Below are 72,089 nucleotides of genomic sequence, written 5' to 3' on the forward strand. Positions count from 1 at the left end.
CCGTGCCACTTGCACACGTTAGTACATGTCAGCGCACGGGGCCACTACGTGACAAACCCTATGGAGCTCCTGGTCAGTGTTGGGGTAGCAACAGGGCGACCAGAGCAGCTCAAACTGAGAGCACCTAGACCAGCTGGGAGATTCCTCCGGGCCGTTTGATCTATGAGCGCTAATGACAGATTGTCCATGGAAGCGCATAAAGCATATCTTGATCTTTTTTGAAAAGCCCATTTTAAGTAAGGTCAGCTGTAATGCAAAGAAAGATGCAACAAATCAGTGGTCTGCGCACATTTTGTGGCTCAGATTCAGATTCTTTGTCCTATTTTTCTCCTTTTCTTAATTCCTCTTTTAAATTTGTTCCTAAAAAAACACACACAAACTAGTGAATGACCCAACACTTGTTTAATTTCCCCTTGAACTGTAGAACAAAGTACATACAGTATACATTGGTTGTTTGTCCTATAATCCACTGTATAACTACATTTTCTTTTCTTGTTTTGCTTCCATAGTTACAATCATCGGAGGGATTGTTTTTCTGGCGTTCGCCCTGTCGGCCCTGTTCATCAAGCCAGACGCTGGATTGTAATTGGACAAGACTTTCAGGTTTTCTCTGTACATACATGTAAAATGTGGAGTTGCTGTAGACAGACTGTAGTTTTGACTCTGTGTGTGTCCCGACAGACGATGTGACGGGCTTAACAGAAAGCCAAAGTCCCGCCCTCTTCTCCTAGCGAGCCTCTGTTCCCTTGCAGTCCGTAACTCAACAGGTTTTCTCTTAAAGCCTCCGAACAGCCACACAGGTCTTTTTCAGTTCTTCTGGCTTGATTAGACTCCGGAGCTTTGATGGGAGCTTGTTAGGTCACAAATTCTTTCAGCCAACAAGGATGATAAAGGTGTAATTTGTTCCGCCCTAACAGGTGCAACAACACTAAGGCTACGTTCAGACTGCAGGCCGTAATGCTCAATTCCGATTTATTGCCAGATACGATTTTTTTGTTTTGTTTTGACTGATATTATCTATTTATTTTTTAAACGTGGCCTGCATCAGACTCAACTGGGCATGATCTGACTGTCTAGACTGAGCTCGCGTTTAAAAAAAGAATCCGACCTGTAACGGATTTGGACCACATATGAAAGTGGCCCAAATCAGAACTAGAAAAGATCGGGTGACTTGGGCTGTTCACACTAATGGAAAAAAAAATCAGATATGAGCAAAAAAATCGGATTTGGGTCACTTGCCGTGGCCTGCGGTCTGAACGCAGCCTAAAAGTGGACTCGGGAAGATGTCAATCACTCAGTCTAACCCCGCCCACGCAGTCCTGGAAAAGGTCCAATCAGCCACATTGACTATAAACACCTGCGTGGGGGTGTCCAGGGCTTTTTAAGAGTAGTGCACATCAAAGCCTCAGGGAGGTGCAGTTGTTGAATGGTAACTAGTCAATGTTTTCTCTCAAGTACAGAAGTTGGATTCGCATTGAACTCAAAGCCCTGGGAACTTCTCATGAAGTCTCGATGACGTAAAAACCTCAATGAGAAAACACCGTTGAGTCAGAGAGGCCGGCTAGGAGAGAGGGGCAGGACTGTAGCTCTCTATCAGGGCTGCGTACTCCTCACAAGGTGTGTGAGAGAACGAAGACGGGATCGTTACTGACCGCGGCCCTCCGGGCCATCTGTCAAAGGTTCTGTGGCTCGTAAACAGACCCTGACATGCAGTACTTCCCTCACACTCAGCTGTCACTTAGACACTGAGTCCATTTAAAAAAAAATCTTTGCCTTTTTTCTTTTTTTTCTTTCTTGTTTTTAAATGTTAATGTTTTGTGACTGGTGGCTGGTATTACTTGGTTGGGTAACACTTTACTTGAAGGTATCTACATAAGAGTGACATGACACTGTCATGACACATGAACCCTAACCTGTCATGACAAAAACCGACTGACACTTACTAAAAGAAGCGTTATGTCATAAACGTTTATGACTTGTTCATAATGTTTATGTCCCGTTCATGACAGTGTCATGTCACTCTTATGTACATACCTTCAAGTAAAGTGTAACCCTTGGTTGTTTATGCCATCTTCCTCTCTGGGTGACATTTTCTGCCACACTATATTTAAATCACATAATAAGCGGGCCTACTTTACGTAAGATTTACAATTTCCCAGTGTGAGGAAGAACACTTAAAAAAAGTTTTTTGAGATTTGATTTAAATTGAGATTTTATTTATGGCATTGATATAGTTCCTTCAGTTAATCCTCTGTTTCACATAGGAGCAGTCTTTTGAAGAGACGGAGACGTAAACCAGTAGAATACCTCTGCGTCCAGGTGGAGCCACACCTATGTTGGAGTATCTGTATAGGTACAGTGCCCCAGAGAACTAGATAAACAGCTTAAAACACTTTGCGTGCACCTCCTTTACAATCACATATTGGAGATGTTGGTTGATCCCAGTGCTTCATATTTACTGATTGTAGTTTCAGGTGCCGGTAGTGAACAAAACATGGATCAAGTCGAAGAAAGGCCAGTAATCACCTCTACAGATTGTCCCACACACGTTAACGCTTCCTCAGTGATTATAGCCATTACGTACGGACCAGTATGGACCTCGCTGCCTCCTATCGTTTCTCAAAATCAATGCTTCATCATCGGGTACAAAATAAATCGGTCACTACCATACTACTGTCATTTATCCTACTACAACTCTCCAGTACAAGTCACTACCTTTGCCATAAGCAGCTGTGTTGTAGCTACAGCGACACCTGGACACGGCAATGGAATTCAAGCCTACGTTTCACCTGTTTATTTAGTGCTATCTATTTATTTAGCGTCATTTGGTTTCCTTTTTAAGCTATAGTACTGTAGAAACAAAGGGCGCCAGAGGTCACCATAAGCAGAGGACTGGAATGGAGGAATGGAAATATATTTTTTAACGTGAACAGACTGAAGCTGTCAATATTTGACAGGCTGTGCCCAGCTGTGAAATACTTCTGTTTGTCATACAGGTCGGTTGAAATGTCTAGAAATCTGAAACACTCAATAAAAATGTTTCGTGTGTTGTCTGATTTCTGGACCAAATGATTTGTGCTTGTGGTTTACTGAGCAGACCCATCTAGGAGAACAAGTAAATCAAGGTAGCAGCAGAGTTTTCAATACAATTTTATTTTCAAATTGAAGGGGAGCAAACGATTGATATGTTTGCCTTCAAAAGGTCATGTTTTAATTTATGACTGGTTTGGCTCAAGAAATAAATGCAAGGCAGCAGGCTTTTAGCATTAATTTGTGAATTTAAATGCAGTGAGAGATTGTATATTGAGAAGAGCTCATTTCACATAATTTGAGAATGTAATGTCTGATCTAACTTTATTGACATCGAAGACCTTCAAACCAGTGTAAAAATGGTGTTTAACCTAAAACTGACCAGCAGGTGGCAGTAGTGGATGTAAAGAATGGTGAATGGACCCTACATCCTTGTGTCTCAGCATCAGAATATAAACTGCCGAACATTTCATGGGGAGATCTACAGTGTAGTATAATGTGGTATGGATACTGAAAGACACTTGTATTAGGAACTATATCAACAATTTGGTACCACTTTCTAATAAGGCCATCTTTTAAAAAGGTGTACGTTGAAACTTATAAAGGGTGATTTATTGGAAAGTGGTACAAACAACATCTGTAACAATACCCAGTCGTACTATCTGGGCTGAAACGTTTTCATTTTGCTGGTCAGGTCGCACCTCAACGGCTGATGTCAGAGCAGGCGCTTCGTTATCCTGCTCTGACATCACTGATTCAGGTGTGGCCGTTGAGTACTGCAGCAGTGAATTTCACGAGCCAAACGACACCGCACAAATATGAACTGAAAACGGAGAGAGACTACTGATAGACATTGAGAGATTCTAGTGTGTACATCAGAACTACACAACATTTAACACAATGTCCTTTCAGTCAGGGCTCCCCTCTCTTTGGATAACAAAACATTTTCCCTCGTGGTTTTTTTTGTGACTTGGCATTGACTAATAACTTTTAAAAAAGCTTGTGTCAATTTCAGCTATTCCCAGCGTGAAGGAAAACGACTTGACTGGCTGGTAAAGACTCCAAACAACCTTTTATATTAGATACAAAGTCTTTGCATAACCATCAACTCAACAGTTTTTGTGTGTATGTCACAGTTCGTTTAGATCCTTCACGTCCCTCGATGTTTGCACATTTAAAAGCAGTGCCGTTACCGTTTGATATTGTGTATCTATACAAGCTCAATGAGGTCTATTCCGGTAATAGAAAAATAATTTAGTTCTCTTATTTACTGCATGTCCTAGCACACATTGTGCAAAGTCTCTCACAGCCACACGTCTCATGCAAAAATACTTGTCAGTGACATTTAATTACATTCTTGTAGGTATATTGCACCACTTGTGTTACACTCCCGAGTGCTGTTTGCAGTAGCACAGGACAAAGAACAGTTGTATTTCAATTTAAATTTATGCTTTGCAGCACCACAACTGATTTGAAAGAAGAGAGGAGCGCTGTGTAAGTACCAGACTTTGAGGTCTACAGTCTACATATACTCTAACTAGATGCAGGCATAATAGAAGCACATAACACAGTGGAGAAAGCAGGTATTAGGGACTGTATGAACATTATTAGTAGGGTCAGAAAAGGAGGAGGGTTATGTCTTATTTCTCTGTTGCTGAAGGAAAGGCCATTTTTTACATGGCCCGGATTTCTTTATCATTTTTATCATTTTCTTGCAGGATTTACTGTATTAAAAAATTAATAATTACATCAAAATAGTAAAGTGAAAACATGCCTTGTGGCAGTGCCATGGATCGTAAAGCTGTTTTCTGCCATAAAGAGGACAACAATCGTCTCAGTAACAGGACTGGGTTTTCTAGTTGCTAGTAGGATCAATATGTCAGTTTTGAGTAACAGTGGATCTGAATTATTATCCTTAGTTGGGATTGAACATATCTGAAGAGCGCAATCTTTTTGTTACTAGCCTACAATCGCCTTCACTTTGTTCCACGTTACAAGATTTTACTTATGATAGTTAAATGTGTCCTATAGATATGATATAATGCATTTAGCACAACCCAACCTGTGCTAGCACAAGAGGGGGTATTGCGCCACTAATGGGTGAAGCTAAAATATGAGCGAGCTGACAGTTGTAATAACTATTCATTTAGTAACTTGTGGTTCAGAATAGAGAGCAGCTGAAAACTGCTAAACAACTTGTGTAATATGGGCTACGTTAACATTAACATTTGAAGCTTGAAACCAGGTTTGAGTTACGAGTAGGGTTTCTGTTTTCAGAGGAGTCCAAACCAAATATAATAACCTTGGAGGTCTTACTTTTTCAAAAAGTAAAACTTAAGATTCAGCCCCCTCCCCCATCCCAATTATTTTTGTACAGTCCCTTAGATGTCTTAAATGCAAGTTGAAAAATGAATAACAGATGGGTGAATGAAGTGGCCATACTCCCAACGCGATGCAACACTGACACTGGATATAAAATGTGACCGACTATGATGTGGTCTGACAACAGCTCCAGAGGGAACTACACACTCCACACGGACCTGTCTCATGAAATGACCAGTTAGATATGAAATAACAACTTTAACCAACAAAGGCAACATGACAACCACTTTAAAAAAGACCATACATAAGACCTTACATAAATATGAGGCAAGCCAAATGTACTCTGAAATGAGTGATTAGTACTTTAGATACACAATAGGAGCAATAATCTAATAAAATGACAATCCCACTTACTGAACATTGGAGTTAAACTGAAGCATCATAATGCCATGGCATTAATACAGGTTAAAATATATATTTTTTGACATGTTCAAGCACACAAACTATGCTTCAAACATTAGGAGATGCATGCTGTAAGACAGACAACGTGGACCAACGGTTAAAGAATGACTACAGTACATGGGGGGGCCGGGGGGGGAGGTCTGCATCTGTGGCGAGATTGTAATCCCTCTTTATGTCATCATGAGTTTGACAACAGTGCCTCACATTCAGCAGACATGATGCTGGTCCCCATTTTCAAATGGTACATAGATTAGGTAGGTGTGTTTAGAATAGATTCTGCTCGGATTGCTAAACAGCGAAGCACCTTTTTACCCTTTTTGCAGATAATGAAAAAAAATACAAGGACAATATTAGACTTAGATTTGTTAGGCAGACACATACATGACTCCTGTATGTCAGTGTTGGGTTAACAGCTTTGTTTCCGCTGCCGCCATGTGACCCAAAAAAAGAAATCACTGCAGGTTTAAAGGTCCCATGGCATGAAAATTTCACTTTATGAGGGTTTTTAACATTAATATGAGTTCCCCCTGCCTGCCTATGGTCCCCCAGTGGCTAGAAATGGTGATAGGTGTAAACTGAGCCCTGGGTATCCTGCTCTGTCTTTGAGAAAATGAAAGCTCAGATGGGCCGATCTGGAATCTTCCCTTTATGACGTCATAAGGAGAAAGGTTACCTCCCCTTTCTTTGCTTTTCCTGCCCAGAGAATTTGGCCCACCCATGAGAAAGAGAGAGACATCATGGCTTGAAAACAAGTGAAGCATGGCAGTTGGTCAAGGCCACACCCCCACTCTCCACCTTGCCCCCCCCCTCTCTCCTCCTCAATAGCATTTAAAGCTACAGACACAGAAATGGCACATCCTAAGGAAAGCTCATTGTAGGACTGGCTCTAGTGGCTGGAATTCTGCACCAAGGCTGATTTTCGGGAAAGAGACTTCAGATACAGTATTAGGAGACCACTAAGGCCTATATAAAAGAGACTTCAGATACAGTATTAGGGGACCACTAAGGCCTATATAAAAGAGACTTCAGATACAGTATTAGGGGACCACTAAGGTCTATATAAAAGAGACTTCAGATACAGTATTAGGGGACCACTAAGGCCTATATAAAAGAGACTTCAGATACAGTATTAGGAGACCACTAAGGCCTATATAAAGAGACTTCAGATACAGTATTAGGAGACCACTAAGGCCTATATAAAAGCATCCAAAAAGCAGCATGTCATGGGACCTTTAAGTGAGGGAGTGAGTGAACATGCAGAGCATTGCAATAAGTTGAACTGGCTGTAGTTGAATCAAAGCCCGGAAGCAAAGTTCTCAAGAGACAAACTTCATCCCAACGACTTAACACTGGTTAGTAGCTACAAGACTGAGGTTTCAGATATAAGGAGCCTAAATGAGGTCTCTGTGGGGGGGACTGGGGAGAGCCAAGAGCTAGTTAAGCTGGTTTGGGACTCTTGCAGCTCACACAGGAGTGACTGGAAGTCTCCCAGAAAGAACTACAGGATGTTTGGGGAGAGTACGCCTGGGCTGCAGTCCTTCCCCTGCTGACCCAGATAAGTGGCTAAAGACTGGATGGATGGTCAGACTGCCAATGAGGACATTCATTTGCCCCACGCTGACACAAATCATGCTCAAGCTTAGTCTGAGAACATTAGCCACCCGTTAACATGTCTGATTTAACTTTTTTTTTTAAATGTCTCTATATATATATATATACTGTATATGTTAAGGGATAAATATATCTATATATTGAATAAAGCCTCTTCAGGAAACATACAGACATTATGGATAGCTCTGAAATGGAGACATCTCAGCAGAAGTGCTAACATTAAGAAATAAGAATATGAAAGATTATCTTGGCAAATTATAATATTGCATACATTTAGCTTCACCTTGGCAGTCTTTAGTTCATTCACAATATTTGACTCGAGTTGAATTCAAGTCTTTAGTGTGCAGACTTTACGCACATCTTAAAAAGCTTAAAAATACTTTAAAACATGTCATTTTGACAGTTTTATGAAATTCTGTGAAAATATGGGTCAAGGATTAAACAAACTGTGACACAACAAGCAGCATCGGCATGGTCTGCTATGCAGACACACTAGCCCATCCCCTAGGAGAAAGGAAGTCTGTGAAAATATCAGCCTCTGAGCATTTTAAGAGCTTTTCTTCATAGCGTACTAGAAAAAAAAAGAAAAGTATATTCAACGCCGCAAATAACAGACTAGGCATTTCATTTCATGCATCATATAAAATATTAGTTCCTTCTTTTTCATTATATTTACATAATATATTACACATGATGTTCTGTACAGTAAAAGTTCAATCCAGACCACATTCTTAAAAATATTTTCTGACCCATAATTATTTTTACATGAAAAACAACAGATAGGAGAAAACATCCAAAACAAACAAGCCTCTGGCTGTTCTGCAGGATGTCCTCGGAGCTTGACAGAAGCTTTGCTGCATTGACTCAATTAACCAGAGATCTGCATAAAATAATCCTGTGAGGGGGGCTGGAGCACACACACACACACACACACACACACACTTAACACACAGGAGAGGGCCAGAGGTGTGAGTCCATTACAGGGATTGTGGCTCCCTGTTGTCTCGGAGAAAAGGCCTTCGTCCCAGAGCCAGAGCCACAGCGAGCTCAGTCCTGTTCTCTGCAGCACTCTGGGCTCTGGAGTTAAGTGCAAACAGCAAAAGATCCTTGTGAGGGGAGGGAAGCCACAGCCTGCCCATCCAATCACTTTTCAGTCTCTGAGGCATGGTCTCAGTGCTGCACTTATAGCAGGACTCGTCTTTAGACCGCCGTCACAAAGCCACCCACACTTGGGTCTGGCTCACTCCACTATGGATTTGGCTTTAGCCGGCTACTGTGGCTGCGTGGCAGAGCGATCAGACAAACTGTCCGCCCTGTGAGGGGCCAGTTGCTGTTGCTGCTGTTGTTGAAGTTGCTGTTTCTGCTGCTGTTGTTGATGTTGATGATGATGATGCTGTTGTTGTAACTGTTGTTGCTGTTGTAACTGTTGCTGCTGCTGTTGGGTTGTGGCAGCAAAGGTACCCTGCTGCTGCAAAGGGAACGCTGCCTGCAGGATCAACTGGGTGGACTGGTTTCCGTGAAGTAGCCGAGAAGCCTTGAGTGTGAAAAAAAATGATTAGCTAGATCTTAGGATGGAAATTAACCTGTTGAGCCATGAAGAATGCATCAAGATTCAACTTAAACACTGCACAAGGCAACTTTGGGGTTTTGAGATTTGAAATGACGGCCTTTTTGATTCACTTTCTGGAGGGTTTTGCAATGAGAACCACCTTTTCACAGCCACTGAGCGGCAGAACTCACTCACTGTGGCTGCTAAGAATGAAGGGAACTGTGGTGCTGAGAGGCAAACAAACACATATCTTGATAAAGTGAGGGCATTTGAATTGATACCAATCCATCCATTAGAGCTAGACCAATGAATCATCTGGGCCGATTCATCAGCTGGTATGAGCTCATTGCAGATATATCAGTATGACACACAGACCTACACCCAGCCACTGAACACTGGGACACTCGGACTGACACTGCCTCTCTGGCTGCTGGCTCTCACCAACTACACATTCACTTAAATACTGCACCATATACAATCTCACACACCCAGCCACTTATACTACAGTGCTTACTGTTCATACTAACCTATAAGGGTATTTATATTTATACCCGTCTATATTGCACATACTGGATCTATAGTTTATACCCCTACTTATATCATACCATAGCTTTTATTCTGTATATGTTTACTATTAGCACACCTTGTACCAATGGTACGTGTCCATATAAGCGTTTTTTGATGGCAGGGATCGCCCCGCTTCCCAGCATTGGATGCTTGGTGGGCTTGCCACCAGCAGTTATCAGTTTCTCTTCAACGACCACTGACGCCCTCCTACAACCCCGACGGCTGCACCTGATTGGACGAACGCTTCACGTGGGGCTGTCTGCTCCCGGATTTCAAAACAGACCAACATTGCAACATTGAATATAGTTAAGCGAAATGTGTTTCTGAAAACATTTTATGCGAGAAATAAGCCCTGCAGTTGCTGAATCTGTCTTCATTTTAGATAGACAAACCGTCAGTTTAAAAGATTTTCGTGACTTTTCGAGAGACAGCAGGTCGACCTGAATGCCCTTGATTTGCATAAAAAAAGTCTGGACTTCATAACTTTAAGCAAATAAGGAGCCCCGCTTCCCAAAAGTCGCCACGACACTACCAGAATGCATTGCCCGGCTGCTTATATAGACAATGAATGGGAAGCGTGGAAATGACGCTTGCCAGTATACACGTACCATTACAGTACACTTTCTGCACTATTTTTATACTTACCTGCACTGCTTACTATGTTCAACTGTATATATCTTACCTTATCCATACCAAAAGTGAATGCACAATGCGGATGCTGATTGGTGTTAGAGTCGTGATTGCCATTCAGTGGGGAGTGGCAGTGGTGTCTTCCATGTACAGTGACATCACATGCATATCCCTCCATTTGATCGAATTAAATTTGGATATGATAGTGTGTTTTTGCTATGAGCACATGGATAAATAAATTGAAACTTAAAAACAAATTTTAAAAGGTCACTTTAACAGCAGGCTACATATACTGAGCTTACACATACAGAATACACAGTTGCTCAATAAATGTCATTTGGAACCATATTAGTGTAAAGTTACCTAGTTACCTAAATGACCATTTCCACCTGAGTGTTACCTGTAGGAACTGTGTTTGCTGCTGGGCCAGTGGAGCCTGCCCTGGCTGCATGGCTATGACCTGTAATTGCTGCTGTACCTGCTGCTCCTGCGGCTGCTGCTGCTGCTGCTGCGGTGGCTGCTGGGAAATGCTGATGGTCTGGGTCTGGCCCTGCTGAGGAGCGAAGGCCGTCACAACTTGGCCCATAAACATGGTTGTGGGGACCATGACTGCACCGCATGCCATCTGTCCTGTCACTAGCTTGGTAAGCAGCTGAGGACTGGCAGGGAACCTGTCAGACAGGAAGTGGGCAAACGTCAGGTAGAGGTCACTGAATCTCTGTTGCACAAATGGATTTGCGTTGTAGAAACACAAATTAAAAAGTGGTGGGCAGCATGATAGTGCAATAAATGAACTTACAGAACACGCCGACTTATTGGGACTTTAGCTTATTCACCGTATCCCCCAGAGTTAGATAACTCCATACATACTCTTCTCATCTCCGTGCGTGTTGTAACTCTGTCTGACGCACCCACCGCTAGCCTAGCTTAGCACAGATCCCGGAGGTAACTGGCTCCATCTAGCCTACTGCTCCCAATAAATGACAGAATAACGCCAACATTTTCCTATTTACAAATAACAAGGTCACATGAGACACAGCCGTCTTATAACTGTATACATACTGGGAACTATATTCTCTAAAGGCAAAGAACTGCTACTAGGGCGGAGTGATATTACTCCAACTCTGAGCGAACTCCAGGCGATCACTACGGGGCTTCTCAGGTGCTGCGAGCAAATCACTCCGCCCAAGTAATAGAAGTAGCAGTGCTTCGCCTTAGAAGATGGCTGTGTCTCATGTGACCTTGTTATTTGTACATGCTGTGACTATCACATGCCATGGGACCTATAACTAAATCACAACATGTAAATAGGAACATGTTGGTGTTATTTTGTCACTTATTGGGAGCAGTAGGCTAGATGGAGCCAGTTACCTCCAGGATCTGTGCTAAGCTAGGCTAGCGGTGGGTGCGTCAAACAGAGTTATGACACACACGGAGATGAGAAGGGTATGTATGGACTTATCTAACTCTGGGGGATATGGGGAATAAGACAAAGTCCCAATAAGTCGGTGTGTTCCTTTAATAACAAATTAAAATTGTGTGAAGATATAAAATATAACACTGACAACTAAATGAGAATAGTTTTGATATGAGGATGCATACCTTATCTGAGCTGAACGATCCTGTGCAAATGTAGCCACAGCAGCAGCGTTTGGTCCAGTATTCTGAGCCAGGGTAGTGGCAATCTGGACCATGTTAGCAGGGCTTTGCTGAGGGATCATCATTGTGTTGTAGAGAGACGTGGGCAGTGGATTCTGTTGAGGCTGTAGAGTGAGGGACGGCCGCTGAGACTGAAATACACAGAACCAGAGTAAGTGACAATGTGGCTGTGTTGGATGTATTTAATGAACAGCACGGGGAAAAGGAGAACTACTTGGTTTGTCAGACCTGTGAGAGTGCTGTGCTCTGTTCCCGCAAGAGAGTTTGTTGCTGGGGATGGGTCTGGACAGCATGTTGTTGCTGTATGCCATTCTGTAGAGTCCCTGCAGACACCACCTGGCCCTGCATGCTGAGTGTTCCCCCTTGCTGCAAGGCGTTCCCCTGGGCCGTCTGAACAGAGCTGAGATTCAGTCCTCCGGCTCCTTTCGACAAGAACATCTGAAACATAGAGCACAGATTATAACTATGACAGCAAAACATCAACCCAAACAGTAAATAAATACAACAATAAAAAAAACACAGGCTGCATGATTGCCACACACTCCTGAGCAGCTCTTGCATCTCACCTGAAGGCTCTGTCCCTGAAGGCTCTGTCCCTGCAGGCTCTGTCCCTGCAGGCTCTGTCCCTGCACTCTGTGCAGCTCGTCCTGGATCTGCCGCAGCTCATCCTGCTGCCGTTGGATGTTGGCCTCGATCATCCTGGTCCTATGCTCCAGCTGCTCTTTCAGGTTATGCATGACTTCTAGCTGGCTGGAGAACTGCACCATTGACTGTCAAAGAACAATGACATGGGGACACAGTGGGAAGTGAAATGGCAGCTGTTGAGGTAGTTCATATGTGGCGTAGCATCAGAGGAGCCATTCATTCTCAAGAGTGATTCAGTGGCACGTGCGAGGTCTAATGCTGACTAAAATCCAACTGAAACCGTGGTCTAGGTATAACTGGGGGTAGCCTGCCTTCAATAAATGCCTCAGTGTAGGAAACTAAAACCTTGACTGGCACACATGATCTTATTAGGCAGAGGAGAAAAGCTTTATCTTCCTGCCACCTGCAAACATCCGACTTGTGTATATACAGTTGTGTTCAGAATAATAGCAGTGTGTTTAAAAAAGTGAATAATGCTCAAAATCCTTAGAATAGCTTTTAATTCCATAATATCAATGCATTGGGAACACTGCACATTCAATTCCAAATCAAAACATGACCAAAATTGATCAAGTTTGTGTTATACCTTTACAGAAAATGAAGAAAAAGGAATATTAGGCTGTTCAAAAAAATAGCAGTATTTGCATTTTTCTTTACAAACTCAAACATTTACTGTATAAACTGAAAAATGTCTCAAGGGTTTGCTTTACTTTGAATCACTGCACTAATATTTAGTTGCATAACCATTATTTCTGAGAACTGCTTCACATCTGTGTTGCATGGAGTCAACCAACTTCTGGCACCTGTGAACAGGTATTCCAGCCCAGGACCATTGAACTACATTCCACAATTCCTCTGCATTACTGGGTTTTGCCTCAGAAACAGCATTTTTGATGTCACCCCACAAGTTTTCTATGGGATGGAGGTCTGGGGATTGGGCTGGCCACTCCATAACATCAATCTTCTTCATCTGGAACCAAGACTTTGCTCTCTTACTGGTGTGTTTTGGGTCATTGTCTTGTTGAAAGACCCATTTCAAAGGCATTTCCTCTTCAGCATAAGGCAACATGACCTCTCCAAGTATTTTGATGTATTGAAACTGCTCCATGATCCCTGGTATGCGATAAATAGGCCCAACACCACAGTATGAGAAACATCCCCATACATGATTTTTGCACCACCATGCTTTACTGTCTTCACAGTGTACTATGGCTTGAATTCAGTGCATGGGGGTCGTCGGACAAACTGTCTGCGGCCCCTAGACCCAAAAAGAACAATTTTGCTGTCATCAGTCCAATGTTGCGCCATTTCTCCTTTGGCCAGTCAATGTGTCCTTTGGCAAATTTCAACCTATTCAGTACATGTCTTTTTTTCAGCAATGGGACTTTGCGGGGGCTTCTAGCTGATAGCTTAGCTTCACATAGCCTTCTTCTGATCGTAACCATACTCACAGGTAACTTTAAGTCTTCTTTGATTTTCCTGGAGCTGATCATTGGTTGAGTCTTTGCCATTTTGGCTATTCTTCGATCCATTCGAATGGTAGTTGACCATTTTTTCCCACGTCGTTCAGGCTTTGGATGCCATTTCAAGGCATTTGAAATCATTTTGGCTGAGCAGCCTATAATTTTCTGCACTTCTTTATATGTTTTCCCCTCTCCAATCAACTTTTTAAACAAAGTCCGCTGTTCCTTAGAGCAATGTCTGGAACGACCCATTTTGCTGAGTATTTCAGTGTGAAATGCACTATAACCAGCATGCACAACATTTGCTTCCTTCCTTCCTTAAATATGGGTCATAACTGACACCTGTTTCTTCACAGAATCAATCACCTCACTAATTGAACACAACACTGCTATTATTTTGAACATGCCCCTTTCAATTACAGATTCAAGTACACAGAATGAGCAGCATGCATGTCATGACTGTTGGGTCTGTTGGTTTTCTATGACTCTACAACACTTACTAGTAAATTATTTACCATGTAGAAATATCACTTCTACCAAAAAATTTGATTTATGAGGTTAGTGATGTTGGACTGCTATTATTTTGAACACAACTGTACATACATAAATATATATTTACATTTAGGTTGCATCTATGAGCTAGTTCCAGAGCACTATAAATGTACGTTCAAATTGTAAATGTTTGCTAATAGTGCTGTGATCATAATACTGTTTGGTTTGTGCTCAACAAAAGATTAAACCATAAAATAAACTGTACATATTCCGTATGCTAGTTTTTCTATTTGGGGATACATAAAATAATCTATTAGAAGCTGAATTTATCAGAAGAATTTATGAATGAATTGTTCACATTCTTTTAATGCATGTCCCTATTTATCAGAGGAGCTCAAGAGACGATTCCACTTGTAAAACTATTTTTCATTTTTTTGCGGTTTTGTTTTATGAGTCAAACCATGGCATACGATGGGAAATTACATTACAATGATATGTAAGAACACATCCAATCACACATCATGAGGATCCACTTACAGAATCAGCGAGCTCTAAGGTGCACGAAAAGTTGGCTGTCTGGCAAACATAAATTAGGCTTTAAAACAAATGAGATAAATATCTTACTTGGTCGCTGGTCTGTTGTTGTTGTTGTTGTTGTTGTTGTTGTTGTTGTTGTTGTTGTTGTTGTTGTTGTTGTTGTTGTTGTTGTTGTTGTTGTTGTTGTTGTTGTTGTTGTTGTGAAACCATGGATGGTGCCATGTTCTGTATTGTATTTTGGGAGCTCATTGACTGCTGAGAATTAATACAGAACAACATTAGTAACAACATTAAAGGAGAAATCCAGCGCAAATTGAACCTAGGGGTTAATAACACATGTGTACCGAGTCGACCGTTCTCTGGGATATGTTTTCATGCTAATCGAATGTGACCAGTTTTATCGCGAACACTAGTTGTCGGGGCACTGGTAAAGTAAAAAGAAATCGCTATTTCTATACCACTAACAAGGCTCAAAATAGCACCACACTTCCGATCTTTGGTGTTTTTTGCCCCCAACGTCTCCTCCCAGGCAGCGCGGCAATGGTTATGTTTAGGGTTACGGTTAGGGTTAGCTAACTACACCATCGAGCCATACTTCCACGGTAGCATAATGAGGGTCCCTACATGTAAACCGAAGCATTGAGAACTTTGTACAGATAGTTTATTAAAAAGATAGTTTAGAAAGACAGTACCGTTCATGTATACAGGCAGGCGCCATCTTGGGAAAACAGTCACGACCAGTCGAATGGCGAACGCCGTGCAGCGTGAGCTGAACGGTCACTTGAAATCTCCCATGGTCCGTGGTTTCCCAATGGGTCGATAGGAATTACGTTTGTGAAATGTAATTACATGGTAATGCATGAATTATATCTGTTTATTAAAATATATGGCACGGCGTTCGACTGGTCATGACTGTTTTCCCAAGATGGCGCCTGCCTGTATAGTCAACGGTACGGTCTTTCTAAACTATCTTTTTAATAAACTGTCTGTACACAGACAAAGTTCTCAATGCTTCGGTTTACATGTAGGGACTCTCATGATGCTACCGTGGAAGTGTGGTGATATTTTGAGCCTTGTTAGTGGTATAGAAATAGAGATTTCTTTTTACTTTACCAGTGCCCCGACGACTAGCTTTATAAACTAATTAGCGGTTTGCGATAAAACTGGTCACATTCGATTAGCATGAAAACATATCCCAGAGAACGGTCGACTCGGTACATGTGTTATTAACCCCTAGGTTCATTTTGCGCCAGATTTCTCCTTTAACAAACAGAAAAGGATGAAGAGCAGGTCAGAGTACAGCCAGTCTAATCTCTTTATCCCTTATTAAAGCCCTTTTCCACCTGACTCTGTTCTTGTCCCTTCACTGACCTGGCTGCTGACAGATGATCTTCGTTGTGATGTCATCTCCACAGCAGAGACAGACTGCCGACCTGGTGTACTCCTGTCTCCCTGAAGCTTCATCTGTGACGCTGAGAGGGAAATATAAACATGATAAGAACATTTTTAAAAAGAAGACCACCTAATATAAAAAATAGTGTCGGTGATAGAGATTGTTGAGGGTGCTTACAAGCTGGGTCAGACACAGCTGTGTGCGAGGATTTGCGTGAGCTGCGAGACGAGGCCGAGGGTGTCCGGCTGTGGTTGAAGCGCTCTAGAGCCTCCTTCAGGCTGGACGTGTTGAGCTGGGACTCGGAGCCTGAATCCTGGGACTGCTGTGAGGCGAGGGAGAAAGTCAGCTCTGAGCCGCCATACAAAGAGCATCGTCACAGATGACTGATGTTGAACAGGAGTCTCACCTTGTCTGCTGTGATCTCAGGTTGTAATTCTTCAATTCCAAGCTCTCTGCGCTGTTCTGCTCTTACTTCAGCATAACTGTGGAGCAAAGAGTGAATAAACTACACGTATATACTGTATGCGTATTGCATTGCGATTAAAGTCAAAGATGTGGGACAAAGATGATGCGTTTTTCTACTAAATTATCTCCATGTACCTGACAACAGTGTGCGTGCAGACAATAAACTCTGGTCTGGAGTTCCACTGGTGGTAGGTGATGTAGTAGTGGGTCTGAAGCCAAATCCACTGCTGCCCTTTGGTGAGGAATCTGTAGTAGCAGGACTTTCCTTTGCCATATTGCATTACTACAAACACACAAGAGAGAGGGCGCTCACAGATATTCACTATTTGAAAGCTCAAGAAGAAGCAGACGCTCTAGATGAACTCACTTTAATGATGTCCGAGAAAGATGTACTCACAGTGTTCGTGGCATTTGGCCAGTGTCTCCAGGTCATCTACATGGTAGTAGTCATATCCTGATGTACCCAGCACCTCAAACGGGAGGTAACCTATAATGGGTGGAGCTCTGGACAAACAAAGAAAATGTTATTGAGATGAGTCATTGGAAGACCTCTGCACACCTTCTTCTCCTGTTAAAGTACACTAATGCTAATGATCATACACCTTTACAGTAGTAGGAAAGAAAAGTGTGTTTTTCCCCAAAGGGCTCACAGCAAGGTTGCTTTCACACCTGTAGTTCAGTTCATTTGGTCCAAAAAAAACAAAGAAGTAACATGCTGCCTTCGCCATGCCACTTCATGTTCACATTGGTTTATTACAACCAAACCAAGAGGGGTAAACGTGAAGGCACATACACTGACAGGTAAGTCACTGATTGGACAGTTTTGTGTGATGACATCTAGGGCTAGGCGATATGGAGAAAATCAAATATCACGATATTTTTGACCAAATACCTCGATATCGATACCGCAACGATATTGTAGTGTTGACTATTGGTGCTTTCACAAAATATTTACACAATGCGATTTGTGATAAATAATCATCAGTAATGTGGATATAATGACTAAGTGGGTAAAGGCAAATAATAGAACAGTTACAACAGTCTGGTAAGTTCAGAAAATGACATCATTTTAGTGTAATGCAGCCTTTAAAACCAGGAAAAGACACCACTTGTGCCATATTACGATATCCAAAATCTAAGACAATATCTAGTCTCATATCAAGATATCAATATAATATTGATATATTGCCAAGCTCTAATGACATCCTGCATCATCAGGACCCACGTGGGAAAATCTAATTCTGGTGTCTGACAGCCAGTTATGCTGCACTTAACTGTGTCTTTATGAGTTTATTTATCTCCGCTAGAATCATAAAGTGCTCACAAAGAAATAACTGATTATCATCATTATAAGTCAAGATTGCAACTGGATCTCATGTATCATAAATAGAGACAAACTTTTTGAGCAATTTTTATGATACTACTATGGGGATAGTTACTGTGTCAATACATTACATACATACATACATAGACAATCACTTTGTATTGGGGAACTGCTACAATACATAGGACACAAGCTCAACACAGACGCATAACATCGCCTATAGGAATGGGAGAGGGCTTCTTTTACATTTCACAATCAGCAGATGCTTTTATTATCAGCTTTGAAATTCCTGCTTATGTCACACATGTACTCTTACACAGTCCCGCGGTAGTGGACAGAAACCCAACCTTTCAGGTGTTCTCAGAGTTTGATTGAATTTGAACCGAACAAACAGGACAGGTGTGAAAGCACCCTGAATAAATGATCCATTGGTAAAGCGTTACGATACAAAAACATATAACACAAACAGCAGAGCACATTGGATAGAAGACACCATAAAAAAAGAAGAAAAAGAAACTGTACCTGTGGTCCAAGAAGAGAAATTTCCACTCTAAACTATGTCTGGAGGTGAATTCCTCATTAGGCTCCTCTACAGTGCACATCTCCTGGGAGGGATAGGGTGGAAGTGTAGAATGTATTTAGACAGTATCTACATTTATCTAAAAAATGCATTTACTACAGTAAATACTAACTTATCTGAGCCAATGTTGAGCTGAACATGCAGGAAATATAAGGTAAGTTTAAAGAGTCCAATTTTAGTGTTCAGGCTCTCTTCAAAAGGCAGTGTTCATTGTACACCAGCACTGCTTAGCCTCACAAGTCTTAATGAAGTTTCTGCTTCTCTTTCATTCAAGTTCCGCTGTCTCAGTTTCAGTTCCATCGTCTTTTGTATTATTCCATAATGATGATCGTTTGATTTTATTCCAAACTCAATGTCACTTTATTTCCAACAGTAACAGTAAAAGTAAAATCAACAGTATTTTTTTTTTTAACTCAGCTGGAAGAAAGATACATAGATAAAGTGGTTGCCAACAGAGTACCACACAAAATGGTTGACAGGGGCCCAAATGTGTTTGCCTGGAGTGACTGGGCAAGCGTTACTGCTGAGCCCTGTCCTAATTTTCACATCCTTTTTTCAAACCTTGAGGCACAGACCGAATATGTGTCAACAGGACAAAAGGAGAAGTAAGAAGTGGAAGAACGGCTAATGATTTTTACCTTGATAAACTGTGGTTTGGCAAGCCTCACAGTTGCTATAAGACACACTCTGTCTTCAAAGGCAGAGTGAAGCGATCGCTGGATCACTCCCTCGAAACCATTTCGGGTACAGTTAGGCACTGGTGACGAATAAAACAAAGAAAAGGCTAGACTTTACGGCCAGGAAAACTCAACTTAAGGCTCAGACAATTAGTGGCGTGTAACTCACCATTATTCAGGGACTTGAAGTTTCCAATGAACTTGACATATTCGTACACGGGGGGCTCGTTGGGGTCGATTGTCCCTCGGAGCATGTGGCAACAGAACTCAAGCTGATTTTTCGCTGGGAAAAAAAATGAAAAAGTAAGAATCAAAGTAAGTATTTGGCACTTGAGATGACCAACTATACCAGTAAGATAATATAATAGCATAATAAGACAAATGGAAATGGTGCAAATAAAACATTCCACTTACTTTTCAGGTATTCAGGCGTCGGTGTCTCTCCTTCCATGATATGAGAAGACAGAGCCTTGTACACATCTGAATGCTCCCCCATAGGAAGGAAGTTCAACAAGTTCTGATCCACGAGATCAGACTGAAACACATACAATATGTTTCATACTAATGCATCTTTGAGCACTTAGTTTGTAACACTGTATCAAACAGGTGGCACTGTTGACATGTTTGCTTTGTTATATAGACTTAAAATATTCTAAAACTCCAATACTGACTCTATATTATCATTCATTCACATTGTACTCACAGGTAAGTGTTCTAGTAGGGACGTCACACTCTCAGAAGCGTAGATTATGTTCCCATCAGTCATGATTGCAAGAAAAAATCCATCTAACGCCTTACGGAGATAAAATGTACTTTTTTAATTCGCTAATAGTCTTGCATGTAAACAAAAACAAAAGGACATGCAAAGACTACTCACCTCCAACATCAGCTGAGTGAACTCTTCATTACTAAGAAAAGAAGGCTTCCAGTCTTGTCTGATCTCAGTTGACTCTGACTGAGCAGCGATTTCTGATGAAGGAGACATGAAACGTGTCAACGAAACAGGTTCAGCCGAAGAGCGTGAGCCACAACTCTCTGAATCAGACAGATTTCCGCCCGTCGTGAGCGGTCCTCACCCTTGTGTTTGTGCAGAAAGTCGATGCTCTTCTGCAAAATAGTGGACTTGTCCATCTTCCGTGTGTTGCCCGGCAACATGGTGCCCAGCTCCTTGATGAGGACATTGAACTGGTCTCTGCGTTTTTTCTCAGACTTGTTACGGGACACACTGTCGGATTAGACACAATAAGAATAAGAACCCGTTTTGTCTTCATTACATAGAGTAGTTTGGAGATTGGTTACAATGCTGCATTATTATGAGTAGGGCTGGATGATTAATCGAAAAATAATCGTAACCGAAATTCAGAGCCTATAACCGACGTAATTTTACCAAGTCGGTTATTTCGGTCTTTTAATCCTATTAATATTTCCGCGGCTGCCCACTGTGTGTTAATGTACTTTCCCCTTAAAACATATTACGGCCGCCGCGTGTGTAGTCACGTGACTCCGCCCCGTCCAGTCTGCGACCATAGGTGCTTTCCGATCAGATAGTACTTGTACTTTTTAGAGGAAAAGTACACTTCTAAGCAGTTCTAAGAATTACTCTCCCCCAAAATCTTTTTTCCCGTTTGCATTCCCACTGGCCAAGTGGCCATAGGGACTGGTAGGAGGGGTAAGGGAGTGACGCAAGCACGGCAACGGTCTTTATAGCATCGTCACTAGACTGTAGCGCCACATACAACAACAACAAATGATGCTAATAATTGTGCACTTTTCCTATATTAAATGCACGTCCATTCTCGTAGTAATTCACGTAATGTTTTGCTCAACACAGACGGGGCTTTATTATACTCTGAACAGACCCTGCCTCTGCCTGCAGCGCTGTGGACGAGTGTGAGTGTGTGTGTGTGTGTGTGTGTGTGTGTGTGTGTGTGTGTGTGTGTGTGTGTGAGTGAGACGGTCAGCGAGCCGCAGGACACGCTTGTGGAGTTTAACCACAGGTTCCCGTTAATCTTATGATGGACATTTATTATTTATTTTCTACATTTTTAGGAAACTTTTTTACATTAAAACTTAAATTACTTTTTTATAAGACGTTTTTATTTCATTGTAAAATCTACTGTTGTAGATTTCAGTTCAGTTGTTTGAAATATTTAATAAATAAGCATTAATTGCTATCTGTGTGTGTTTCCTTATTTTAGAATCACAAAGATAGGATTATGCACTCTTTCATTAGAAAAAATAACCGTGAACATATTTACAGTAAAAGAAAAGAAAAAAAATGTAAAATAATCGTTCAATAATCGTAATCGAGGTAACTTGTTCGATTAATCGTGATTATGATTTTAGCCAAAATCGTCCAGCCCTAATTATGAGGCAGGTAAGATAGCTGTGTCTCTGCATGTGGAGCTTTAATAATCACACAAATATATAATCAAGTCTCATGAAAACTAAAAATTGTAAAATCATGGAGGATGTTTTGAATGTCTTTTGATCTGAACACAAATCACATGGATCATACCGTTTAGCTTTATCCTTTTCATCTTCTTCCATTAACCCATCAAAGATACTGCTGTCATCCCTGCAGAGCAAACACACCGACAGTTGAAGAAGATCCTTTAATATTCGTTCTCTAATAATCTTTTGAACACTTTGAAAAGAGGGTCTGCTCATCTTACCTTTTTTTATTTTCCGGTAAAAGCAGGAAAGAATTAAACTGAACACAGAACTTGGACATTGTATTCATCCCAATGCTGAGACAATTATACGATTGATATCGAGTTCGAAAATCAATCTATGGCCGTAAATTGAATACATGTTTTTTTTATTGTTGGTCAGAGAAAAACTACACAATTAATAGAAATGACTAAGAAAAACAAGCTAAATGCAGGTAACTCAAAACCTTTGTCTCACCGGTCAATGCTCGAGGTCATTTTGTATCCTGTTTAGGGTTGCAGTGTTGGAGAGGGGTCTTTCAATCGTGAGGTAGACATTTGGGGATGAACCTTTGAGGAAAAAAAAAAACCCACGTGAAATAACAACTTGCAAACAGCTTCATCACCAAATTCAAGACCGATGGTAAAACTAAATCTCACCTTACTGACAGTACAGCCAGTCCTGTGAGAGGATGAAGAGGTTACTGCTGGATGAAGGCAGGGTGTGGACACACTGTGGTGATTGGGGCAGTGGAGCTCTGTGTCTTGGAGGAGAGTCACTGAAAGTTTCCCCAATCAGCGGGTAGAAAGTTGAAAAGGGGTCTTCAATGAGCCGAGTTTTTCGTCTGCTTCGCGTATGAGACTGGCACATGGCAGCAACATCTGAGTCTATAAGAGGGCAGAAAAACACACATTGTCATAATTGAAATACAAACACAATCAATATGTCCGTAAGCTCGGCATATAAAAGGTAGACTGCAGTGTATCTAAGGGAGGTTGGCTAAAGAGAAAAGATTGACAGAGAACATGTGCTTAATAATATCCCTGCCACGCATAAAAAGCAGTCTGGCCAGTCTAATATAGGAGACAGCATGGGACATTTTTTTATGCCAATGTGTGCTCTCTGACTCCAGATGGCCATCTAACCCCTGATGCACTGTGACGCACCTTTGCTTTAACAGCCGACCTAAACTTAAAGTGATGCAGCAGTCAGGCTAGGTTTTTGTAGCTGCATCCCAAAATGGCACACGTCACATCACGCCATCCAATAAATAAATTTAGCTAATGGCTGGCACAAAATAAAAACTTTAAGTGAAATTACAATTTGCCATGGAAATAGTGTGATATGATGTGGGACTAAGAGCTTAACAACAGTTGGCATCAATTGAAAAGGGAGAGGGACCCACCAGTCATTTCCTGATGTCTGCCTAGTGACCAGCACCATTATCCCAACAAGTGCAAAACAATTTGGGTGGGAAGGTTTGGTGCAACATATGACTGTTTGTACGATGTCAATCTAATTTATAGAGGTGATCATTCTTTGCATTAACATCCAGGAAATACTCTGGGATTATATTAAATGTAATACATAATATAATGCTTTTAAAGGTAAATTATTGCCTCATGTTTGATACCCTGAATGCTGATGTAAGAGATACATAAAAGCACCTATCTTGATTTCGATTTGCCACAGAAAAAAAAACATCTACAGTAATATTCCGCACATGACTGACAGCTGACGTTTCTTCCTATCACCTGACTCTACTCTTCTCCTCGCGCAGGTAGGCCTACAATAGATTGTCCAATTAAAATGAGAAGGCCCACTGGGTCTCTAGCCTAAATATTTGACCCATTTATCCCATGAACCAGTTACCGTCAGAACCTGTGTGGGAGGTTTTCTCACCATAACGGCCTATTTGTGTTGGTGAGAAAAGCCCTTCTCTCCTTGTATCATGGTAGTTTTTGCTATTTTAGGGATTTATACTGAAGTCTTGTACTGTGAGCTAATATAGATATACACACAAACATAGTTGAATTGAGGTTGGTTATTGTAAACAGCATAAAAAACACCTGCACTTATTGTTATAACTAGCATTCTCACACATTCACGTTCAGGGTAAGTCCCCAAAATACCAAACCAAGCCACCACACGCACTTCACAAAAATAAAACTGGGTTTCCTAATTTGATTATTTATTATTTATGATTATTTACTGTTCCAATTTTAGAAGCACTAAAATATGTTTTTCAAAAGATGTGTCATTGCCTAGTGCCTATATAAAGATAATAAACTAATAGATAAGATAATAGATAAAATACCTAAGTACAGACTTTGAGGTTTTGATGTGAATACAGTACATGTTTAAATTCATTAACAACTGACCCCGGATCTGTGTGTTAAGGGAGCCCCAGACAGCACTTACACTGTTGTTATGAAAAAAAATATTTGTGTTATGTTCAACTTACTGCTGCTGGGTTCATTAAAACGAGGAAAGGAAGTCAGAACTGGGAGTATTTACACCTTCATGTTAAGACATGCAAGGGAAAACGTGAAAGAGAAGGGGTAGGTTTTATCGTGGCCCATTGACTTTCAGCTATGCAGTGTTGTTTTACTGCCCACTGCATGCGACTCTTTCGACACAAATACAGAGAATGGGTGCCTTATCTAAGATTACTGCTTTGTCAAGACAAGGGGCCAACTACACTCTGCTGCAACATCATAGAGGGAGTGGATAGTTGTAATAAAAGAGCTTTATCTACACACTTAGTACCTACTAAAAAACAGAAGCAGAGAGCATTTGCATTTCTGCTCTACAGCATCTTGAAAATAGTCAAGCTAACTGGAACGCAAACCCTGAAAAAAGGCGAAAAGAAATAATGTAAAAAAATATATATAAAAGACATGAGTGATATGAGAGGAAAATAAGAGTAAGTAATGTGTGATGACACATTTGCAGCAGTTGCAGCAGTCATAGTGAGCGTTGTGTAACCGGGAGAGCAGAGGTTGTATAACTGTGATGTCATCTGTGCTTCAATGACCTGCTGGCCCAGTGACCTACTTTCCTCCTCCTCTGATCTAACTTAATCACAGCTCCATGGGCAACACTTTCCTGTTATACCAATATCACTACACTCCCTGTCAACAGAAATCCTTCAAAAGCTGACCATTTTACAAAGCAAGTACCTTCACTAAAGGTGTGAGCAGGGAATCACGCTGTCTGCATATCGCATTTCCTCCTTTAATCATAGGATATGCAAAGGCGTCCTGGTGTTCCCTGAGCCTCAGCGGGCACAGATGTCAAGGAAAGGTGCTACATTTTTAACAGTCAATTATCAGTTTTTAGTAATGTCAATCATGTAGACTAGGCAGAAGTGTTCAAATAAACACACCTCACACAAGTAGAAGCATTTTCGATCCTGAAACACATCAAATCACAGACTGAAAACACTCTTTTATCACCATTTTTTCTGTTGCTCACACAGCATTGTTGAATGTGTGTGTGCACCCATGCGCAGATGTAGGCAGCAGAGCTCTGAGGATATGAGTCACTCTGAAGTAGATCTACGGCGCCACTCGACACGCACCCCACCACACCCCGCATTGAGATGCCAGCACAGCAACGGTGCCAATGGGCAACACCATAGCAACCGGCCTCACTGTGTTGATTGAAAATAGCCTAGCTGAAATTCCTCCACAGCTGATACTCCCTCCAACATACACTGAGAATGATTCAACTATTGGTTAAGACTGTGGATTTAAAACACTGTGACAGGTCGACCTGCATTAACACACGTGTCATGTGTGTGATGTTCTCTCATGCAGTGGCCGTCATTATGCATCATTCAGAGGAAACCAATCACAAGCAATCCCTCCCATCGTTATTGTATTATGAAGCAGATTCTCTCCATCAGGAAGGGTGTTTTTACCATTACATTAGGTCGACACAGCAACTAACAAACAGAGAACACAGCAGAGCTTAACAGCTTTCTCTTATGACTCAGTAGGCTCAGAAATTCAAACAGGTCATGTTTAAAATGTGCCCGATGATGAAAATCCAAATGTAAACCAAAGACCAATAATTAATATCCCCAGGGATACAGCTTTTTTACTTTTATAATCCACCACAGAGGATAATATCACTGCACATTAGAATGCCAAAATGAGGACAGAAACTACTTGTTGATATGCAAAGGAGCAGCAGTCCTCTAATCAGAAGCAGACTAAAGCCAAAAAGGGCTTGTTTTGCCATAGTTCTTTAAAATTAAATAGCAGGATGCATCCATTTGAACTAAAATGCTACCAAATTAAACCTTTATATTATTAGGTTGAAGACAAACAAATGCATAGGATTGTCTGAATGAGATTTGTGCCATATATCTCCTGCGTTCAAAACATTTATACAACTAACAAGTATGTTTTTATATCAGCTTGTACTATTATGTTGTAGTGTGATTAGGATTGCAATGGGCATAGGGGAAATGTCCAGGTATCTTTCTATTGACAGTCGACTTTCAGTCTTATACTTGATAAAAGGGAATGTCATATGTTTTCTTCATCATCTACGTCACACCCTGACAGCCTAGAGCAGGGGGTTTGTTAGATCCCAGGTGTCACAACATAGACCTCGGCTTTTACAACATTTCTAGAAAGACTGGTACATTCAGTCAACCATTTAAAAGGTGAAACTCGCTGGTACTGGTAGACACAAAGACAGTCTACAACAAAACCGACATGGTACTCGGGTTAGGAGCAAATAAAGAGGAGGGGGTGCTCGGTCTCATTCTGCTCCAAGTGTTGGGAAGTATCTAGGATAATGTTATGCAGATTTTAACATCCGGCAAGACTCACTGCCAAGGAGGTCACACAAATCAACAAAAACGCATACAAATAAATTACTCAGTCACACATCCTGTCTGAGGCAGCTGCACCAAGGCCTGAACATCCTGGTGGCATCCACATAGCAATCAATCAAAGATGCGATTCCCTCAGTTCACAGGCATAGAGGTTCCCTTGTCAACATGGGTTTAATAAATGCCATGGTCATTTTGCCGGTAAGCAAATAAAATCCACAACACAAGCTTGTCAACACTGCCCACCATACAGCTAAAACATTGTAGCAACTAACCCCTCGACTCTGGGCAGCCAGCTGTGTACCACTCAAAGCGCACACATCCACAGGCCCAGCAGCACAAAATGGGTCTTTGTTTTGCATTTTTCCTCCACAGCCCACAGACAGGAATGTTTGAGAGGCTAGCAGCAGTGGTTGGCAGGGGCCCCTTGACTGCTGCTGGCCTCCAGTCCCAGCGGAGCAGGAGCTCAGCCAGGGGCCTCATAACGATGCCAAGTGGGTCATTGGAGTTCAGAAGGATGACTGGCAGCACACGAGAAGTAGTCAAAACTGACTCCAGCCCTTGTGGCCGGTTAGCTCAGTTGGTAGAGCAGGCGCACATATGTAGAGGAGGTTTATTCCTCGACGCAGAAGGTCAAGGGTTCGGGTCCGACCTGTGACGGTTTCCTGCATGTCTTCCCCCCTCTCTCTCCCCTTTCATATCTCAGCTTTCCTATCCATTAAAGGCAGAAATGCCCAAAAATAATATTAAGAAAACTGACTCCAGCCCTGTAAGACCAGTCTACTATGATCAAACTATATGACCATGTGATCACCAACACTTAATCTGGTAAATAAACGCTTATTATGCTAACCAGCCAACCACTCAATTAAGAGCCAACATGTTATAGTGTTATAAACAGGTTGAACCATTAGAAACCTAAATAATTGCTGCCTTTACTTGACTTTGCTCTAAGTGAGTATATGGACTTGTAGTTTCCCAGAAGACTTTGCACCACTTTACAGATTGTGCCAAGGCAAAAATCACACGTTATTGCATGCAGTTACCATCAGATAAAGAGAACACTTCCATATTCTGCGACTGCACGATTTTTAATTAAACATCTTTCATTATGCAGAAACAACTGATACAGGATCTGACAACCTCACAAGTCTCATTTAGACATGGACTGTGGTAAATACTTTTACGTTTTATTCCTGAAAGAATTTGTGAATTTATCAATTAGTAAATAGACAGAACACAAATCAACAATTTCAATAACTCTTGAATCACCAAATCAAGCAAACATGCAATATTCTAGCTTCTCTAAATCTAAGTCTATAATGAAAATAATAAGTTAGAGTCACTGTTGGCATCATGTTTAAAAATAACCTCAAATTGAAATGTCACGCTGCCTACCTGGGTAGGCAGATCAAGGCACGCAAAAGATTTCTACTTTATTACGTACAACATTTCTGTGTGAAGCATTTCAACCTATGACGAGAGATAAGAAAGTGAAGCTTTAAATGCTATGCTTTCCAATCATTTTAAGATGCAAATATGATTGTTTGTTTTGGTGTTATTTTGTTACTTTTATTGCAAACCAGTATTATTACTATTACTATTATTGTTTTTTCTATTAACAGATGGCTCAAGTTTGTGGGAGGTGGGCAAGAAGCGTATCTTTTTGATGTATCTGAATACATATGTTGAAAGACTGTTGATTGTTTAAAATCAATAAAAAAAATAAGGATACAAAAAAAAAAAGATGCAAATATGACTTATAAAAGACACCTTTGGAGATACGCTACATTTGTAGGAATGAATTACAGACTGCAATCATTTTACACCAAAGGCAAGGGAACAAAAGAGCTTAGCCGCATGTTGCAGTTAACAATCTCTCAACACGTGCATTATGTGCATCACATTCATAGCCTAGTCTTGTGTGCCACATGCTGAATATCTTGTGAGGATTGAGGCTCTAACTATAGGCTGATGGTCCTGTCATGGTTGAACTTTTTCATAACAGGGACAGATGTAGGCCATAAAGCCATTTGTTTAAAGGGGAACTCTGTGGGTGAATATAAGGACACAAGGTAGCTAATCAATAACATCATAATCGAGACTGAGTTCAACCCATAGTTTAAGACTATAATTTGGGTGATATTAAACTGTTAACAAGTTAATACTATGCATGATTAACACCCAGGTCAACATTATAAAAAGAGATGTTTGGTTTAAGTTTAGATATTGGGAAGAAAAAGATTATGTTATTATATTAGTGATATAGCCTAGATCTAACTTTTTTGTACTAAACCTATTGGGACTTAGATAAACGCAAACAAGCATACACACACACACACACACAGCTAGGAAAGACAGCAATATTAGCAATACAAACTAATCAAGAGTATCAGCAGATGCAGTCAAAGAACACTAAACCATTTCTAGTAGGATCTTCTCAAAAGAAAATAATTTGAAAGGCTCCAGTGACTGTGTCAACACCATTTCAATTCCAAATGCATTATATTCAGGAGAAACATTGACAGACTGCAGATCAAAAATAGAACATTACTGAATGGATGTATAATGTCTCTGTAATAGCTCCTGGTGAATTAGGCTTCAAAAGACATTAGCCAAGAGTGTCCATCCTAGGGCTGTGCAATTAATCTGAATTTTAATCGCGATTACGATTTTGGCTACTAATGATCACAAAAATAGAATAATCGAGAAAAACGATTGTTTGCACATCACGTTTCGCAAGTAAACTCTTATTTTGTCTTGTGTTCTGAATGAAAACAAAATTGTTCAAATGGGTTTAATGTGTTTTCACTGTTGATTTGTTTAACTTTTTCCACTGTTTTTTAAGTTCAATAATTGCAACATCTTTCCAAAAGTCAATGAGTAATGGTGTTAAATAATCGTAATTTCAATATTGACCTAAATAATCGTGATTATGATTTTGTCCATAATCGAGCAGCCCTTCTCTGACTGACACTAAAACAGTCCACTGCTGCAATCAAGACCTAAATTAAGTAGGTGAAGTCAACCATGTCTTACCTTTTGTCTTTGAGTGATGGCTAATTAAGTAAGCACTTCACCTCAATACGGATGACTCTGCAGGCAACTCTTGTCTGAATTATTGACCTGTTAAACAGAAAGAGAAAAGCTAGACTTACAAATGAGCAAAAAAAAAACCTCACATTTCTGAATCAGAACTAAAACAGCTGGGTCATCATGAGCCTCCCACACACAGCACTGCAGAAATAAGAAACAGCTTTGAACACACACACACACACACACACACACACACACACACACACACACACACACACACACACACACACACACACACACACACCTCTTGAAAGTTCATCCATTAACAACCCGAGCCCCTGGCCATCAGCTGGAAAGGGGAGATTTACTTCCAGGCAATGTAAACATAAGCATCTGCTCATTATTGTAAAAAGTGATGCTCAAAGTGTGTAAGTGTGCATGGGACTGTATGTTCGAGCACTAGAACGTAGACATTTTAAAACCCTCGTCACGATCAAGAACTTTATCATACTAGCACTTACAAATGGTGTCATAAATTGATTAAATTAATTTGCTACTTGTGTCAATATATTGGCCTTGTATTACAATAGCATTTATTTGAAGGATAGCCTTCTTAATTTATCAGTACCTCCAATATCAATATAGAGAAATTCTGTCATTGATTTCTCAAAACCAAGAACTTGATTAAGTGGAATGACTGAATACCGATCAAAGTGTTTATTAGTCAATCATGCATGAAATGCAGCATTTAAACTATTGTGGGGCAGCAGCTTCCTACTCCCCATTACGTTCATTGTCAATTAATCCGACCATGACATGTAAAAGAAGTAAGACATTCTAGTAGTAGTAGTAGTAGAAGTTGAAGTAAGACAAATTTTTTAGCAGAACTTAAAGTGTTTTTAAACAGATACATATTTAATTTCTAATTATACTATATGAAACAGAAATGCAGCAAATCTACATATGAGAGGCTGGAACTGGCAAATGTTTCTCTACAGTATTTTCTTTCTGACTTAAACTATTATTGATTAGCAAAAGTGTTGTCAATTAACTTTCTGTTAAAGACTTCAATCAATCAATAATTTCTTTCTGCGCTAAATGAATATGTCCTGATTAGGGCTGCACAATATATCGTGTGTCTGCCCGGTTCAGCTCTGAGATTTTCTCGCATTGCACAGCGCTGTGAAGGAATAATCTCTGAGATTACGTTATGTTCTGCCTCTGGTTAGAAGTAGTGAATGTAGGCTGCAGCTCACAGCAACTTAATACTATATAGTGTCTGGCTTTTGTTTGATATTTAGTGTTGGCAAATGGCTTTTTGTTGAGTTTCCTCTTAGTGAAAAAATAGACACGGAAAAGCATAGCGCCTTTTTTTTTTTTTTGCCAACCTTATTCCACACAACAGTCGCGATGTTCCTTTCAGCTATCTGCTCGTGCTCCAGGAAAGTGAAGAAAAGTAAGTTTGGTACATCCAGCAATCATGTAGCTAACGTTGGAAGCAGGAAAAGAGTCAAAGGCGGTAAAGTTACCTTCCCACCAAACACGGACAATGATGTGAGTGTCTGGTAGCCTGCCTATGAGTGACATCACGCTCTGTCTGCCACTTGTTGTCTGTAGCTGGTTGTGCTTTGCATGTGTGGGATTGTGAAACGTCCTTAAATTTGGGAATTGTCGTTTGTTTATTCAAAGTCAAAGACAGTCCAAAGTAGTGCTACTTTGCACATTTTTGTGGGTCTGAGGTGTATGTCACATTTTAGCTGCCATAGCTCAGCTGCTTTCTTCAACCCTCTCTGTGTGAGAGGGAGTGGCCAGTAGCTAGAACGGCAAAAGCCAATGTGTGCTTCTTTTACCGATATATATTTACTGATATCTTTTGCATTTCTAATCCAAACAACGTCAAACTTGGCACTGCACTTACTCGTGCCCGTAGCAAGACACCTGTCAAGTTTGAAATGCATCGGACTAACGGTTCGAGAGATATGCGCATAACACACAGACAGACAGACAGACAGGGACAGACAGACAGACAGACGTTCCTGCAATTTATAGATAACATGCCCAAAAAAGATTAACACAATAAAGGAAAGGGAAAAAGCCAAACAGCATAATATGAGCACTTTAAAATGCCATTCCTTTTTTTAGTGATGCCTGTTACGTTCAATTGGGTGTTCAATAAAAGTTGGAGATGATTTCCTTTGATTTGTTTTAAACTCAACAAGCAGTTTGTTGTATTTTAGGAGAACAATGAAAGTAGCAGAACTGAGTTCAATTCAATATCTATTTATTTATCGCAAGTAATATTGTTTTTGCGTTATTCAACAAACGTGATCGCATATTTTCCTCATATTGTGCAGTTCTATCCGTGTGTATGTTTCATGCTTCAGTTTCCTGTTTTAACTTTGTAGTGTCTTTTTATCCTGTGTCGTGTCTTGTTTTACTTCCTGCCTTGTGTTTTCCCGCCTCTGTGATTGTCTGCCCCGCCCTGATGTGTTCCACCTGTTCCTCAGCCCTCGTGTCACCTGTCCCTCGCTACTACCCTCGTTACCTTGTGTATTTAGACTACATTTACACGTGGACGGCTATTTTCATAAACGGACATTTAGAACCTCTACGTTTTCAGAAAAGTGTTCGTTTACATGTACCCGTGTATATATGCTGTCAGTGTCGTTAAGAGCATGTCACACCTGTAGGTGGCAGTGTAACGAGAACCTCAAGCCTATGTTAGCCAATCACAATCCCGAAAATAGCAACAACAGCAACGAATCACTTCCTCTTTCTCTCTCTCGGCTGCCTAAACCTCCGTTTGTCTCAGTTTACATGCAAACGTGCAAACGAAGTTTTCCAAAATCTCCACTTTGGCCGGACTTTTTAGAAATAATCGTTTTCTGTGATAAAAACAGGGTTTTCGTGTAAATGAGAGGCCAAACCGCAGGAAAATATCTGCGTCTTCCCTTCGTGTAAACGGGGTATTAGTCTCTGTGCTTTCTTTTGCTCTGGTCTTGAAGCGTTTCTTCCCGTGAGTTGCTTCTTTGTGGTTTATGCTTCTCTTAGTTTCCAGGTTTCCCAGGTGGTTGGTTTTTGTTTGGATCTCGGTTGACGGTTTATTTTCCTGCCTGCTTTAGGCAACCTTTTGTTTCTAAGCTGTTTTAATTATCAAACCTTTAAAATCTACCTGCTGCCTCCTCGCCTCCACACTTAAGCCTGCTATTCCCTAGACGTGACAACCGCTATCTAAATAACACTAAGCAAGTGTTTTGTTTTTTAGTGTAGCCTAAATTCAAAGGTGAAACATATTCTGTGCATTTCTACCTTACTACCTTAATGTGTTTACACAGGAAGGCTAGTGTTGGGAAATTCACGATTTTGTTTGTGTGTGCTGTTTATTTAAACATGTTGTCCAGTCTTAATTGTAGAGATATTTAAAGGTCCCATGGCATGACAATTTCACTTTATGAGTTTTAATATGAGTTCCCCCAGCCTACCTATGGTCCCCCAGTGGCTAGAAATGGTGATAGGTGTAAACCGAGCCCTGGGTATCCTATGAAGGTAAATATGGTGCAAAAAGGGAGAGCTTGTAGAATACAATGTGAGAACTTGCAGAACAAAAAATCTGAACTTGTATGTTAAAATTTGCACTTGTAAAAAATATTCACACACCTGTGATCTGAATTTGAAGTCATACAAAGAAAAAAAACATGAGAGCTTGTAAAAAAAATCTGAACTTGTAAGTTGAAATTTGCACTTGTAGAAAATGTTCACACACCTGTATTCTGAATGTGAAGTTACAGAAAAAATATTCACAAATGTGTAGATTGATATTTACATGAACACAATGACAGCTGCAAACTTATAATGCAACATTTACTCGTATACTTTTTTTTTACTGGTTCATTTTCCATCACAACCACAACTCAGTGATTACAACCTCTCGAATCTGTCACTGCAACTTCACATATGTGCTCTCTCGCATCACAAAGTGGCCAATCTGCGCACCTCGACTTTCACAACACTCTTGACGATACATTTGGTGCAAAACTAATTTGTACCTGTGGACTTAGGCTGTGGAGCTCTGAGCTAACAGAACGGGAAAAGCCTTCTTATATACAGTCTATGGGAAAAGCAGGGTTTCTATCGCCAGATGAGGGACAACTCTGTGCGGCTTATTTATGTAGCTTGGAAACTTGGTGGAATAGCATGCTAGCGTTAGCTAACTAGCAGCCAGCCCGCTTCTGAATACCTTTTGTCTAAACATTTTAACAGTCAAACTAAAACACTGGCGGTGAGCTCCACGGCCTGCAGCCGCAGACGGACCGTCATCAGTGGGTAACAGGTGCCAAGTTTCGCATCCCTGCCGAGAATTGCATCCACTAGGGAAAATAATGATTTTATAAGGCAATGTACTGTTTAAAAACTAGGCAATATAGTAAATCTCTCTGTCATGTTCATCAATAATGATTAGGATTTTAGAAGGTTTAGAGACATCAATGTTTTATCAGACTCTGTAGTAGCATTTCCTTGCTACTTAGATGCAATTTTCGGCAGCAATGAATTCTGCAGAAATTATTGTTTCTGCCCAAGCGGGTGCAATTCTTAGCAGGGATGCACAACATCAGCAAAGCAAGCTCTGGTCATGGCCGGGGGATGGGCCGCTGCTACCGAATGTGGGGCTCTCCGTGTCCCGCTGGAGCTCCGACTACAGGTCGAGGTCGGCAGCGAAGCTTTCTGGCAAAAGCAGTGTTGCTACGCTGGTCGATCCCCACTGATGACGGTCCGTCTGCGGCTGCAGGCCGTGGAGCTCACCGCCAGTGTTTTAGTTTGACTGTTAAAAAGTGTTTAGATAATTAAAAGGTATTTATTTAGAAGCGGGCTGGCTGCTAGTTAGCAAACTAACGCTAGCATTCTATTCCACCAAGTTTCCATGCTACATAAATAAGCCGGACAGAGTTGTCCCTCATCTGGCGATAGAAACCCTGCTTTTCCCATAGACTGTATATAAGAAGGCTTTTCCCGTTCTGTTATCTCAGAGCTCCACAGCCTAAGTCCACAGGTACAAATTAGTTTTGCACCAAATGTATCGTCAAGAGTGTTGTGAAAGTCGAGGTGCGCAGATTGGCCACTTTGTGATGCGAGAGAGCACATATGTGAAGTTGCAGTGACAGATTCCAGAGGTTGTAATCACTGAGTTGTGGTTGTGATGGTAAATGAACCAGAGTAAAAAAAAAAGTATACGAGTAAATGTTGCATTATAAGTTTGCAGCTGTCATTGTGTTCATGTAAATATCAATATACACATTTGTGAATATTTTTTTCTGTAACTTCACATTCAGAATACAGGTGTGTGAACATTTTCTACAAGTGCAAATTTCAACTTACAAGTTCAGATTTTTTTTACAAGCTCTCATGTTTTTTTTCTTTGTATGACTTCAAATTCAGATCACATGTGTGTGAATATTTTTTACAAGTGCAAATTTTATTTTTACAAGTGCAAATTAAATTTTTACAAGTGCAAATTTTAACATACAAGTTCAGATTTTTTGTTCTGCAAGTTCTCACATTGTATTCTACAAGCTCTCCCTTTTTGCACCATATTTACCTTCATAGTATCCTGCTCTGCCTTTGAGAAAATGAAAGCTCAGATGGGCCGATCTGGAATCTTCCCTTTATGATGTCATAAGGGGAAAGGTTACATTACCTAATGTGGCCCGCCCATGAGAAAGAGAGAGAGACATCATGGCTTGAAAACAAGCAAAGTGGCAGTTGGTCAAGGCCACACCCCCACCCTCCACCTTGCCCCCCCGTCTCTCCTCCTCAATAGCATTTAAAGCTACAGACACAGAAATGGCACATCCTAAGGAAAGCTCATTGTGGGACTGGCTCTAGTGGCACCAAGGCTGAATTTCGGGAAAGAGACTTCAGATACAGTATTAGGGGACCACTAAGGTCTATATAAAAGAGACTTCAGATACAGAATTAGGGGACCACTAAGGTCTATATAAAAGAGACTTCAGATACAGTATTAGGGGACCACTAAGGTCTATATAAAAGAGACTTCAGATACAGTATTAGGGGACCACTAAGGTCTATATAAAAGAGACTTCAGATACAGTATTAGGGGACCACTAAGGTCTATATAAAAGAGACTTCAGATACAGTATTAGCGGACCAATAAGGCCTATATAAAAGCATCCAAAAAGCAGCATGTCATAGGACCTTTAACTCATTTTCACTACACACAGTTTAAAAGTTCAATAGCAACTTTTCCATTTCACCTTGGCAGCTAGCATTACCGTGTCATTGTTTCACATACTGAGATAAAAAAGAAGTTGTGTCAAGTAATTGAACATTATTTTGATGATATTGTTGGTGATTAGGTGCGTTGGGCCACACAAAGAAATTACTGCTGACAAAGTTTGTGAATTTGCATCTTTGACAGGAAGAATCCTCTCAGCTCTTACAGAAACAAACCTGTGTGGCAAAAGGATTTCTCTGCAGCTAATTTTGCCATCAGCTTTTCATAGTAGTAGCGTACATGTTATGGTAAATAATTGGTTTAGAAATGTACATTTTTACTATAATGTATTGGTCTTGTGGACGAATTTCAAGGATAATGCTTGTGTTATATCTCAACAAGCTTAGGGATCGACGGATTATTGGCCTGGGCGCCACTTTGGCTCCGTTCCTACTCTGTCTGTCTGAGCTCCACCTTTACCAGCTGCAACATTTAAGATTTGAATGCATTAATGCAGCATATATTATTTTGCCGTTTACTATTGTTAAATTTAGTATTTTTTTTTTGTTTGTTACAATAACATTTACTCAAGATTTTTATGCAATACATATAATACAACATATACTTGCATCAGAGTATTTTATTTAAATCTTAATTTCGACTAAAATATTTAAATTTTTTTACAGTAAATGCATATTGGGTTTCATTCAACTACTAATATTCTTTATCGGCCCTGCAAAACCATTATCTGTTGACCCCTAGTAAAAACACATTTAAAAGACATAAAAGGGTCAAACGGATGACACGGATGACATATTTCTTCATTACAATCAACATGGTCAGGGCTGTGTTAGAAGGTCTGGAGGCAATTGGTAAAAAAAAGCGAGCAGGACAAGTGTAACAGCTGTCTGATAAAGCCAGTTTCAGATTATCTCACAACAAACAATAATTCATTTAAACGGGCAATATAGCTCAACAAACGGCATTAATTACGGCGTGTGAAACAGATCAAATATTGGTGGCATGAGATTATCTGCTGCAGGGCCGTGAGAGGGAAACGTCAGTGTGTAGCCACAACAAGGCTCTACTGGTGAAGTCAGCATATTAAATAGCTGTCATGACACAGTCACATGCCATCTCTTAAATCTGCAGCCAACATTAAGAAGAAAAAGCTAAACTTAGTTAATTTGTTAATGATTCTACACAAAGCCATATCAAACACTGAAGGACTTGGAAAATGAGAAGTTACTCTTTTACCTGATGAATTTAAGCTTATAATATAATACTATTAGGTCACATTACAAGGTGAAGGCAAAAGTAAAGACTGTCACTGTTGAGCGAGTGCCAACCTATCAAACCCTGCTTTAAATAACAACCTCACATGACGTGTGTGACCCATCATCAGTCAGGTCTTCTGTAGAATCTTTTGAGCAGACCTACATTAGGCCAATGCGGTGGGAAAACAGGGAGAACTTGTTTCAACGCGTGTTCTGGGTGCCAATAATCAATGTCCATACATTTCATACATTTCGGTGCTGTGACCCATTTATTGTGAACTGATTTTGAATCCTTCAGGGGCCCGTTTCAGAAAGCAGGTTTAGTGAAAACTCTGAGATGAGGGAAACTCTGGGTTTTCCGTTTCAGAAAGGGAGGTTATTTAAACCTGAGAAGGAGGGGTTACTCCAGCCTGTTTCAGAAAGAGCAGTAACTTAACCTCAGAGTCAGTTACTAAGGTAACTGAGTCTGTGAACCTAACTAGTGATGGTCCGATACCATTTTTTGCTTCCCGATACCGATTCTGATACCTGAACTTGCGTATCGGCCGATACCGAGTACCGATCAGATACCAGTGTGTCATATATTTTATGTTTTAACAACTGTATACTACTATCCCTGTATGGATGTGATATTATTTCTATCTTTGTTGTCAGTCTGGCTCAGGTTAAACTCTTTGTGAAACATGAGCAATGAATGCCACAGAACTTTCTTTTATTCTGCAGTTTGTCAGTTATAACGGAAAAAGAACATAAATAAACTACTTTGACACCATGACAAATTCCTCGTATGTGCAACGTACTTGGCAATAAAGCCCTTTCTGATTCTGATTCTGATTCTGATTCTTTAACGTAGATTTTCTTTAGGGCTTTACCATTACGTGGTATCGGATCGGTGCATAAACTCCAGTACTTCCCGATACCAATACCAGCGTTTTAGGCAGTATCAGAGGCGATACCGATACTGGTATCGGTATCGGAACATCTCTAAACCTAACCTGGTCGGGAGCAGGTTTTCTTCAATAAACCTTGAATTTCTCAGTCTCCCCCCTCTGACACAGCGCTCTTTCATTTCCTCATTCATTCAGTCTGTATCAGGCACATTTTAGCGCAGTGTTGTCATCTGCATGAATAAAAAAACGTGTTGGTTTATTAACTGTGTTAGGCAGATTATAAAACGTTTTTTTCTCAAACATGGCATGTCCTTTTGTCGACGATCCTGTTGATGAAAAAGCTGTATTAGCCTACTTCACAGAGAGTTAAACATACGTCTGGAGATGATATTGAGGCCCCGACTAGATGTATTTTCATTTCCAGATAACTACCTATTTGAGAGGTATTGTGTTTCTTCAGTCCTCATATCACTAACATCCACCATCGTGGTCATGCTCTACATCCCAGCAGATTCTTTGTCGCATGATGTTTTTTTTTGCAAACGGCAGTTTTCTTTACAACACTGATGATGCGGAGCATATTAGTAAAGCCACTGTATGCAGAGCCGTCAGAAAAATGTGCCTCTCTCTATTTTTTAAAATAGTGTTCCCTGAACACAAACCAGTGAGAGCCATTAAAAAGAAATAAATGCTTAGAAATTATAGTTCTGTTAATGGCATGGTGCAGCAACCACAGAATGGGATTAGTAGTAGTTTACTTTTTCACCCGCAGGATTGCACCTAAATGAAATTATAGGTGTAGGCTAATACCATTCCAGTTTTCACCAGTAATATTATATTGATTAAATATGAAATCAATACACTATATTAGAGCTTATGCATTGACTCGAGCAGCAATTTTCTCCCATCCCTAACCCTAACCCCAATTCTCGCTATTTTGCAGCAGCAGCCGTGTTGCTTTTTTTTAACAAATTACATGTTCAAACTCGCTGTATGTGCGCGTTAGTATTTCCGCCGACCAGTTTGTTTGTGGTTGTTACCATGTTGAATCGTAGTATCATGGCTCCATTCATGCTGCCTTTTTATTGTGGTGGTGCACGCGCGTGAACCTACTCAAATCAGCTGTTCTGGAACCGAAAACTCAGAGTTTCCCATCTCAGGGTAAATCAACTCAGAGTTAGACTCAGAGTTTGTTAAACCTCCTTCCCAGGGCTTAATTTGAGCCAGAACACGCCAGAACATGTTCCGGCACCTCCGACGTTGAATCCGGAACCTTTTTTATTGGATCCAGCACCTCGAGTGACACTATGAAAAATTAATCGCCTAAATGAAAAAAATAAATTACTGTTTGTGTAGTGTTCAATGTTGTTATCTGTCTTGTTAGTCTTTATTCCCCATTGAAGTTCCACAAAAATCTTGTGTTTGCATTTTCGATGTGTTTTGAGGTGAATTTTCAGGGTAAGATAGAGGGGGGAGAGGGACGGAGGGAGGGGAGACAGAGGGGGGAGAGGGACGGAGGGAGGGGAGGCATTTCAAGTGACACATGTGCTTGTGGTGGTTGAGATTGCTGTTAGCCTCATTTCACTCAGGGGGAAAATGTCAAAAAGACAACAAAGTTTTCTTAACTTGTTTAAATCATGGATGTATTAAGAGAACGGTTCAAATACGCTGGCCAGTCGGATCCCAAACAAGCAAAAATTGTTTCCGCCGATCAAAAATGTGGAGACATTACATTTCGTACCCATGCAGTGCATGTTCTGAAATTAAAATAAACATTGCCCTGATGTACTCACACAGCATTGTTTAGGTTTTTTTAGTCAGAAGCTACGTAGGCAGTGTAATTTGTTTTTGTTCCGTTACCTCCAACCCCCGTTTTGAGTCGCCGGATCCACCCCCCGCACTCCGGGACATCCCACTTTACTTTACAAATTAAGCACTGCTCCTTCCTGAAACGGGCCTCAGATGATGTCAAAGTCAGGTTCAAAACACAGAGTCACGTTTTGAACCACATGATAGCAGGTCTGACAGACTGTAGCATACATATGGTCTAAAGACACTTACTTCAAGGTTTCTGAACAAGGCATGAAAGCCTTTGGCTTGTAAATCTGACACTTGAAACTTTGGTTGTTGTAACAATTGTCACACTAATATTCACAATAGGAAGATTTCCCTGAGGTGGTGACACTATAGAAGTCATGCTTGAGACTAGAGATGTTCTAGTCTCAAGTATCGGAGCCGGCTGTGATACTGCCTAAAGCGCTGGTATCGGGAAGTACTGGAGTTTATGCACCGATCCGATACCACATAATAAAGCCCTAAAGAAAATCTACGTTAAAGTAGTTTATTTATGTTCTTTTTCCGTTATAACTGACTGTCAAACTGGATAATAAAAGAAAGTTCTGTGGCGTTCATTGTTTGTGTTTGTTCATGTTTCACAAAGAGTTTAACCTGAGCCAGACCGACAACAAAGATAGAAATAATATCACATCCATACAGGGATAGTAGCATACACTTGTTAAAACATAATAAAATATATAACACATTGGTATCAGATCGGTACTCAGTATCGGCCGATACACAAGTTCAGGTATCAGAATCGGTATCGGGAAGCAAAAAATGGTATCAGGCCATCTCTACTTGAGACACTGAATGTCCAGTTCACATTTAGAGCCGCTGCACTAAGCCCAAGGCCTCGACGATAACACAGACGTTGAGTGAACTTTTAATTCCACCTAAGCTGCAGAAGCAAAACAACGCTGTCTGCAATAAAGCCCGAGAACATCACATCTGAATCAACGCAGACTCATCTGTATCAGAAGAGCCTGACATGACAGGCGTAAAGTAATTACATTATTAGGCGTAGCGCATAATAATGTAATCCGTATGTTATTTCCCCGTCTAATGTTGTCACACCCCCTCATGTTTAAAGACAATTTGCCAATGTTCTGCTGCCAAGTTTGCCCACTATTCTTTCAGAACTACTATATACAAAACACATTGTATGTGCCAGTTAGATTTTTAACAAACTTGGAGAAACTTGTTAAACTTAATTAACATGTTCCAATGTGTAAAAGATGCCAAGCAACAATGAAACACAATGGATAGTAGATAGCGGAAATAGTTTCCTCTCTTCACCTGCAGCCAGCCAGTGCCAGCAACAAAAAAAGGTGTCAAAGTATTTCTCCACAATCCACTATCAGCTCCAACAAACTCTGTATAGTAAAAATGTATTTTAAATCTCTCCATTATGTGTAAAACGCCTGTAATGTCTTACAGTATTATTTACCAATGGCCTATGTCCAATGGATACAACATGAACTAGCCTGACTAAATTACTGTGACAAACATAATTGAGAATACAAAAGAGCTTGTCTTCGCACCCTATTCTGTTGAAATTTTTAGTAACGAAAATCATACATAACTCTTACCCATTTGTTCTATGCATGTTGTAGATTCACAAACAAAAACACATTTGACCCTCATCAGACTGCTATTTAACTATTTATCTAGTTCCTGTCATCTTAACAGGTATGATCCAGATCCTGGTAAAGCCAGACAGGTAGAACAGCAAAAATGAATAGATGAAGTGACTGTGATCAATGTCATATCTGTTGAATGGGGAGCAGCAGAATAGATGAATGCGAAAACTAGACTGGAATTGGAGAGAAACGCAGCTGTCACAGATCTATTAATTAACACCAGGGGGAAAAAAACAGGCATACCGTTAAAAAGAGCCAGTAGATGTGGACAGACTGTGCCGGTAAGATGTGGACGGTTGTCAAATATCTCAAGTCACCTGAACTGAAGTCAGCTTTGAAGTGACAAACCATTGATAGCACGTCTATCTGTCTCCCTGCTGCCGGTGATACCGGCCGGTTGCCGGGCAGTGATTGCTAGAAGCCGGCTAACGCCACCTAGCTTGCTTGCTAACATCAATTACAGCAACAAAACAACAGCTTTGTAGTTTGCCACACTTACTGCGACATATGACACACACTGCCATGGCACCTTTTATTCGTGACAAATTAAAAAAGCCGTTTTTTTCGCTGGCTAGTGACTTTACAATAAAATAATTGCGAGCATTCAACTCGTCCGTAACAATATAACGTTACATGTATATGTCAACCCATTTTTAGCTGGAGCTAGCTAGCTTACGTGCAGCATTAAAACGTTAGATAAGAATGTGGGTCACTGGGCCTTTGGCCAGACTCTGTCACCAAATGAGAACAAGCTAAACTGTTCCTTTTGCAGCTTTACGTGTGTCAATAGTAACGTTACACAGAGAGGCTGCCGATATAGCGATATAAATACAGAGCAGAGTTCACCGGTAGAGATGTCACACTTACCCCGAACAGTCTCCCCTTTCATCGGGATATCCCTACACCCAGTGGCGCTGCTGACGGTTGACTGCGCAGGGCTCAGGCATATATGGCACAGAGGCAGACTGACTGGAGTCAAAGGGGCCTACCACCGCTATAACTCCAGATAACACACATGCCTGGTCAGAGAAAGGTGATCGACAACCTGGTTTAGTTATATTACCAGGATTTCTTTATCACACGCAGGTACCTGTTCTGCTAGCCTATAGGTTTTTTTTAGTTGATACAGTGAGGCTAAAATCTGTCAGATTAACCCCAACCACTTGTGGAAAGGCAAAATTCAAGAGCAGTACATTGTTGCTTTTAACCCTTACACTATTTAGGAATGTTACATACATAAAAGAAACATTATAAGGCTACATGGTCGAATGCCAAATTGGCCCCAAAACTGTACAGAGAGGGTAGTCCATTCTGATAGATATTTTCCTACCTGACAGAATGAGCTACCCTACTTTTAACTACTTTTATAAAAGAAGTTGTCCATTCTGATAGACCATGTCCTGTCATAATGAGCTACGCTACTTTAAACTACATTTATAGAGTAAGTAGTCCATTCTGATAGATATTTCCTGCCTGAAAGAAAGAGCTACCTTACTTTTAAATACATTTATCAATGTAGTAGGCCATTCTAATGCATATTTCCTACCTGCCAGTATCATAGCTCTACTCTACTTTTAACTACATTATTAGAGTAAGTAGTCCATTCTGATAGATATTTCCCACCTGTCAGAATGAGCTACTCTACTTTTAACTACATTTATAGTCAATTCTGAGATATTTCCTACCTGAAAGAATGAGCTACCCTACTTTTAACTACATTTGTGGATGTAGTAGGCCATTCTTATAAATATTTCATACCTGACAGAATGAGCTACTCTACTTTTAACTACATTTATAGATGAAGTAGTCCATTCTGATATATATGTCATACTTGTAATAATGAACTACACTTCTTTAACTACATTTATAGAGTAAGAAGTCTGTTCTGATAGATATTTCCTACCTGTCAAAATGAACTACCCTGATTAACTACATTTATTGAGTAAGTAGTCCATTCTGATAGATATTTCCTACCTGAAAGAATGATCTTTATGAATCCCTTTGGATGATAGCATTATAGGTTTATAAGGCTACTTTTTGAGGTTATCCTACCATTTAGTAGGACACCAGACAGACATGTATTGTAAGCCTGTAGATTTTGCATACATCTTTTGTGTTTTTATTCAATTTTGTTGTTGTTTTCTCAACTCGAACACAAATGAATTCAGAATAGCGAAATACTGCATTAATCAATAGGAATAAAACTCCATATTCCTGTCTACTTTTTGGTCGAGTGTCTTCAGATTAATTGGCCATCAGATTGTTTTACCATTTTCCCTCATCCCCAGCATGGTACTCATCACCATGGCAACAGCCAAAGTAGCAAAAGTTGCAATGCAATTTCTGACCACATGTATGCAGTCAATAGGTGAATGGTGCTGTTTCCATATTTAGATGGGTAGAGATTAAAAGGATGAATATGATTGTCCAGTGTATGGGGAAAGTGTCGTAGATTGCAAATATATAACGCCCTTATTATCCGTTAGAAAGTAGGCCTACATTACCCTTATGTTCATGTATTCTTTCCACAGAGAAGAGGCAGGGACAGAGGATGTTCTGTCACATTATACAATATAAACCCAGGTTTTTCTTTCCACCTCTGTATTCACTTATGATGTTAAATGGTTTGCATTCAAACTGGTCATGTCCATCTTACAATGTAGAAAGGAAAATTACCCACTCATTTATTTCTGGGAGTAATAAAAACTGTCCTACAATATGAGGCCTGCAAATACATGATTTCATACTGTTCTAATCTCCCCGGAAGGATGCCAAATCGGCAAATTTGTCAGAATTAGTTTTTTATTATTCCAGTTGTGACACAATATTCTTGAATCAACATTCTTACTCTTGTTCTCAGGCAATACGAGTCACATTGAGTGCTCACAGGAAACAATTTCAAAGGTAGCCCAACATATAGTGTTGTAGTGGTGTTTTATTTTACTGAGATGACCAGAGGACCTGAGATATTTTACACAGTAGCTCATTCTGTTCTAAAAATCAAAAAGCTCTTAAACTAATTAAAGCTTTACTGTAAAAAAACATGTATTGTTGATTGTGGTAAAATCACCATTATTGGCTGGAAATGCAAGCACTCTGTTTTAATTAAAACATTGAGAGACAGCCAAACATGTTCTGTTCTGTTAAATGTTAACATTCATTGTGGTATTTGTGGTTTACTGTGGTGCAGTTAAACCATTAAATAACTCCCGCCACGTTGCACTGATACAGTATAGTCATAATTCAACTAGCTTAAACATTTCTGTACTTCTGTACATTTCTGCACTCAAAATGTATTTGTCTGTATTATTGAGAAATCTCTTTACCACAGCATGAACTGATCAAATCTGCAACTTTTAGGATTCATCCTTTTATCATACCTGTAGGTGATCCATCATTTTAAAGGGTAAAAAAAATATAAATAATAAAAATAGCCAAAGTCAAAAGTAATATTAAATCCAACTGAAAGCTAAATGGATAAAAACATTACTGTTCATACTTCTGCATCTGTGTATCTTTGTCTTATATACAATATCAATATAACTGAAACAGCCTTGGATTTTGAATGGTACAACGATGGTGACATCTGCTGTTGATTACAGTTATTACATATTCAGGGTAGAATATACACACTAACACACTGAGTATGTTTGCACACCAATATTCCACTATTATTCTGAATATGACAATATTCCGAATTTGATACAGGTAGGTAAACATGTAAACAGCATATTCCGGTTGGATATTCCGAATAAGGCCTTTTTCCAAATATAGCATTTTACAATTAAGAAATGTGGCATATGCCGATGTTATTCTGGTTTTAGATTCTTTGGACATATACAGCGTATTCGGAATATGTGTCTCAAATATGCTATATTCGGAAAAAAAAACTTATTCGGAATATCCAACCGGAATGCTGTTTACATGACATGTATCAAATTCGGAATGTCACATTGGGAATAATAGTGGAATGTTGGTGTGCATGTAAACGTACTGAGTGTAATCTGGCAAATAATCATATTGCAAGAAGAAGAAAGAAAAAAGAAAATTAATTTGTAAATTTAAAAATGTAGATAAAGTAAATCTGGCACTGGACTTTCTTTTGTTGACGGAAACCTGGCTGAAACCAGGTGACAACTGCGCCTTCTTGGAGCTCCTCCCCCCCGGCTGTTCTTTCCACAACTCCCCGCGAGTGTCAGGTCGAGGCGGTGGGCTGGCCACTCTCTTCAAGGACAAGTACAGATGCAGATTATTACCTGCATTCTGTTATAATAGTTTTGAACTATTATAGTATTTATACATATATTATATTACATACAATATATTATACTATTTGTGGCTGATCTGGATTCTCCTGTTATGTGCAGTTATTTATCGCCCACCAAAACTCAACAAGGATTTTATGCACTTTCATTTTCTGAGTTCTTAGCTGATGTTGTTCCAAAATACAACAAGCTCCTGGTTTGTGGGGATTTCAATATTCATGTGTGTTGCCCCTCAAACCCATTTGCTAATGATTTTAAAACCCTTTTGAACTCTTTTGGCCTTAATCAATGTGTGGAAAGGCTGACACGTCATCTTGGCCACACCTTGGATCTCATCATCTCCTATGGGCTTTCAGTTTCACTCAGAGAAATAACAGAAACTGGTATCTCAGATCACTTCCCCATCAGGTTTGAGATCAGTGTTCCTCCACCTGCTAGTAAGCCTGTCTCCTCAGCTTCTAGGCGCCTCTGCATCACCTCCTCTTCAGCTGGAGAGTTTGCTTCTGCGTTTGTGGGCTCACAGTTTTAGGCCATGAATGGTCTGGTCTCTCCCTCTTCCCCAGATAACATTCTCTCTGTGTTCCACTCCACAAGTACTGAAATCCTAGACTCTATTGCCCCTGTTCAGACTAAATCTATTAAACCTAAGGCGGACCCCTGGCTAAATGACACCACAAGGGCCCTTAGGCAACGCTGCAGACAAGCCGAATGAAGGTGGAAGGACAATTTACATGTATCACTGGGTTTATTAAAGGACAATCTAGCTGCATACCAGAAGGCTGTGAAGGTGGCAAAGATGCTCCACCTCTCTTCTGTCATAGCTAGCAGTTGCCATGCACCAAGAGTGTTATTTAACACTATAAACTCTGTCGTGAATCCATGCACCTCTGCTCCGACAGAGGATTCAAACAGTACCTGTGAGAAGTTTCTCTGTTATTTTATCGACAAAGTAGCATCTGTCAGGCAAAATGCCAGTGTTAATTTAAGTGTGTTTGTACCTACTGCTCCTGTGCACTCTGCTGTGTTTGAGGAATTTAAGCCAGTTTCTTTGACGTTGCTTACTGAGCAATTGTCCCTTAGACATTGTTCCCGCCAGGATGGTGAAGGAGGTTTTTAATAGCACCATTGGGTCGAGTCTACTTACTTTTTTTTAATTCTTGTCTTAGTTTAGGTTATGTCCCAGCTGTCTTTAAATATGCTGTGGTCAGGCCCCTACTTAAGAAGCCACATCTTGACCCCACAGTGTTGTTCAATTTTAGACCTGTCTCTCATCTGCCTTTACTTTCAAATGTTTTGGAAAAAGTTGTTTTCATACAGTTACAAGCCTTTTTGCAACAGAACTCTGTGTTTGAAAAATTTCAATCTGGTTTCAGATCACGTCACAGCACTGAGTCTGCACTGTTGAGAGTACACAATGATATTGCCTTGTCTGTAGATGCTGGGAATCCTGCTGTTTTAGTGCTCTTGGACCTCACAGCGGCTTTTGATACAGTGGACCATACAGTCCTCCTCTCTCGCCTTGATCATTGTGTAGGCATCCGAGGCTCGGCACTTCAATGGTTTAGCTCCTATTTGGCAAATAGGAGCTTCTCTGTCATGATTGGTGACCTCTCCTCGTCACCTGCTCCTCTCTCTTGTGGGGTACCCCAGGGTTCAGTTCTTGGCCCCATCTTGTTTTCCTTATATACAGTATGTTGCCTTTAGGGACTATTATAGGCAAGCACAACACAACAGTCATTTCATTGTTATGTAGATGATTTGCTAATTTATTTGCCTATGAAACCGAATGACAGTGTCGCACTAAACTCCCTGCTTAGTTGTATTAATGATATTAAGTTGTGGCTTTCACAAAACTTTCTTAACTTGCTAAGCTAAGACGGTCCAGCTTTGAGTTTGGGAGCTCTGGCTTCATACCTTAAGCCAGCTGTCAAAAATGTGGAGGTTACATTTGATTGCAACATGAAATTTGACAAGCAGATCAGCAATGTTGTTAGAATGAGCTTTTTTCCAGCTTTGTCTCCTGGCTAAAGTTAAGCCCTTCCTTAACAGGCATGATCTAGAAAAGGCAATTCATGCCTTATTAGTTCAAGGTTGGATTCAACTTGTGCAAAATGCTGCTGCTCGCTTTTTAACAAATACATCTAGACGTGCACACATCACTCCCATTCTCTACACCCTACATTGGCTCCCTGTGCGTTTTAGAATCGATTTAAGATTTTATTGTTTGTTTTCAAGGCCTGGCCCCGGAGTATTTGTCCAAGATTTTAACTCTGTGTGAGCACGGAGCACAACCGGTCATTGCGATCTTCAAATCAGCTGGTTTTAGAAGTCCCATGGTCAAGGTATAAACGGTGGGGTGATCAGGTTTTTGCAGTTGCTGCCCCCAGACTTTGGATCAAGTTACCCCCTGATATTCATACTATTACAGATGTAGCTCTTTTTAGGTCCAAACTCAAAACCTATTTGTTTAGAATGGCTTCTAATATGTAGTAGTGGTGTGACAATTTCCCTCTCCTCCTCCTGTTTCTATGTAACCTTTTCTGATTTGACTGTTTTCTATGTTTCATTTTTATTGTATGATATGTTGTTTTATTCTTGGTTCCTGATGTAAAGCACTTTGGATACCTGCTGGTTGCTGTAAAGTGTTATATAAATAAATGTTGATTGATTGATTGATTGATTGATTGAATGATTGATTTGTGTTTTATAACAAGGGATGTTGAACTACCTTTATTCTTCTTCTTTGTAAAATAAAAAGGTATGATAGGTCAGTTAGGCTTGTCATTTTTGTCACAATTATCTCTCATGTAAAATAGTGTAAAAGAAAAAGATGATCAATCCAAATACACCTAATATTCTTGCATGAATGTATGTCTTTTTCTTTTAGCAGCTTTGCTTATTCAGTGTGTAACGGATGTCTTACTTTATGGGCATTATTATAAAGGACACATGCAGAAGACATAAAAGGAAAAGGTGCAGTTTTTATTCTATCTTAATGTTGATTGTTTAATTAAATCTAAATATAACAATTTATGTGCAATTAATGCTTTTATTTGGTTTGAAATGTTCCTGATCTGTACGATATGTGGTAATATTGTTTGTATCTGCATTCATTCATTCATGAATACAGTACCATGTTTCACACTTTTTCCAAAAGCAATGTGTAGCAAATCAAACCGCACACAACTACAAACCACACCACATTGTAGCAGTTTTAATGCAAATGGCACACATATAACACAAAATAAAATCTTGACAACTGAATAGTAGCTTATTTTAATCGTATTATTTGTATACATTCAGACAGCAGTGGCAGAGGGCTGTGGTTGATGTCTGGATGAGTCGTGGTGCAGCGGCTCGGGTCTCAGGGTCTGTGTTGTCTCTGTACATAAGCTTTACACATTAATGCACATGGTTAGATGATGATATAGGGATAATGACAAGATTTCAATGGCAATTAGGGACTGTAGGAAAATTAGGGTCGTGACCCGTGTGTTTTTTTTTTTTTTATGAAAGGGGGAGGATCTTTGGACCCTCTGTTGAAAGTATACACCAGCTCTAATATAACTGTTCAATTTGTACAACTATTTGTAAATAAACATTTTAAACCTTATTCTTTTTACAATAGTTAATTAAAAAGGAGATCTTTAAAAATGACTCGCTATTTGGAAGGATTCATTCAATCAACAATAACTAAAAAGATCCAAGTGTATGCCTTGTTTCATGAAAACTAGATCAGGAGGTTAGCTACGTTACATTGGCTACTAGTGGATTATGGTAAAAAGTAAACCCCTGATAGGCACAGCACTGCTGTCCTTTGCATATAGTAAATCGTCCTTATGAACAATGTGACATGAAAGTTATCTTTTTGACACTATGTCATTGTCCCAAATAAATCGAACTAGCCTTACTTTAGCCAAAATAAAAGAAATAATTAGAACATCCTTTCAATTTTTCCAATCCTCATCGACCCCTAATCATTTTCATACAGTCCCTTAAACTTAAACTTCTTATTTAAGACTGTCTATGGATGTTACCCAATAAAATTAGTATTACCTTTAATTTACTCATATTCTAAGGATCGTCTTCCATTTCGTGGCTGTAAGCGCAAACAACATTTTATTGAATGTTCATCATATTATCCAGGGGAATTAAGTTTTTTTCTTTTATTTCCTGACATGAACACGTTCATACCCGATAGAGGAAGTAACCTCTGCTTTGGATTCCCCCAGGTCCCTGGAGATCAGCCTGTATAGACACAAAAAAACACAGAATTGAACTTGAATAGAAGAATGTCTCCGTCTTATTTGCCATTTTCTCCATGTTGCTACAACTCTCCGTCACCAGCACCAGCAGCACACACTCAAACATTCACATCCAAAGCAAACACTCTCCACGTTTCTCACCCACAATTCCTCTGTGTCCACTTTGTGAATGTCAGAGCTTGATAGCAATGAGGGATACGTTCATCTGTCAGCTGAACTAATTTTAGACCATAATTGCTCGCAGCTTGGGAAACAACAACTAATGCAGAGTGAGCTCGTTCAGAGAGTGAGGAGAGCTGCCTGACACAAAACTGCATTATTGACATGTAAGCTCAGGAAGGGAACAACATATGTAACAAACACATTTCAATATCAACATTTGTTATGAAGATACAAAAGTACAATGTGCTACTTCCTTTGTGAATGCTGCAATTTTATCATTTCCTATTCATTCGCTCTTTATTTATTTTCAACCAAGGATCCTATTGAGAGCTGTGAATATATTGTATAAGCCAGAAATTGTGAAACAATGTCACACCAAAGTTAATTGCAAAATGATTAGTTTTGAATATCTTTGTTTTATCAATCAGTGGCTTATTTTGTACAAAGAGAAAATGCAAAGTGAAAAGAGAACTGACTTAGGTGGTACATACGCGCATTGAGAGTCCTCTCTCTCTTCTGAGTTGAGAAACTAGACGCAGGAGAGGGTGCAACTGAGAGGGCTGACAAACACAGACAAACACACAGATAGAGCCAGACGGCTCCGTATGGAGTCGAAAGAGGCAAAAAGATGATCTCTGTTTCATCTCCAATAAACACACAGTGACATGTAAACTCAGAAATACAAACATCATACAAATGCTTCACAATTTCTTCATCGCAGCCTCAGCATCAATGCTTTGATAAACGCTTCACATTCTGCATTATACCAAGCGATGGAGGAGCAGAAGACAAAATGGCTTCATATTTCGTATAAGAAATATGGCTTGTTGTGGCAAGTGAATGTGCATCCAGGGATGTTTTATGGGGTTGTAGGTTTCAATAAGCGAAGATGCACATAGAGGAAAATAAACACAATAAATATTCATAACTTATTTCATAACTGATGCTAGACAATGTAAACACTTTACTTTTGTCTCAGCTGCAAAGAACCATATTTTTTGCATCATCTTTGTTGAATATATATAGACTATATGACCAGAAATCATTTTTAGAGTCAACTGACATATAGAAATATCAAGACGGATCATATTTAATGATTAAATACCTAATTCCCGTTATCGATAATAGCCATATTGGGAACTGCAGACACATCTGGAGTGTTAATTTTATGTTTCTGCTTTTTTCCATTGTTTCTTGATTGACATTTGGGGCAAACATAATTATAAAGTTCTCATTAAATCTGATATATAGAGCACAGCGCAAGGGAGACGAGCGCAGGAGAAAATGTCATTTTATATCTTTGTGTATATGAGGACTGTGCATGTGTGCATCCATGTTGCAGTTTTTGTCTGCATGCATGCATGCATACAGTATAGGCTACATTAGTGTTTATCTGTGGCGGTAAATGTGCACCTGCATGCATTTTAGTTTGGGGGATGAAGTGCTAGATTCAGGCAGATGAAAAGTATCATACTTACTACACAAAAAGTGCAGGTCACATAGCATTAAAACAATCTGAGGTGCTTTCTCAGGTCAGGCAACATACTGTAACAGTGCAGATTTATCTTTTAACTTACCGCTCCTTCTGACAAGGCAGAACCTTGTTGTCTAGAGTAATGAAATAAAAACTGCACATACGTTGCATGACATCAAAAACATACACACACAAACAAGCCAACATATATTTGTAATTAGGTTTAATCTCATGATAATAAGAGACAAATAAGTTGTACTTACCCTTTTACTATTTTCTCGCACTTTTAACTCCTGAGAAGACAACACAATGAGTCTTTTAGTTGATGTTATTCTGGGAATGTTTGTACTGTATAGCTTTACTCAAACAGAATGTTTAATTAATGTTCCACTGTGCCATTTCATATTCTTTTTTTGCTAGTATAGTGACATATACTCCTCACTAAGAGATGATCAAGTATGAAGTACAGTACCCTTGACTTCTGAACCAGCATCAAGACACAGAGTTCTCCTAAGATATCAGATGCCTGATAAGAGAAAGAAGAGCGGTTGTCAAAACGATAATAAATGTACTATAAACTTGGAATATGCATGTAAAAAAAAGCCAAACAAAATCACACCCCGCTCACCCAAAACTTCAGGTCTGTAGAGAGGTAGGATGAGCACACAGCGTCTATCTGTGGAGCAGCACAGAGGATGACGGACAGGCACACATACAGGAAGGATGAAGAAAGGAAGAAAGAAAGAAAGAAAGAAAGAAAGAAAGAAAGAAAAAGAGAGAATAAAATGGTGCTGCGTACCTGGCTGAGTAGTTGATCTGTTGTAGCTTGCCGAAGTTCTGCTGGAGCACCTTTTGTTTCATACGACAACACAGAAGTACACAGTTAACATAATACAGCTAACACATATCATCCTCCTCACACAATATAGGACATTTACATCTGACAACAATACTTTTATCATAGCATCTCCTGTACGGTGCTCTGCTTTGACGCGATTGCAGTGGACGTCTATTAGCAGTGGTAAATGCTTTACTGTAGAACACAGGGCGCTGTCCAAAACATTGATGTAAGAAAATAAGACAACACAGCGTCAAAGAACATCTCAAAAGTTGTGACATCATGGGAAGAAGTGAGTGTCAATCTACATATACGTCATTTGTGTTTTCATGTCAGATGGATGGATGGATGGATGGATAGTAGACGGATGGATGGATGGATGGATGGATGGATTAAAAAAACATTTTAACATGAATCATGATAGATATTCAAAACAAGGATTTGAGTCAGCAGCAAACCAATGTACAGTAAATATATTACATGAAAATACACTATTTTAAAGTAAGTTTTTATATTTAAAAACTGTTGTTTTCTACAGTATAAGATAAACCAAAAAAATAGGTATTTGCTATAGAAATCCATCATCACCATTGTGTTAACCATATTATTTATTCATATTAACCATATTATTTGGATTGTTTATTACTTGTTAATTTTCTAATACTACAATGTTATTAGCCTACTAATTCTTTTTTGTGATTTTGTTTCCTTTGGTTGTGATAGATAGATAGATAGATAGATAGATAGATAGATAGATAGATAGATAGATAGATAGATAGATAGAGCTTTCTATATCGCACGTTAATATAGGAACAATGAAAGACAAAAAGTTATAGGCTACTTCCAGTCCCTCTGATTAAAAAAAAGTTAGATGCTATTACGAGAGCGTTAGATCAAACAACATGGAATAGTGTCTGACTTACTTTTGCAGACTGGGATGGTGAGGATGAGCAGGGCTGTGAGGGTGACGCTGGCCGTGCTGAGGGGACTCACGGCGCTGCTGCTGCTGCTGCCGCTGAGGCTGGGCAGGCAGCTGGAGGCTCCGCGCTGCGCAGGCTGGTTCTGGCTCTGGAAGGTCCGCATCTCCCTCTGTCTCTCTCTCTTTCTCTGGATTTACTTGTCTGTGTTTTGGTTGTGTCCGCTTGACTTCTTACTCTTGTGAGAGTTTTTATCTCACGCCAGAGAAATATGAAGGCGCGTGTCACACACACACACACACCCTCCCCCCCTGCGCGCTGACACTTGGCTGCGTCATTACAGATCCGCGCGCGTGAAAAGTTAATTACATTTGATCAACATGTAGGCTGAACGTAAAGCTTCAGGGTCGAGGTATGAGCGGCGATGGAGTCATAGACAATTCTCAGTTAAGGTAAATAAATTTGCCTAAATAATAATGCCTACGTAAAAAAAAATTAACTTTATTGTCTTCAAACACCCGTTACTCATATCGCACTTATTACACAATATAACACATATATAGCACACCAATCAAAACCAGAATTTTAGATTGGCCGATTTAACTTTGTCTTTTATGGTCTACTGTAAGGCCAGGCCAGTTTGTATATCACCTTTAGTAATTCAAAGAGCTTTATATAAGACAGAAAAAAAGTATAAAGAGGTGTAATAAAATAAGCCAAAATAAAACAACATACATATAAATTGGGGTTTACAAAGAGTTAATTAAAATACAAGTGGCAAACAGAAAAGTTTTGAGCCTCGGTTCACAGTGAAAAAAACTGAAAGTTGTTTATGTGTGGTGCTTCTCCATGTTTAGTTGTGATGGGTAAGACAGTCAGCAGATTGGACCAGGGTCCAAAATTAGCACCATCCACTAGCCAAATGCTGGTAAAGTATGCAAGGGGCTGGTAGATTTGCTTCATTCACCAGTCAAAAAAGCACTAGTTATCTATTGTGTGGCTGGTAAACTCGGAACATTCGCTAGCCATTTGGCTGGTGGACAAAAAAGTTAATTTTGGACCCTGGATTGGACGGCTCATAACATTGCAGCAGATCAGAAAACATTCAGTGCTTTATAAACCAATAAAATCAATGGTTTAATATGCACAAAGTCAGTGCAAAGATCTAACAACTGGACTGATGTGATCCACTTTCTTGATCTTTGTGACCAAAAAAGTCAAAGCATGATTTTTTCTTTTCATGTTGGTCATTAGGAAAACAGTTCTGCATAATATCCTGTTCTCACCCCACCTGTGTGAGATGGAAATGTTATTTCACGCTTCAGCCACATTGTAATGATCAGTGGTAAGCTGTAATGCAAATATTTTAGCCTACCATTTGGAGCTGATTCTTGTATTATCAAATTTATTACATTTTTTAAATGATATCATAAACACTTACACTGTTATCCACCACAGTGGATTATTTGTTTCATGCCTTAGAAAATGAAGACCTAATAATGGCCTGAATGGTGTTACTGACAAACAGCCATAATGAATGTATCCTGACCAAACCAGCAGATTACATTTACAACAGTGAAGCCTTAAAATCTATCTTTAAGCAGGATTCGTGCTTTTACTTCAGAAAAAAATGCATTATTTTTGTGTGAATGTGTTCAACTCAAGGCTCAGGACACTACAGGTCAGCCTACACCTTCAAATTATATATGTGATAAGTATAATTGTATGAACTACAGTATGACTTCCTTTTTTTTACCTTTTTGTTCAATATTTCATGCATTCACTCACTATTACATCAATTTGAAGCATCTTCATTATTTGAGAGTCTCATTATGGATATTCACAAAATTACCTTTTCTCATAAAAGTCAGGTAATTTGTTGGTCTTTGTGCGAAGCTGCTTGTGTGAGGGTATAAATACTCTCCGGCACTAATTCATTTTAATCTGTTACAATAAACCAGAAGACATAATACAATAACAACCACTGTCCTGTTTGATTCAACAAGAGATTTACTGGATTCATGTAGATATTCCATAAGGATTTTGTAGACAGAACGATAGACTATGTGACGCATTTGTATTGTGGCCCTGGATTGGCATCTTTTGTCACTCACAAAATAATATAATATCTTAATTATTTTCCTTTATTGATAGATAGATAGATAGATAGATAGATAGATAGATAGATAGATAGATAGATAGAGGGGAAATTCAAGGTCCTAGTAGCTTAAAGACATTACACACAACATACACATACTGTACATCATAAACAGGATGATAAAATAAGCATGAGACTCTTGCAGTGACAGGGCAGGGACTGACCCTGTGATTCAGTCTGTATGGTAAGGTGCTCTATGAGGGTGTGTGTCATGGTGGTAGTGCAAATAAGTCCGATAGTGCAAGGATAAAGTCTAGAGACCAGCATTAAATATGGACAATATAAGAGAATAATGTAGACATAGTAATATAAAAACTATATAGCAGTGCAAGGATAACGTATAAAAAAAGACAGCATTAAATATTAGCATTATAAGGGAATAAAGTAGACAGTAGGATAGACACAGATCAACAGCCAATATTAGAGGATTGAAGTATTAGCGTTACAGTCATTGTTCAAGTGTATGTCAAGAAAGCAAAATGAAAGATAACTTTTAAGCCAGATTGCAGAGAGACAGACTTGACTAAAACAACAGTCTTGCCCACATCGCAGCTTTGTGTTTTGAAATCTGATGGGACTTTGTTTGAGAGCATGACTAGCAACGAATGGACTGCATTGATAATTGAGCAATTGCAGGGAGTCATTACACTCATCCCCACCCTTGTCCTCCTCCTACACTAATCTCTCTATCCTCTTTAATCTCCCAATCCCTCCTTATTATTACGAATTAAGACTCAACAGTGGAGGACAGTGGGCAAACAGCACGATGAGATGTATTGTTTTTGCAGCTCATAGGAGCGTTATTTCTTATGGTCCTTTGATTGGGCTCACATCATTGTTGCTTCAGTAATTAGACCTGATGTGTTTCTTCTGGAGAATGCTCCCCTTGGTCCACTGCTCTGGAAAAGCCCTGAAATGTCGTGCCCTTTAAAGAGTTTTCATTTAATATGAAGTTGTGTAGCATTTGCATGCGCTGGTCTGAGTGATTTGTTTGATCGAAAGCACAAAGGTATTGAGGGAAGGTTATTGTCTGTGATTCACACCCAGTTGCACCTTGAAGCCGAAACACAGATTATAGTCTTTATTGTGCTCTAATTCTAAGACATGTTCAAGGACAGAGCCAGAGAAGAGACAGAGAAGTGGAATTCGCTCTAGTATTAATATAAATGACATACAACCTACTTGCATCTTGACACACATACAGTGGTGGAAGAAGTATTCAGATTCTTTAAATACGTAAAAGTACTAATACCACACTGTACAAAATAGATAGATACTGTAGATAGATAGATATCTAATATAGACAATGAAACAAAAGATACTAAAAATACTCTGTTAAGTAGAAATCCTGCACTGAAAATGTTACTTGAGTAAAATTATGTAAGTATCATCAGGAAAATGCACTTAAAGTATTAAAAGTAAAAGTACTCAATGCAGGGAAATCCTAACATTTGATAAGCTGGAACCGATCAAAACTGTTCTGTCAATCAACTAAGTCAGGGGTCTTCAACGTTTTTTAAACCAAGGACTCCTTAACTGAAGGACAGACGGAGCAGGGACCCCCTACTACTAATATTGTATAAAATGAAGTTGCATATTAAACTGGGCCTACAATAAAGTGCAGGGCAGCCTAAAGCCTTTGTATATACCTGTTTAGTGCATAGAATACCAAGCTATCAAAATAATAATTGTTGATGTGATTTAATATACATACATATGGCACAGTGATTCCTTAGGATGAACTGTTTCTGTGGATGGCTACCTTAGTGACTACCTTACCCATAGGCCAGAAAGCCTATCATATTTGCTAATAATGTTATATTCATGTTAAATAATTTTAATTAGAAAAAAGTTTCAAAAATTAACAATAATTTCAAGGCCCCCTTGCAGTGACTCTGAGGACCCCCTAGGGGTCCCGGACCCCCTGTTGAAGATCTCTGAACTAAGTGATTAACCCTCCCGTTGACCTCAAAGTTACTACATGAGAAATGTGGGTCTTCTTTCAAGCAAATTGCCCAAAAATAACATGAATGGCTCTACACAATGCTGTGTCAGCCAGGAAAATGGCCTACATCCTCCATAAATGTAGTTAAAAGGAGCATAGCTCATTCTGTCAGGCAGGAAATGTCTATCAGATCGACCTACTTCCTCAGTAGATGTGGTTGAAAAGAGGGTAGCTCATTCTGTCAGGCAGAATACATCTATCAGAATGGTCTACCTCCTCCATAAATATGGTTAAAAGGAGGGTAGCTCATTCTGTCAGGCAGGAAATATCTATCAGAATGGCCTACCTGCTCGAAAAATGTGGTTAAACGTAGGGTAGCTAATTCTGTCATGCAGGAAACGTCTATCAAAATGGCCTACCTCCGCGATCAATGTGGTTAAATGGAGGGTAGCTCATCAAAGTAGGGGGCTCGGCTGCTGCTCAGTTCTCCCCGCGACACACACACACATACATATGGTAGATGCAGGAGAAACCGGGGATGAGACGGTAATTTAAATAATAACTAGAACTGCAAGCAGTTATGACGGGGTCCAAGCCTCCCTGACGGGAGTCGCCCCCGACAGGAGTCGCCCAGCATACAAAAGCGATACCCAAGGCGCAACGGTGGGGAGGCAAACGGTGGGAAGGCGAGACGGTGGGGAGGCAAACGTCAGGAAATACTGAGGTGTGAGCCTGAACGTCTATAGTATATTGCCTTTGCCTTTGTATTATTCCCATTTACATGGATTGAGTTATAGGTCAAAACGTGTCTACGTTGATTATAGCGCCCCCTTATTGCCGATCTTCACCAAATTTGGTGCAGAGCCTCGGATCAGCATGACGAACAAGCATCACATTTGTACTTGTAACGCCCCCTAGAGGCCAATTTTTATTGGTTGAACCATGGCATTTAAATTGGGTTGCAAACTAAACCAGAAATTAATGGTTTAATATTACATTTTAATAAGGGATTATGAACTTCAATCATATAATTATTGAGGAACCTAATGTAAAGGAGATCCTTATCATAGCCTAAATCTGATCATTTTCAGTTTTGCTTTAAATTTCACTCTTAATACTTATGCAGATTGTAACAGAAATCCACTTTGATTTAGCCTATATTTCATGAGTTGTGCAATTTTACATATTTTGTTTCACTTCAGGCTAAGTATCTAATATTATATCATGAGTATCACATTTTATCAACATTTACAATTTCCTGTGCAGACGGGCTATGCTAAATGAATGAAAGCACGCAATAAGCATTACCCTCAATGATCCTTCTCGTCCCATCCTTGTTTTCCACGTTTGCAGTTCAATTAAGTTTAACACTCCAGCCTCCTGCTTCTTATGAGTTTTTTCCATAAATTAAGTAGTTTCTATAATCATATTTACAGCATTAATAGGCTAAGAGGCTGAAAAATACATAAATGCATGTAAAGGTCTCGTAAGAGATGAAAACATTCTCTGATAAAGATTCATTAAAAAAGAAACATTAAAATAGTTTTTAGTAAATTGATAAAGTGGATAGATGAGCCATTTACCTTATATTGCGGAGTGGAGATTAATATTATTAGCCAACATTTTCTCTGATCACCAACTGAATCCATGACCAGCAACACCAATTATATTTTCTTTCATAGTTATTCTTTATCAGATCTGATTATATTCTCAGCTAATTTCGAGCATTTTCAATTAATTATGGTCTTCATATTAATTTCTATAAATGGTCTCTCTTTATTTCATCACTCACTCTCTCTCTCTCTCTCTCTCTCTCTCTCTCTCTCTCTCTCTCTCTCTCTCTCTCTCTAACCTCACCTTACTCTAACCCCTACTCAAACAAACAGGAAAGCACTCCTGCAGGCGCACACATGCACACACATGCACACACTTTAAATTACATGATTACTTTAAAACAAAATCGCACACATGATCGACCCTCCTAAGCAAAGAGCTGTACACACAGCGCTGTTCGTGTAATAGCGGCTCTCATGCTAACTTCAGTTTGCATGACCGCTGTGGTCTTCTTTGCGTGTAATTTGGTAGTGATGAGCAAAAGGCCTCGCCTTGGGATGAGGTTACCAAAGTGAGGTGAACGGTCACACAAGTTTTCATACAGCTGCCCGCCACTGTGATGGTGTTGTTGATGCAGGTGTCTCTATTATGTACTACTGTGAAAGCCACATCACGGAAGTCAAGAGGGAATACCATAACAGTGGCAGAAGGTCACTTGAGTCTATGTGAAGTGGTTTTGTGTTTATTATTACAAGTCACAAAGGCTCCAAACTGTAAAAGTTATGACCTAAACAATAAGTAATGAAGTTGAAGGGAAATAAGTTACAGTATTATATCATAATTCAGCCTGTACATATGCATTTTTTCATTCCCTATTATTCCTCCTTATTTTTTGCCACACTGACAGTACAACAAACATGGATCTAAAACAACACTGATGGTGCCTTCTTAAAGGGCTGCACTAAATGCCATCCAGATAGCAACTCAAATGTTTCTGATTCCAAATAGAAATAGAAAATGCTATCAGCCTTTAATCCCCAGCGTTAATGTCAAATGTAGATTACACAGATGTAATCACCTTCCTCTGACGCTGCCCCACAGGGTGTAAAAAGCCCCTTTTGTTTGCGAGCCCCATCTGCATGCTATCTGCCGTGCATGTCACTGGGGCTTCCTCGCAGGTGTGACGCCCTCCTGACACAACAAGTTACTTTAGTGGGAACACCTCTCACCTGCAGAGTCACCCGCAGTTAATACTGTATCTTAATTATTCATTTACACTTTGCCAAACTGTTTCTGCAGTTATATATTTTTGTGCCGACATCAGTCTGTTGTAGGCAGTGGTGGAATGTAACTAAGTACGTTTTCTCACTGATACACCAGAGAGAGAGAGGCCTTAGAAGAGGAAAAAAACAAAGCAAAAGGATCTCGAAGAAGCAAGAGAAGCACGGGTGATTTCCAGCATCTGCAAAGAGATAGTAACCTGATTTGTTTTTCACAGAACCATCTGAGAAGCTGTCATTGGAAACTGTTTGGGTAAGAGCAGGAGTGAAAAAAACCTGGCAGGTGATTGGAAGAACCATCTGTCTATCGCGCCCACCATTGTTGTTGTTACGGGCGTCACACACACCTAACCACGCCCAGAGCTGCCAGAAGCTCCTCACCGGAAGCTGATTGGTTCGGTCTGCTGCTGTTCGGACACAAACCATAGATGTATAATAAATACTGGATACAGCGTTCATTCAAGGCGGAGCTCAGTTCCCTCCTAAGAGAGTGGGTCAGTTGCACATGAAGCCATCATGGAGTCAAAAATGACCCGGATGATCGGCGCTGCTTCCGCACTGTGCGGCCCATAGAGCGGGCGCACCGGAGACTTCAGCTGGCCGAGCCAGTTACTTCCAGTTTAGTCTATATCCAAGACGTTCCACTTCCGGGATTGCTTCGCTGCCGCCGGAAATTCCGCCAGATGTCCCATTTTTCAGTTGGATGTCTGTTACCTTCCTCTTTCTTCCTCAACTCTTCGGAGTTTTCTGTTGCACGACTAAAACAACTTTTCAACGTACACATGTTCCACCAAAACAAGTTCCTCCCTGAGGCTATTTTGCAGAGGCACCGTGGCTCCATCCGGCGCTTAGCGCCACCCATGACAATTGTGATTGGTTTAAAGAAATGCCAATGAACCAGAGCACGTTTTTCTCCCATCCCGGTCCGGAATGCCGTGTGGACTAGCCAGACGCTTCTCCACAGCGCTGTGGAGGAGGGTCTGGCAATGCAAGACTACTTCCGGTTTGGCGCTCCGCTAACTTTAATAGGGATTACATGATTGATTTGAACGGCTCTTAATGACTTTGCAAATGTTATCGAACTGAATGGATCAAATTCAAGTCATTATGCGGGGTCTCTTTCTCTTTTGTCGATGGGAAAAAGTCTTTTTGGGCCAGAGGGCATCACGTGACAGGTCGGGATGCAATTCCACCGCTTGGCCAATACAGTATGTTCAAAGTCTGGCGCACTTCCTGGGGGCCTGACACAAACGCTTTACTTGTGACCTTATAATACATCCATGAAAATGACAATTTTCGTGTGAGAATCCAGCTGCAGCGCAAGGTAAAATAGGAAGTGGCTAGCGGAAAAAAGAAAACACTCCTTCCTTCTGCCTTGTCTGTGTGGAGCCTTTCTCAAACAGCTGAAAAGAGAAATGGGTGAAATGTATCCGATACAACAAATGGGCACGTGAGGCTTGTACTCCGGGTTTTACAGTTCATTTCTGTCAGAACTGTGACTCTGCCGATGACTCAGATTAGGCTATGTAGCCTATGTCAGTGACAAAAATGTAAACTATGTTGAGCTAGTCAGTTTTGTTTCATTCATGTTGCATTTGGTTTTGAATGGAAACTGAAAAATGCATAGTTCAGGATGAATTATTTGTTTATGTAATTATTTTTTTATGATCAATTTTTTATTATTTTTATATTTTTTAACACACAACATACAGAACAAACAAATACAGTCGAACAGGAACCAAAACCCTTACCCACCCCCCACCCTCTGCAGTCTCGAGGAAAACAAAACAAACCAAAATATAAGAAAACAAAAATCCCACCTTGCCTAGTCGCTCTCCTCTAGTTCTGGTGATGTTGAGGTCACCAGGGCCGATACCTGTACTACTGCGTTTCTTCATAGGTCTATAGTCGATGACTTGGCTTTGTTAATCCTTGCTGTAGAGAGCTCAAGCATAACTATGTCTAGGAAGTACGCCAACCACTGTTTTATACAAAGTGAGGGGCAGGGGGGAGCCAGCGTTGAGCTATCATTTTCTTGGTTGCAGTTGAGCCGGCTAGCCAAAGTTTCTTCTGTCTCCCAAGCAGGTGTAATTTAGAGTCGTCATTAAGTAACAAAACAACCGGGTCAGTAGGAAGTCGACATCCTATCACATCAGATATTATTGATGTTGTTTTATTCCAGAACTCCAGTTCCAGTTTGTTCAGGTTGACAGAACGTGCAATAGGGAGTGGGAATGACTTTAGAGACGTGTCTCTTCTTGTTTTTGTAATTTGATATTCATTTACACTTCTGCACGTCTGCATAGACTTATCAATCTGCCTTGACCACGGCAGACTATTTCATCACTTATTTACTTACATGGGTTGTTTTTTCATGCACTGACACTAGTATTCAAAACATCTGTCTATATAAATCAGACTTTGAACTGCCAAAATTAGTGTAGAAAGCCTCTACTTTTATACATGTTGTTATTTGATGGAAAAATATGTGCCAATTTACCCCGCATAGTGTGACAACTTGGTGTAGGTGATGGGGTCACAGATGCACATTCTTAACTTAACAGTTTATAACTATATTAAAGTGAGAAGGTAACATCTAAAGATTACACATTTGTGCAAAAGAATTTGACTATTTCCTGTAATATGGAAAATGAGTGACTGTAATGTACTGAGACTGAGAAATTGGAGTGAAAGCAAGTATGACGAGACGCCCCGCTCTCCCCTACATGGATATCATTTTTACATACTTGTACTTTACTTGGGTATTTTCATTTTGTGATACTTTATACTTTTACATTTCAGAGGGAAGGGTTATTGATATTGTACTTTAATACAAAAGACGTGTTTATATGATATGATACAGTATTAGATTAGATTAGATTCAACTTTATTGTCATTGTGCAAAGTACAAAGACAACGAAATGCAGTTTGCGTCCAACCACAAGTGCAAAAAAAGCAGAAAAGTGCAAATACAAATTATAGACAGGTGGTGCATAGGCAGGACAAGAAATATATTGCAGTGTTATAAGAGCAGAATAAATATGGCTATGTAATATGAACAGTGTATGAACAACATGTACAGATATGTGCAATGTAGTAGCAGTGACATTATACTAGTAGTAAGAATAATATAGATATATGCAGTGTATAGCAGAATATATAATAAGAAAAACAGAATAAATACGGATATTCTGTATGAACCATATAGACAGATATACAGTATAGTATGTACAGTGTGGGAACATTATAAGAGTAGTAAGAAAAAGTGTATGTGCAGGATAATTTACCCAGTAGTATACAAAGTATCTCAAATTGGCTCCACATTGATAAACTACAACAGTAAAATGCTCTTACACGTAGTCCTTAGTGATAAAAAAACAAATTACATCATATTCTATAATAATATAACCATTCTGCATAATGAGTACTTTGACTTTTGATACTTTAAGTACATTTTGCTGATAGGATTTCTGTACTTTTACTTTCTATAAGTAAAATTTTGAATTCAGGGCTTTTTCTTGCAATGGAGTATTTTTGGACTATGTTTTTTTTTTTTTTTTTTTTTTTACTTTTACTTAAGTTAAGGATGAGTACTTTTTCCACCCCCGGTTGTAGGAATATGAACGTCAGAGCTGACTGCAGACCTTTGACATTCACAAAAATATATAGACAGTAAGTGCCAGAATAGCAGAAACCGTGGGTGAATCATGACTGCAGGAAAGCACAACAAGTGGGAAAACATGTTGAAGAAAGATAATGGTAGTGTGTTAGTGTCTGTCTGTTTTGTAATAATATGTGTCAGTGGGATGTGTGATGTACACATGTTGGGCTGAAAAACAGTATTATTTTTATGGACATAATGGACCAAACACAAGAAATATTTTATCTTTGAATGAAAAACAATAAATATGAAAATGAAATATTTAAATGAAACTGGAAATACATGAGGTGTTGGCTCATGTACTAATTTAGTTTAATTTCGCACAATTTCAACAATTTGATTGTTCTGTATGTCAGATGCATCACGTGACAAAAAAATGTCTTACAAATATGTAACTTCAATATGTTGCAGTGAATGTCCATTTTTAAATGTCTATAAAAACTTCATTTAATCAAACAAAATGTTAAAAAAAAAAGTAGGTTAAAAAAAAAAACTATACTGGCTGGGCTTACTGTAAACTCCTCTTTTCTCTGAAGGCTAAAGATAATATTGTTGTGTGTTCATTTCCATATTAAATATTTGTCAAATTTGTCAGATAATATTGTAGGGCACAGCTTAACATGCAACTTACAATATCCATGAGCTACAATCACAACATGTCCATCTCCTCCGATACTGAAGGAAAGACAGTGATGTCCAGGGACATTTACGTCGACACAAACAGGAATATAAAGACAGCCTGCTAAAAGACACCACAGAGACCTGCAATAGGACTTCACACTCCTGACAGTGACGCTGTGTTCCTTGCCTGAATTATACCCATGATTTATTTAATTTAATTCTCTAAAGAAGACATTACTGTATGATGTCCTGTGTTCGAAAGCGTATGACACAGGCAGCAACAAAAAAAAAACACGTGAATTTAACTGTTGATGACAGTGACTTCCTCATTCACCAGCTGGGAAATCAAGTGCTGTCTCTGCACAATCACTTCAACACAGACGGTGTACCCCCAAGGCGTTGTCTGCAGATCACTTGTTAATCTGTGACTTTCTTATGCATCACGTTTGGCTCACTGTGTTGGACTCTGTTGACACACAGTCTCAGTAGCCTCTATGGGCTTTTGCTATACATGGTTCATCACTTTTATTGTTACGAGAAAACATGAATACACTGCAACGCTGATTAAAAAAACTGACAAACATAGATTAAGTATAAGAACACAAAACACCAGGAAAACAAACATGGTATGATATGACTACTATATGGATAAACAATGCCATCTGGTGTCCTAAAAAGATCTTGTATATAATGCCACATGGCATTTGCAGGCATCAACTCAAATGTCACATGTTAAAGGCTAGAAATGTAAAACCAACTCAAAAACTCCAACAACAAAAAAACAGCAGTGTAGTTTATGTGATACGCAGGTATCCGCAGTATACCCACTAAGAAAGCTCCAGGATTTCCATATAATCACTTAAAAATGCCCAATAACACACAACAACATACTTTCCATTATATTTTTGATATATTTTGAATTGTCATCTGTCTTTTTTTTCTTCACATAGGCTAAATAAAGGGATTTCCACCCTAAATTGGTGCAAAAAAGTGTATCCGAATGCAGGAAATGAAGTCATTGATGCTTAAAACTTCCCTGGGGGAGGACACCTAGACCCCCCACTATGATATGCCCCCCCCTCCCCCAAAGGCAGATTCTGGCCAATATACATGTACACCCACTACAATAAGTTAGACTACACCACTGAAAAAAAAACATAACAGTCGACACAGTCTGCTTGCAGTTATGCAGTACTTACTAGTTACGGTGCACATGTGTATGCATACTAAAAGGCCAAGTCCAATATGCATTCGACCTGTGGCCCTTTGCTGCATGTTGTTTCCCCTCTCTCTCTCTCTCTCCCCTTTCACATCTTCAGCTGTCCTAAAGGCCTAAAATGCCCCAAAAAATAATCTTAAAAATAAAATATGCATTCTTTGATCAAGTAAATAAATGCTTACATAAAGCAAATAACATATCGTTATTAAAATTATATTTAAGGATAAAGAAAATGACCTTGTTTGAAGGCAAATTCATCTGTAACCTAATTCAATTGTTATCCTATTTAAAGGTGTTTAATATCATATTTACTGGCAGCTGCAACACCTGTACAATATACCAAAAACTTGTGATATCAATGATAACATTGTTGTTATAGAGCAGTGGTTCTCAAACGTTTTTCTTTGAATTGTGTTAGTATAGTATAGAATCAAAAACTTAGAAAACAGCGACAAAAACTTTGTGAAAAGCTTGTAAAAAAAAACACAGTAGAAAGAAGGAAGACAAACTTCGAAAAAGTGACAAAAACCTTGAAAAAGGCGGAATAGTTTTTTTGAAAAAAGCGACTTCGACAAATTTGGTGAAACAAAAAAGACAGTAGAAAAAGGGAAGGAAGGCAAGAACAGGTCGAAAATAGTGACAAAAAACCGACAATAACTTTAAAAAGTGACAAACTTCAAAAACAGCGACAACAACTTAGAAAAATTTGCTCATGTATCCCGTGCAGTCCTCCAAAGTACCCCTTGGGGTACACGTACCCCCATTTGAGAAACACTTCTATAGAGACTAGCCGACATATTGCTGTCACAACTAAGATAAAGGCAACTGACTTTCCTCAGTCAACTGTTTGATATTACGTAAACCTTCTCTGTAGCACTCAGCTTGTACTCTGTATAGTCTGGTATAGTTTTCTAATTCTGTAGTTTGTCATTTGTCATTGTTTGGATGGAAGTCAGCTCATTTAGTCATAACTTAAAGCCTTAATGTAGTCTGTTTTCCCCCCTCTGTGCTTTTGACTCACAGTCACCTTTTGAAATTGGCCCTCAGTAGAACACACGAGCAGGACAATCAACAGTACACAGTATCCTTTATTTTCTATCTCATTTACTCTGGGTATACACATTTCATTTGGATCTTCTGGAATAATTACAGCATGAGGAACGGATGGAGATGTTTTGTAGACACCAAGAGCTTTTATTATGTGGTTTTAATATGTTACAATACTTCCTGACTACAGGTGGCCGAATGGTAATTTGAGTCAACACAAATTGATTTAGGAATATGTAAAAAAAAAAAGGAAGCACCAAGTCTGCCGTAATAATGAAATTCCTACAACTACATTTTGACACAAGAGAGCAGTGCCTCAAGATAAGGTAAAAAAAGAAATCAATAAAAACCCTTTATTTTATTTTACTCTATGTAAATAATGATACATTGTTTCTAAGTGTTTGTGTAAAATCTTTCAAAAGAACCGAGGAAACTGTTCGGCAAAAACTTTCTTTTTCTTTACAACAAAGGAGAACTAAAAAGCAAGGATGCATCAGGGTGGAGGCTGGATGTTGACATTGCTCCTGTCACATGACACATGTCACATGACAGCTCCGGCTGTGAACCAGGAAGTGAGAGGGCGGTGCCATATTGGTGTTTTGCAAAGGGCTGGTGGGCTGATAAAAACAGCAACAACAAGGTAGTGGCTATTTATCGATATATAACGTTAACTCTTTCAAAAATACAGATGGGAGAGTGCATTTCAATTTAAATACACACTTGTTTAGTTGATTATTTCGCTGATGTAGTCACAGCCTTTGCCTGTTCTGAGAAACTAGCGTAATTGCTGCTAACAGTAGCTAGCTCTTTCAAGCTAGCAGGAACGTTAGCAGTCAGCAAGCTAACAGACGCAGAGGACAACTGCGTTTATTTGGGAAAAGGTCTTCGGTTGCTTCTCACTGTTAGTCTAGAGTTGCAGTAGCCAACACCGGCGGTAGTTAACGTTAGCTCACTTATAAACCGTTGCAGCGTTTTTCTGGTGCGTTTGTTTTCGGGTTGTGTGCTGTTCTTTTTGGATCGTTTGTGTATTTGCAGCGCGTTTGTGTATTTGGGTGTGTTGTGTGTGTATGCGCGTTTCCTAAATGCTGCGCATGTGTTGTCAAATTAATGAAGATGTTTTCGTTATTTTCTTGTGTTTTGTCTATTTGCATCTTTCATAAAGTTGCAGTTCGTTTGCCCCTGTCGGCCACCGTAGATAACCTCTGAAATTATGTTTTCTATTTAATATTCACAAACCAAAGCAAAATGGTTTTAATTTATGTGCATATCATTAAGGAAATGTTAGCTTCATATGTGCGCCGGGATTTGTCCCTTGTCATAAGCAGGACTGGCTCTCTCCGAATTCCCAAATGTCCCAAATTTCGTATTTAAATGGCTTTGGTTACCTGATACTGGGGGAGGAAATGCTATTCAGGCTAAATGGCGTGTAAATCCAACTTGATGGCAAGTGTTAATGCATGTATGATGGATGTGTGTGTCCCATATGTTCATAATAATATTATTAATAATAATAATACTAAAGTACCTGCTACCTTCTGTGTGACAGCATCCACCATGACAGCCATCAAGCATGCTCTCCAGAGGGACATCTTCACACCCAACGATGAGCGTCTCCTGGGTATTGTTAATGTCTGCAAGGCCGGGAAGAAAAAGAAGAACTGCTTCTTGTGTGCGACAGGTAAGAGATAGGGCTGCAACTAACGATTATTTTAATAATTGATTAATCTGTCAATTATTTTTTTCGATGAATCGGATCAAAAAACAAAAAAGCATTAATTTACATCAACTCAATACATACTTACATACATACTTGTTGTTTTAGTTAATAGTTGTGTAAAAGTAAGTAACCCAAAGAGCAGATACAGACAACACACACACACACACACACACACACACACACACACACACACGTTCACTTGAAGCTTATTCATTACATTATTACCATCATTGTAGTAAGTGCAAGTTAAGTTCATTTGTACACCACATTTAAACACAGCTTAAGATGACCAAGTGCTATAAAAGAACTTTAAAATGAAATGAAAAAGTACAACACACACAAATATATTTGTCAACAATAACTGATATGGGACAAAGCACAGAATATATACATGACAATAGATTGAAAAATGAATGGGCCAAAAAAGGCGAGTGAATAAAAACGTGTCTTTAGTCCTGCTTTACTACTGTTATTAACGAGCTAACGCTAGCTTGTCATGCTTGTCAGCTGGATAACGAGTAAACGCCACACCAGCACCAGAAGAGGGACGTTACGTTCCTCACTTCAAAACGGAACAAAAGTAGGATTGTGTAGTGACTTTACCCTGCTGTTGAACTCCCTTCCTCCTCATCAAGGACTCCAACATGTTTACGTTTTAGGTGCTGAATCATCACCGTGGTGCGCCCGTGTCATGCCGTGTTGCGTTTGCTTATCTTGCAATTAACACTTTTCGATTTATTTAGTGTGAAATGCTCCCACACCTTGGATGACTTAGGTCGTACTGATTTCTCCCGCAAATATGATCTCAACGCTAGACGGGAGAAATTCCCACACATTGGACCTTTTAAGGATAACAGGTAAATGTCTCTGTAATAATGATTTTTTTCCCCTTCCAGTTTCTACAGAGAGGCCTGTACAGGTTAAAGTGGTTAAGGTGAAGAAATCTGACAAAGGGGACTTTTACAAACGACAGCAGACATGGGAGCTCCGAGATCTGACAGAAGTAGATGCCAAAGATGCAAGCAAGGTCAGACATAATGCATCTTTTACTTTTTTTCACCCATAATCTTGTTCAGTTGTCATAAATGTTCCTTTTCTTTCTTGTTTAGTGCTCATACACTCTCTTTTTTTTTACTTTTATGGTTTAGGAAAATCCTGAGTTTGATCTTCACTTTGAGAAGGTGTACCGCTGGCTGGCCAGCAGTACAGCTGAAAAAAACTCCTTCATCTCGTGCATTTGGAAGCTGAACCAGCGATACCTGAGGAAGAAGGTGGAGTTTGTGAATGTCAGTTCTCAGCTGCTGGAAGGTGCGGAAACGCTCTATACTTACTGTAGCCACCCCTGTGAGAGCATGCCTCTTTTCATGATTAGCTTATGTTTGCTTTAAAAGGCTTGTCTCTTACTCTTAGACCAGTAGTGCTGACCCTAGTGTGTATTGGTCATGTTTGAGGTAATCGAATTTAGTAAGTGAGAATTTCTGCTGGTTTTTGGTTTAATTTATTTATTAATAGCATGTTTATAAAAAAAAAACAATTCAACCTTTTTCGTTGTATCTTGGTTTGTGGTATGGTTTTCTGTGTTAAATTGTTCTTTATTCTCACTCTTCTCTCTTAAACTTTCTCTGGCCAGAACTTCCTAAAGCGGAAGGTTGGTAGGACTTAACTTCCCCCTCCTCACTCCTTTCCATTGTTATCTATCTCATGACCTCGAACCACCATTCTCATTAGAGACTCTCCCGTCCTTAAAGATCCTTCTGTGTGAATTATCTGACACTAAGTACAGATGGGCATGATTCATTTTTTCAATAATCCTAACACACATTTAGGTCATGTTTTTACCTCACTTTTAGCTGTTTTTACTTGTCCATTCCACCTTAATTCATGGGATTATTCACTGACGCGTTATTATGGATCCCACGTAACTTCTAGGCAAGTCCCGCCCTACGAAGCAGCCCGATTGGTTGGGGTTATGGCTCCTGCACGCTGGCTGCGTGGCGTGAGCGTGTCAGCTGTGTGGCGTGTCCGTTTTTAATTCGGCTCCCATGGTAACAGGTTAGAGCTTGCACACTGCCTGCGTGACACGCACGTCTCAGGTGCGGCTCGATCCACGGCGAAAACGCGTGCATGCTAGAAATAGGACCGTCGCCTATTTTTCACGCGACAAGCAAGCATGTTGGAAGCGTTTCCAGTCAAAATAGAATAGGAAAAGATGTTTATATGTAATTTTGACACAAATACATTTAATAAATGACATTTTGATGTTTGAAAGTCTCTAGGTTTTGACATAAATGCCTGGCCAATAGTAGTGTGTGAATGCTATTGAAGGGCGGGTCCCTCCTAGAAGTTGCGTGGGTTCCATAATAACGCTTCACTTATGTGTTTATTAATTTACTCTGTATCTAATTTGACCGAAACTTGTAGCACATATTGTTTCTAATTGTTCCAGAGCCGAGTAAAGTGCAGTTGTTGTACTTTAATTTGATTTAGAGAAGTAAATTAAGCTCATGGTACAGTAGCCATTTCAGATTGCAGGTAAACTTCTTCCATCACTGGTGGTTTTAAGACTCTTCTAAAAATCCCATTCCCCATCACCAAAGGTATTTTTGTCCGTAGTTATTCTTACAGGGGGTGTGTAAAACCTGATGTGTTGGAAGATATCAGAATGTGTCTCCAACTTTGCATTTGTGCTCACGTCTTCAACCTACATTTCCATGTCTGTTTGTGGAATTAGAATCTGTGCCGAGTGGCGAGAGTCAGAGCGTTGCCGGGGGCGATGAAGACGCTCTGGACGACTACCAGGAGCTGAGCACCCGTGAAGAGCAGGACATTGAGGGCATGATGGAGATGTGCGAGTACGCCATCTCCAACGCCGAGGCTTTCGCCGAGCAGCTCTCCAGGGAGCTGCAGGTTCTAGATGGGGTGAGTAAAGCGACGGCTAAACTAAAAATAAAATGAATGTAAGGTGTAAAAAGTATTGTTCTGAGCAATGATATCATTTTGCCAGTGAGCTTGGACAGCAATTTTAAGTTTTAAAAAACATAGAAACTACGGGTGGGAAGGCAAATCGATTGATTTTTTTAAATCGATTCTTTTCCCCTAGAATCGATATTTTTTCTTATTTATTTTTTTACCAATGATTCACCTAAATATTTTCTGTTAATATGGTACCGCCGACGGCGAGTACACGGAGCTGCACGATATGACCTAAAATCTAAATCACGATTAATTGCACGTTTACCTTGATAACGATAATTTATAATTATTTTTTTGTGATTCGACGACAGACACTGAGTTTTTTCAATTTTTTTTTGTAAAAACTTTAAAAAAACGTCTTTTGCATGATGAAAAAGGCTATACAATCTATTTA

The 72,089-nt window shown here is 39.7% G+C and overlaps 4 protein-coding genes across 16 annotated transcripts in view; 2 read left to right on the forward strand and 2 right to left on the reverse strand.

Annotated features, from left to right (window-relative positions):
* The window catches only part of tmem165 (transmembrane protein 165), a 7,070-nt gene extending 5,304 nt beyond the window's left edge, over window positions 1-1,766 (forward strand). The window contains exon 6 of the mRNA XM_031311586.2: window positions 510-1,766. Coding sequence (XP_031167446.1) covers window positions 510-586 — 77 coding nt within the window. The 3' untranslated portion in view covers window positions 587-1,766. The remainder of the gene's footprint in view (window positions 1-509) is intronic.
* Window positions 1,767-7,497: 5,731 nt separating this feature from the next.
* On the reverse strand, window positions 7,498-42,576 carry clocka (clock circadian regulator a). 6 transcript variants are annotated; one of them, XM_031311585.2, is made up of 23 exons: window positions 42,467-42,576; window positions 29,728-29,814; window positions 22,499-22,726; window positions 22,317-22,408; window positions 21,925-21,984; window positions 20,483-20,631; window positions 20,284-20,375; window positions 20,110-20,199; window positions 19,821-19,941; window positions 19,576-19,689; window positions 19,368-19,486; window positions 18,672-18,754; window positions 17,223-17,329; window positions 16,961-17,108; window positions 16,767-16,842; window positions 16,538-16,682; window positions 16,339-16,439; window positions 15,055-15,222; window positions 12,397-12,600; window positions 12,059-12,268; window positions 11,774-11,961; window positions 10,650-10,842; window positions 7,498-8,959 (listed from the first exon to the last, which is right to left on the reverse strand). In XM_031311585.2, exons 4-23 carry the CDS (start codon window positions 22,334-22,336, stop codon window positions 8,696-8,698), a joined length of 2,652 nt encoding a protein of 883 aa, XP_031167445.2. In that variant the 5' UTR covers window positions 22,337-22,408; window positions 22,499-22,726; window positions 29,728-29,814; window positions 42,467-42,576; the 3' UTR covers window positions 7,498-8,695. The 6 variants fall into 6 exon arrangements, with proteins under 6 accessions (XP_031167445.2, XP_031167442.2, XP_035863481.1 ...); XM_031311582.2 differs by having other exon boundaries at window positions 10,572-10,842; XM_036007588.1 differs by having other exon boundaries at window positions 8,696-8,959; window positions 10,572-10,842; window positions 12,412-12,600.
* Window positions 42,577-49,062: 6,486 nt separating this feature from the next.
* On the reverse strand, window positions 49,063-54,198 carry nmu (neuromedin U). 5 transcript variants are annotated; one of them, XM_036007591.1, is made up of 10 exons: window positions 53,527-54,198; window positions 52,565-52,614; window positions 52,394-52,441; window positions 52,238-52,291; window positions 52,029-52,058; window positions 51,869-51,919; window positions 50,783-50,851; window positions 50,059-50,112; window positions 49,921-49,963; window positions 49,063-49,235 (listed from the first exon to the last, which is right to left on the reverse strand). In XM_036007591.1, the coding sequence occupies exons 1-9, from the start codon at window positions 53,684-53,686 to the stop codon at window positions 49,928-49,930; spliced, it is 552 nt and encodes a 183-aa protein (XP_035863484.1). In that variant the 5' UTR covers window positions 53,687-54,198; the 3' UTR covers window positions 49,063-49,235; window positions 49,921-49,927. The 5 variants fall into 5 exon arrangements, with proteins under 5 accessions (XP_035863484.1, XP_035863483.1, XP_031167447.1 ...); XM_036007590.1 differs by having other exon boundaries at window positions 49,063-49,257; XM_031311587.2 differs by lacking the exon at window positions 51,869-51,919 and having other exon boundaries at window positions 49,063-49,257; window positions 53,527-54,195.
* Window positions 54,199-67,522: 13,324 nt separating this feature from the next.
* exoc1 (exocyst complex component 1) overlaps window positions 67,523-72,089 on the forward strand; it is a 14,914-nt gene continuing 10,347 nt past the window's right edge. For 2 of the 4 annotated variants that reach the window (XM_031311765.2, XM_031311768.2), the window contains exons 1-6: window positions 67,523-67,645; window positions 68,552-68,683; window positions 69,619-69,749; window positions 69,871-70,030; window positions 70,353-70,370; window positions 71,454-71,641. In XM_031311765.2, the coding sequence (XP_031167625.1) occupies window positions 68,560-68,683; window positions 69,619-69,749; window positions 69,871-70,030; window positions 70,353-70,370; window positions 71,454-71,641 (621 nt within the window). In that variant the 5' untranslated portion in view covers window positions 67,523-67,645; window positions 68,552-68,559. The remainder of the gene's footprint in view (window positions 67,646-68,551; window positions 68,684-69,618; window positions 69,750-69,870; window positions 70,031-70,352; window positions 70,371-71,453; window positions 71,642-72,089) is intronic. The other 2 variants (XM_031311767.2, XM_031311769.2) reach the window with 1 other exon arrangement.

This window comes from Sander lucioperca, chromosome 11 (assembly GCF_008315115.2).
Source record: "Sander lucioperca isolate FBNREF2018 chromosome 11, SLUC_FBN_1.2, whole genome shotgun sequence".
NCBI lineage: Eukaryota > Metazoa > Chordata > Actinopteri > Perciformes > Percidae > Sander > Sander lucioperca.

Excerpts from the sequence above, each read along its gene's own strand:
- clocka (XM_031311582.2), bottom strand. The coding sequence starts at position 22,336 with ATGACCTCGAGCATTGACCG. Across the intron at positions 19,690-19,820 it reads GACGCCTGAATACCTGAAAA|CGAAAAATCAGCTTGAGTTC; the intron begins GTAAGTGGAATG and ends TTTTTTTCCCAG. Across the intron at positions 10,843-11,773 it reads GATCGTTCAGCTCAGATAAG|GTTCCCTGCCAGTCCTCAGC; the intron begins GTATGCATCCTC and ends CCTGTCTGACAG.
- nmu (XM_036007591.1), bottom strand. The coding sequence starts at position 53,686 with ATGCGGACCTTCCAGAGCCAGAACCAGCCTGCGCAGCGCGGAGCCTCC. Across the intron at positions 52,442-52,564 it reads CAGATCAACTACTCAGCCAG|ATAGACGCTGTGTGCTCATC; the intron begins GTACGCAGCACC and ends GCTGCTCCACAG. Across the intron at positions 50,113-50,782 it reads AGAGAGGACTCTCAATGCGC|GCTGATCTCCAGGGACCTGG; the intron begins GTATGTACCACC and ends GTGTCTATACAG.